This window comes from Lynx rufus, unplaced genomic scaffold, assembly GCF_022079265.1.
Source record: "Lynx rufus isolate CCGP_SWC_20201006 ecotype Redwood Valley unplaced genomic scaffold, mLynRuf1.p SCAF_11, whole genome shotgun sequence".
In the NCBI taxonomy this organism is placed as follows: Eukaryota; Metazoa; Chordata; class Mammalia; order Carnivora; family Felidae; genus Lynx; species Lynx rufus.
In genome coordinates, this window is record NW_025814825.1 from 32,596,515 (window position 1) to 32,668,031 (window position 71,517).

Below are 71,517 nucleotides of genomic sequence, written 5' to 3' on the forward strand. Positions count from 1 at the left end.
ACTTTCTACAGTATTTTCTAGGAGGAATGGTGGGAGTTGTGAACCCCTCCGGAGGGAACCAAACATTTTCATTCAGAAGGAGGCAAAGGATTGGAGCGAGGTTGCTGATTCGGACGCACTAACTTGTGTTGGTACTTGAAGGCGAGGCAAGCGCCTTATAACCTTGAAGTGACTACTTACGAGGAGGGAGGGGCGGACTGTGCAAATCAACTACAATTCCCAGGATGCCAGAGGGGGCGGGCCCCGCGACTGCGCTAACGGGCGCGCGGCGCTCATGTGACTTCAGCATGGCGGTGTTCGCGGATTTGGACCTGAGAGCGGGTTCCGACTTGAAGGCGCTGCGCGGGCTGGTGGAGAACGCAGCTCACCGTGAGTCTCCCAGGCGCGGGCGGCGGTGCCTGCCCAGTCTCGCTGCCCCTCAGACCATCGGCCACAATCAGGAGGAGCCCGGGGCCTGTCCTCGTCCAGGTCTCCTGGGATCTCTGGGATGTCCCTGGAAGCTGATGCCCCCGCGGTGTTGCTCTGATCCCGGGCGCGGGAAACTCGAAGGCACTTGGGAGCTTTTATCCAGTCTAGCTCCTTCTCTCCTGCACATTGAAGAACACTGAGGCTCTGAGAGGATGGGAGATTTGTGTAGAGCCCCACGGCTGATGGATGGAAGAAGCCAGGGCTTCCGAGTATATACATAATGCTTAGCTTGTACTTTTAGTATCCCCCCCCCCCCCACCTTCCTGCCTCACGGCAGTATCGCAGCAATATGGGAAACGGGTGCACTGATGGGGAATGCTGTGGAGATTCAGAGAAGGGGGCAGGGACTTGAGGATGACATTGTTGGAATACTGTTATTAAAAAGGGGAGGGTGGTGGGGTCGTACTAGGGAGGGAAGCAGCATGGCCAGCGTGTTCGAATGTTACTCATATTTGAATCCAAGGGAAGCAGAAGCCCTGAGAGATAAGATCCTATTTTAATTATCGGAGTTAATCGTGACTGCTGCCTTCTTCCTTCCACTGTAAAGTGTGAGGATAGAGAGGTTTAAAAATAAAGAGGTTCTGCAGAGCCTGTCAAATACTGGATGCTCAATAACTATTTGAGAGGGGAAGGAAGGAAGGGAATCGGACCAAATCTGATGAGAGGGAGAACCACTCTTTTGGCATTAATAAGCATTATCTTTTAATATTAGTATCCTGTCATCCCCATTGGTGTTTAAATAACTTGAAGATAGGAGTCATGATTTAGACGTATGTTTGGTTGTCTGAATGTCCATAACAGTGCCGCATTGAGGCTGATAAAGGCAGGCCCTGCCCTCACAGAGTTCCCAATCTATTGATGGTGGATAGCTGGAAAGGGGAAGTGAGCAGTGGTGTGAGGGAGTTGTTATTCCATTTCTCCCTAGAAAAAGGGCCTCTGCAGGAAGTAGTAAGGGTAAAAAGCAAAAGAAATGAGCGAGAAAAAAGCTGTCACGCTAATAATACACCACAGAGGTCAAACAGAGCCCTGCCTCTGCCTGCACCTGCTCTAAAACATCTCTGCTTATTATCTTAATTTTCATGACAGCCGTGTAAGAGAAGTTCTGTTGTTAGCACCATTTGATAGTTGAGGAACCTGAAACTCGAGGTTGAGTAACTTGTAAGTGGTAATGCTTAGATTCGGAAGAAGGCAGTCTGAAGCCAGAGCTCACATGGTCCCTCTTGACCCCTAATCTTGACCTGAGTCAGGCTGAGCCTATGTGTACAGGAAAGAGGTTGTTACATTTAACAAGAATGTTCAGTTTTTCTTTTCAGTGGGCTATTCAGTTGTTGCCATCAATCATGTTGTTGAATTTAAGGAAAAGAAACAGGTAGGTAAAGAACATTTTCTGAAGTTAATAATAATCAGCTTTTACAATTGTTTTTGTTTATATTGGTAACATAGAAGCTACAGATGAGCATATTTCTTAAATGCAAGCTCTTTGGCACTACCTTATTTTGTATGCTAACAGTAGGGGAGATGCAGAGTTTTCTGTCAAGTACCAGGGCAGATGGAAGGATTCTTGAAGTTGAGTTGATGTTAATTAAATAACTTGCAATAACTTTTAAAAGTATATTGTTATTGACTAAATGGTAATCACAGTATTTAGTCCTTTTTATTTTACTGACTTGGACTCGTTACTAATTGATTTCCTTCTTAAACATGCTAGTAAATATGTATGTTTCTCTTTAGGCCAACAGCTGTACCTTATAGATTATTCCAGTCTAAAAACGATTTTTCATCCCTTTCATCCATTGATGTTCTCAGCTGCTTCTCTGCTTATCAGCTTTCTTCCTTTCAAAACAAAACAAAACAAAAAATATATTTAGTGTTTCTGGATGCCAGAAATGAACTTTTCTGAAAAGCCCTTGTAAGTTTTCCATTACGCTTCATTCCATTCACATGTAAAATCTAGGGTAACTGTTTATCATTTGTTGTAGGAAATTGAAAAACCAATAGCTGTGTCTGAACTCTTTACAACTTTGCCAATTGTACAGGTGGGTATTTTGTTGCTTAAGAAGTATAATACCTATTCAGACATGCCCAGTTTTATGTAGGGTTCTCTAACCTGCTTTGCTCCTTCCTACCTGCCTTACTTTTCCATCGAGACTCAGCCCTTTCATGAAGGAATCAAGTCAATACTATCGAGTCAATACTTCCTTAATGGTCTTCTTTCCTGAAGTCCTATAACCTTTAAAGAATCTCATTGTGTAGTTTAACATATGTATGTCTTTATTTCACTTATTATATTATAAATTCCTTGAGAAGGAAGAATAGGTTTTACTGATCGTTCCTACCCTTTATTGCTAGTGCCTTTTATTTATTTATTTAAAAAAAATTTTTTTTTAAACGTTTATTTATTTTTGAGACAGAGAGAGACAGAGCATGAACGGGGGCGGGGCAGAGAGAGAGGGAGACACAGAATGGAAAGCAGGTTCCAGGCTCTGAGCCATCAGCCCAGAGCCCGACGTGGGGCTCGAACTCACGGACCGCGAGATCGTGACCTGAGCTGAAGTTGGACGCTCAACCGACTGAGCCACCCAGGCGCCCCTATTGCTAGTGCCTTTTAATGGCCATTTTCCAAAATGGAAAATCATTCATTTGTATTTTGAGCTTTTTTTGATAGAATGTTTTTGATTATAGGGAAAATCAAGACCGATTAAAGTTTTAACTAGACTGACAATTATCGTTTCGGATCCATCTCACTGCAATGTTTTGGTAAGTTAATTTTGCTTCTTTTTGACCCTGTAAGTTGTATTGGTTGAACAGTGTTGTAACAGTGTTTTCATCTCACCCCCTCCTGACATACCCTGCCCCTGGGCATGACACCTGCCTGTTCTCCCTGTCCTCAGAATCCACATAGCATAACAATCTCTTCTACTCTTGGCACATATATAGGGATACCATAATCAAAGAATCCTTTGACAACTGCTATTCGCTGAATTTACATGAATGAGACCTAAGGTGGGTGCTGGGGATATTGCTGTGAATAATACACAGTTATTGAACTTAGGAAGTATAGTTTAATGGGCAAGACAGGCACTAAACAAATAATTTAAAATATGAGGAATATTTAAAAAAGGTGGAGGCAGTAAATAAAGGATGCTCTGGGAGTGTGTAATGGGGGAGCCAACCTAAGGAAGTTGATACTCCAACTGGGGCCAGAAGAACCAGTAAGTGTTACATAGTACTGAGCAGAAGAAAGAGTGTTCCCACACAGGATGGATTATGTACAGGTCCTGGATCAAAGGAAAACATGGTGTGTTCTGGGAAATGAAACAATACCAGTAGGGCTGAGCCTAGTGAGCTGGTTAACCTGAGATGAGGTTAGGGAGGTAGGTAAGGGTGAGCAGTTGGGTAAGCCCTTGAAGGTTTTAACTGAGGAAGTGAAATTATGATGTTTGCATTATTGGGAATGGATCAGAGGGGTTGAGTGGATTTGAGAGGTTTGGTGAGGTGGTCGTGGGGGGGTGGGGGGTTGAAAATTTTATGACTGATTGGATACAAAATGATGGGGTGGGGGGTGATTGACAGATTTGATGATTGACTGGGTACAGAGTGATGGGGTGGGGGGCAACTGACAGGATTTGATGGTTGACTGGACAGAGTGATGGGGTGGGGGGTGGTTGACAGGATTTGATGGTTGATTGGATATAGAATAATGACTCCCCAGGCATGGCCTAAGCACCCTCCTAGGTCGATGGCGGTACCCTTTCCTGAGAAGGGATGTACAAAGAGCAGGTGTGAGGGCATCATGTTTGGAACGTTATTGTGAAGGTCAAATGCGCAGTTGGAAAAAGGGGTGTAGCCTTCAGAAGAGTGGTCTGATTAAAGATACTGATTTGGAAGTGGTCACCCTGTAGAGAACAAATGAAGTGATGGCAATGGATGAGAATCCCTGGTCCAAGTGCAATGTATATAAAGAGAAGTTCTAGGACAGAGCCTGAGGAACTTCAGCATTTAGTGGTAGAGCAGAGGAGGAGGAGCTAGGATTGGAGACTGAGGAGGCACTGTAAGAAATAGGAAGACAGTGAGCAAAGTGAGGAAGGGTGAGCAGCATCAGTGGGCCCAAGCAGTCCAGCAGGAGAAGGGCTAAAACATGTCTTGGATTTATTGCCAAGGAACTCCTTGGTTGCCTTAGCAAAAACCATCTCCATGGAAATGGTAGGGATGTGAGGAAGTGCAGATGGCGTGTGATGCTGACTTTGCTTGAGAAACTGACTCCACAGGGGAACAGAAGGCACAGGGAAGTTTGGATGAGAACCTGCTGTCTGGGTTAGTCAGGTGGGAGAGGGAGGTACTCCTGCGAATGGGAAGGATCTCACGAAGGAGAGAGAAAGAGAGATCCCGGAGAAACTGAGTTTTATCGGGAGCTGGAACAGACTCCTTTGCCATAGAAAAGGAGTCATCAGGGAAAGGCTGGCCTCCTTTATAATGATTAGTGTTGCTAAAGAAATTGTGGAAAGCCAAACTTGGGGATTTTATACAGCTGCAAGGCAGGGTTCTGGTTCTCTAGGTCCAGGTAGGTGTAAAGGAGCTGACTTTTGGTGGGTCACAAACACGTTCATTTTTTCTTGTTACCATAATATCCTGGTGGCCCCTTTTTGTCCCATTTCCAATTGGGAGAGGCCAAGTAGAGGGCAAAGAATCCTAGATCTGGACTTTCCTAAGACCAGGAGCTGCTCTGTGTTAGCATGGGTTTTCCCAGCAGCTTTTCCTGTCTGCTTCAGCTTCTCTTCACCCCTCCCCTTTCGTCTTCTGATTTTTAGAATGCCTTTTCTTTTTACAAAGTAAGAAGTAAACATCTTAAAGGTGCAAACAGGCGAAGAATAAATATCACATATTATCCCATCATTCAGAGACCGTTTGAGTATACAGTTGACCCTTTAACAACACTGAGGTTGGGGGCACCGACACCCCACCCCTACCCCACGCAGTTAAAAATCCGTGTATGACTTTTGACTGATAACATAAACAGTTCACACACATTTGGTATGTTATATGTATCATACGCCGTATTCTTAACAGTAAAATAAGCCAGAGGAAAGAAAATGTTATCAAGAAAACACAAGAAAGAGAAAATGCATTTATAATTCTGTAGTATACTTATTGAAAAAAAAAAAAAATCCATGTGTAAGTGGACCTGTGCAGTGCAAACCTGTGTTCAGGGGTCAGCTGCGTGGATTTCCAGCCTTTTCATATACACACACATACAGCTTAAGTTGGGGATTTTCGTTTTTAAGCAGTAACTCTTTAACTGATATATTCCTCCCTTTTTTTAAAAAATTTTTTAAACGTTTATTTATTATTGAGAGACAGAGAGAGACAGAACATGAGCATGGGAGGGACAGAGAGAGGGGGAGACAGAATCTGAAGCAGGCTCCAGGCTGTCAGCACAGAGCCCGATGCAGGGCTCGAAATCACAAACCGCGAGATCATGACCTGAGCCGAAGTCGGACGCTTAACCGACTGAGCCGCCCAGGCGCCCCAGTATTCTTCCCTTTCTGTCCTAGGACTGTCAGGTATATTCTTGCACATCTAGCATTTCAATTTCTAGTTAAGAGTATTCTCATTGTGAACCTGACGGTATCATACTTAGTACGTGTATTTCTTGTCTCACAAAAAAATGGTGAGTTCATCGAGAGCAGAGGTACACCTTAAATGATTTTGTATCCCTCGTGCCCCTCACACAGTAGATGCCCACTGTCTGGCAGGCTCCTGCACTCCCTTGTAGGAGCAAGAGCTATCCAATTTGATTCTTCTATCTCAAGCACAGTTTGGTACCCAGTCACAGTGTAACAACGTAGGAAGGAAAATAATTGGTGGGATCTAAAATCTCACGTGCTTAGGCAGTCTTTTCTGTCAGCATGCAAAACAAAGCAGAAATGACATATAAGAAGTATTGCGTGATTGAAATGTAAGTGCAGCTAGGCCATGAGTCAGAATTCCATGTGTGTACTCGTCGTTATTGTACAATAACATTCTTTTTGTATTGCCAGAGAGCAACGTCTTCAAGGGTCCGGCTGTATGATATCGTTGCTGTTTTTCCAAAGACAGAAAAACTATTCCATGTAAGTAACAGTTAGTGAAAGAAAATAGGATTTGTTATTTTATGTAAGAAGTCTGATGTTGTGCTTTTGCAGGTGCCCTGTTTCACTCCGTCTGGAAACTTAAGATTTTTCATTTACGCTTGGAATTCTGGAATTTCATGAGAGGGTGCTTAGGTGGCATGTGGTTTTTTGTTTTGTTTTATTCATCTTGCTGGATATTTTATGGGCTCAGATTGAAAGAGTCCCTCTGGGTTTTTTTCTGTTTCTTTTTCTCTGCTTCATTCACTTATTCGTTCATCCATTTGAAACTGCCCTTAGGTAAATATTGGTCCGTCTCTTTCTAGCTCAGAAATCATTTCAGTTTCTGCCCTCCATGCTGCTCACTGCTGTCTGTGAGGAGAGAAAGGTGCAAAGTTCTACTATGGCATAAAAGATCTCCTCTCTGTTGTTAGCCTTCTCCTTTGCATGTTCTGAGGTGTGGTCCATATGCCAGCACGATTAGTCAGCCTTTAGTCTTTGAAATCCTTCAGCATCAGCCATCTGCTCCTACTATTACCCTTCCTGTTCTGAGAGCCTTTATGAATTTAATTCCCTTTGTACTCTTAAAATTGCCATTTCCATGACTTCTCAGGAGGAAAGGTTGTTAAACATGTCTGGTCATTTAGTCAAATTGAGACCAAATACATGGAGTATTTTATTTTGTTTTGTTTTTCATTTTATTTTATTTTTTTTCACACTGGGCATTTTAAGTGATTACAGGAAAGAAAAAAATCCAACTGTAATTTTTTTTTCCAGGAATATGTTTTACTGTGTGTAATAGGTACAGCAGAAAGTTCTGAATGTTGTCTTCATCTAGATGCAAGAAAATAGCCATCTACCAAACCTATATCCACCCAACAGACATTGTAGGGAAAAAAATGTACTGGTATTTGATGTTTTAATTTTATAGCATGGTTAATTTTTAAGCAAAGTCTGTTCTAAAATTATAGGAAGTTTTCCTTTAAGTTTATCCAGTAGATGGAGCTGTTGACCAGGGAGGCTGATGTGTGATTACATTTAGTTTTTAAGGCAACTATCAATTCTTAATTATTCATATTAATTCACACAAAATGAATTAGCACAAATGAATGAAACAGCACAAATTATCTTTGAATGCCTTTTTAAAAAAAATTCTTGACAATTCCCTTCGTAAAATACCCAATTATAGTAATTCTCAAGAATTTTGTTTCAGGAAAAGATGAGTTGGATCAAGTGGTTCTGTTTTCAAGAGGCCCTTGTCGAATTTTTAAAAATCAGGAAAGTCAGATCTCTCACTACTCAGGATTCTGATCTAGTAGGTCTTGGGTTTGAGTGTCTTTTTTTTCAGGTTCCACAGGAGACTCTCATTCAGTGTTGAAACCCTAAGGAGGAGGCATGGGTGCGTGGAGCTTCTTTAAATAGCAACTTAGTTTTGTTATTAAGCAACAGCAACTTAGTTATAATGTAGACTGAAAGTTGGCTGTGTACCTCATTTTGTGTTGTCCATTTGTTTGTTGAACTGATTCTGAAGCACACAGTTTTCATTTCCATAGCCATTTACTGGTGATTGGAGAAACAAACAAAACACTTAAAAAAGACATACACTTATATATACTTCCAAAGACTTCTATGTATTATCTTTAACACAACAATCCCGGGAGTAAACTGGACAGATATATTTTATTATCATCATTTTTTAGAAGATAAAATTGAGAGGCTAAATGATTTGCTGTTAATCTCAGGTAGTATGTGGTAAAGCCAGGACTTTAGGTTTTAGAGTACATTAAAATTTCATTTAGCCATTTTATCTTACTACAGTTGATCCTTGAACAACATGGACTTGAACTGCACGGGTCCACTTTTATGCAGTTTTTTCAATAAATACATTGAATAAATGTACAATGTAATTCAGTAAATACATTCAATAAATGTACAATTTCAATAAATACATTGAATAAATGTATAAGTAAATGTATTTTCCTTATGATTTTCTTAATTTTTTTTTTTTTTTGGTCTAGCTTTGCTATGAGAATAGTGTATCTAATACATAAAACATATGAACCTGTTAATCGGGCCTTGATGTAATCAGTAATGCTTCTAGTCAATAGTAGCCTATTTGTAGTTAACTTTTTAAAGAGCCAGAAGTGGGGGGTTGGCGCCCCTAACCCTCACATTCAAGGTTCAACTATCCTTGTTCTTCTCAGATTATTCAAAAGTGTGACTTCAAAAGCATGAACACATGCTTTATATGGTGGGTAGAACTGTCAGAAATACTCTGGGAGATGATTAAAGCTATAAATAACATGCAAGATATTTGGAATTGACTATACAGATATACTCAGAAAGTGACGTGGTGACAGTTTTTGAAATTGGAACATCTTCCTCTTCTCTGTCCAGATCTTACCCATTCATTAAGACACAGTTGAAGTTAGCACTCTTCCTGTTTTCCACAGAAAATCAATTTTAAAAAGACATTTTTCTTTTAATCATAACGTAGGTATATCACGGTCTGGAATTGGGTCAGACGCAAGCAGTTTGTTCCTTAACAGGTTGTATTCTATAAGGGATTTTATTTGTTTGGTTTTTAAGCTGATTATCTAGAATTTAAACAAGCGTCCCTGTAGATGTAATGTTCTAAAACTGAGGTCTCTAAAATGAGTCATAAAAGCAAACACACACACATATGTTAACAATTAGTAGTTTAAAACCTAACCACCTTAAATAGCATTGTTTCCATGGGAAATAACATACGATTTTCCATTCTGAGTGTCTGGAAGATGTCTCATGGATAAACCCTCCCTTGCCATAGTTACCCCAGGGGATAAGGCAGAGATGAAAGATTGTGAGGGGAGTCCATTAGCCGAGGCTTCTTGGGATGGGAGATGGCAGTGGAATTTGGCAGACAGTGTTACGTAGAAGCTTCAGGAACTTTTGAGTTAGTTATTCCCATTTGAGATTTAAAGTAACTGGCGGAGAGGCGAGGAGAATTCAAGTTATTTAGTGCAGTGGTCGCCAAAGTGGTCTCCCTATCGATTTAAAAAGATACTGAACCTTCATCCCCAGTACATGTATGTTTATTTTCGTATAAATTGTTTGTATGTTCCATTTTATCAGTGTGATTTACGAAAGAATATACACACACAAAACAGATTTTAAGAGAATGAATTAAAAACTAAATGGAAATAGAAGTTCTGTTTAGTTCTTCCTTCCAAAATCCGTGCCTTACCCTTTGAAGAGCTGTGTTGCAGAGTCTGCTCCCAGCACCTGAGGCCCTTGAGGAGACAGAGTACCTTGTGAGGCAGTGCTTCTCCAGCTGTAGCCTGACTCCACCAGCTTCAGAATTGATAGGGGTGTTTGTAAGATGCAGGTTATTAGGCCCTACTTACTGACTTTATTACTGGGAGGAAGGCCTGGTAATCTCCATTTTAAATAAATGGAGTTTGTATATATATATTTACATATATACGTACATATATGTATACACACACACACACACACACGCACTTTAGATTGAGAGGTACTGTTTATGGACCTCTCTCTTTTCCCTGGGTAAGTCTGGCTCTCCCTTGCATGTTACTTATCATAAAGTACCACCATGTATTAAACTGACACCTGTGAAGGGGATTTGGGGAAGACTGAATCTCTACCCTCCTGTTTCCCTTGTTTCATAGAATCAAAGGTAAGTGTATCTGGGGGTACGTGCAAACCCCTTAAATCCTTGTAGGAGTCCTTGGCCAAAAAAAAAAAAAAAAAAGGTGAAGAACAGTTGATACGAATTCATATGCAACTTGCCAAAACCACCATAATAGAGTTCTTAATTGCAAATATTACTTGAACAAAATTTAGTCCATTTTAATGATTTGGAAAGTATCTCATTAGAATGTGAAATTAGCTCTTATTTTATAGTTATCGAAATGTATCAATTAAACAGTTGTATTAATAGAAAAATAACAAAAGAATTCGGCTTGAGACATTTTACATTTGAGGTGTTAGATGGAGCAACTGAGCGTTTATTATAATACACGTATTTACACCAACACAAGAGATATTTTTGAATTAGCTGCTGTTACATAAGAGGGGGAAAAAGCAATACATAAGTTAAAATGTAACCTAATTTAGCTTTATTGTGGGAAAGAATGCTTAACAGACTTTTAAAAAGTGAATCTGTTTTAAAATGAAAAATAATGACAATAAACTCAAACAATATAGAGCAGTGTGCAATGAAAAGTACGCTTTCTTCCTACCTAAAATTCTCTGTCCCTTGTCTCCAGAGGCAACCGCTACTAACAGCTTTTGTGTATCTTAGAAATAGATATTTACCTACTCCTTCCTTCCGCTCCCTCCTTCCCTTCTTAACACCATGCTTTTTTTTTTTTCCATCTAACAGTGTATATGGTTCCATAATATCAGTTAGAGATGTACCTTATTCTCTTGAAGGACTCAGCATATTCCATTGTTTACAGGGACTGTAATTTATTTAATATAGAGGGATATTTAGTTGCGTCTTTTGTGATTGATACTGCAGTGACTGTCCTTGCACTAATTAATATTCTCGAGCATTTGTAGGGCAGATGGCTATAGAATATATTTCTAGATGGTCTCTATAGGATATATTCCTACAGGTGAAATTGCTGATGTGTGTTTAAAATTTTGATACCTTTTGCTAAAATGCTTTTCAAGACCCCGTACTAATTTAAAGACCCAGCGAGTGCCTGTTTATTCATTCCCTTGTTAGCAGTGGATTACTGAACTTTTTGATCTTTGCTATTCTGGTAGTTTGAAAATGGTGACCAGAAGCTGAACTTGTTTTGTCTTCTGTTCGGAGCTTTTCATCCATTCTTATCAAATTTTCAATGAGTCTTTTATGAGTTGGACAGCTGTAGCATTTGGGATGGGGCAGATTCTTTATAAGCCAAATGTTTCTGCCAAAACAGCATTACTTCCCAGGCTTACTAAGTTACTATGACTGTCTAAAGCCAAGCAGTCTCTGATCACTGCTTGCTTCCTAAAGCCCTGCTGTGGGGGTAGGAATGACCAAAGTGGGAATTCTGAAGAAAAAAGGAAAGGTGTGACATTCCTGTCACTGGTAGAAGGCCAGGCCAGTCATATGGGGGACATTATTGCGTGTTCTTTACCCCTCTTCCTTACCCTGTCCTTCCCCTCCGTGCATGTCCCTGATGTTGGTTTGCCAGCATAGCCATCCTGGCAGTTTGAATTTGTTCATCAAGCCTATATGCACCACATTGTCAGTAAGGCTTATTTTTAACACGGTATGAAATGGCCAATTCTGTCACCGTAAATCAAGTCATGGTGAAGTCAGAGCCAGATCTGCATCTTCTAGCAGTGGTTTTGGCCTTATACTCATGCTCGTAACCTTTCCCCAGCTTTGTTTGCTTCCCTGGTTTTCCATTTATCCTGTTTTCCTTATCTACTTGTTTTGTTCTTGGTAAGCCATTTCGAAGTAAATGCTGACTATTGATCAGTAAATAAGAGCAAAAATTAGAACAAAGGAAAAGGAAACTAAAAGTTGAAAAATGGATTCAGTATCATTTGATTTGTAACAGCTCTGCTTGGACCATTTATGTAGACTATTTCTGTTAGAATTTGAACAGAATGCTGTTGGTAGGGCCATGTTAGTGTTCCTCCAGCCACTCAGTAGACTGATGGTAGCCACAGGCCTGGGGTGATTCCTGGCACAAAAATAAATCTGTGGAATAAATGGACCATGCCTATATTCCTTTGGCTTATTTTTTTTCCCCCTTGGATTTCAGAACAACTAATTGCTTCTTTTCTGGAACAATCTGAAGTTACTTTCCAGAAACTGAGCCTCTCTTAGCAACCCATCCTTATGTAGCAGACCATGAGTTAGAGGGTCTCTAGGCTCCGTCTGTTGAGATGGTCTGTGGACATATCACTGCTTCAGCTAGATTACAATTAGACCTTTCACCCAAACATGAAGGAATGGCTAATCACTGACAGACACATTTCAACACAGAACCATTATGATGCCTCTGGAGTGAACCACGTCTATTTATATTCCTTTAAATCAAGTACAACCATATTTCTTAAGATGAACCAGTTTTTCCTTTGGCTTTACCTATTTTTTTTCTTCTTGACAGGTTGCTTGTACACATTTAGATGTGGATTTAGTCTGCATAACTGTAACAGAGAAACTACCATTTTACTTCAAAAGACCCCCTATTAATGTGGTAAGTGTCATACTTTCCATTCCACATGTGAATCTGTACAGATTTGCACTAACAAACTGGAAAAGGGGCAAAAGGAACTAGTGTTCTTTAGAAGGAAAAAGCAAACGCAGTTTAGAAAAGAGCATTTTATTTTTGGAAGCTGACCAAAGGTAGAAAGGGAACTTAAAAACTATCCAGTAAATTATTGAGATGTTTTTAAAAGGCTTTAGAAACCCAAGTTTATGAAGGATATTTCTTAAAAGGATAGCCATAATGACAGACACTTAGAGCCTGAATGTGGAACATGAAGGGGACTGGGAAGTTGAGAAAGAAGAGGTAGGGGGGAAAAATACATCGAGGGTTCCTGAGGCACCAGTGAGCTAGGACGGGTAGGAACAGGAAGGAGCAGGGCACGGAAAGCACCGTAGGCAAAGTCCAAGCACAATGAAAATCTGTACTGATGCCTGCCGTTTTGCACAAAAGCCCCAGGATTACTTTTATAATCACCTAAGAGGGCAGCCATGTGTGCAGGGAAGTTTGTTCCTTCCCCTGCGATAGAAGGTTTCTCATTCCCTTTCTACGTAGCTTCTCTTGTTTTTCCCTGCCGTTTATCTTCCGTCTGTCACACCTTCTTGTCCGTCTTCTCTCACCATAAAGGTGGCAGTAGCTCACATCAATAGCCGGCAGGTCAGCACGCTCTCAGCTGTTTGCCTGGGCAGCCAGATCCTGCGGGAGGCTTAGGACGTTATTTTAGAATTGCAGCCTCGAAACCTGTCTCCCATTCTCCAAAACTACTGTTGAAGGAGAAAAAGGGTTCAGCAGACAGTCCAGATGACATGCCAGTCCTGTCAGAATTGGAAAATTAAAAATGTATGCACTTTTTCAAGATCGATAACTCCCCTATTCTTTTGTCTCTGTAGAATCACAACTTCGTTGGGTTTTGTTTTGCTGTCGCCACTGCTAAGGAATTGGCTCAATGCCAAGAATAGGGGGAGACAGTGAGAGGAGAACATTGATCTATGTGGTGTGCAAAAATTGAATCCGTGTGGAAAAATTTCAGTTGGCTTATGTTCTACCCCTAAAAATATGCTACTAAAAAACTTGAAAAGTACTCAGAATTTTAAAGTCATATATGTAAAGGGGAAGCTATAAACCATGGCTTTTTTGATAGAGAGTGCTACTGAACATACAGTATTTATTAAGCCCAAATCATTGTTTCCCATGTTCTTACTGGTACTTATAGATAAATAAGTAGACAGTAAGAGAAAACCCCAAATCATCACATTTTAGAGCTGGAGATCTATGTTGTTTAGCAGCTCGCTTATGAAGCGTGGTAGAATGAAGGCCAGCACGGAGAAGGTGTGCAGCTCTTCAGTCATAGGGTTGGGACTGGTCTGGTCGATACCCCGTCAGATGAGATCTCTGCTCTGCCCCAGCTACCTGTGGTAAAAGGCACAGACGAATACAGCACCCAAGGTGATGGCAGTCTTGTTGGCCTCACGTATTGTTCCTCTCCAGAGGTACCAGTCTCTCTAGAGGTTTGCCAAGGCTTTTTACCAACCTCAACCGCCGGTCCAGTTTCTATGTAAATGGCACCCCCTAGAGTTGGGAGGTGCAGCCACTGGCAGCTGCTATTCAGCTTGCAACTCGTTTACCTTTCTCTTCGTCTTCATGAACAAGGAAGGCCATTTTCCAGAGGCCTTGGCCTGAGTAAACCCACGTATGGTTTTACCAACCGTGTCCTTCGCTGGGAGGACGTAGTAGCATGTGGTGGATTCTAAGGCCAGGTCTGTGGTCTGGAAAGCAGTGCACCGCACACAGTTCCTCACGCCCCATGACAATGGAAAGCTTCTCAGTGGCTGTTTTGGTAAAGGCTTTCAGTTTTTTGTTTTTTGGTTTTTGTTTTTTAAGTTTATTTTGAGGGCACGTGTGCACAAGTGGGGGAGGGGCAGAGAGGGAGAGAGAAAATCCCAAGCAGACGCCACGTTTCCAGCTGAGAGTCCCAACGCGGGGCTCAAACTCATGAGCTGTGAGATCACGACCTGAACCGAAATCAAGAGTCGGACGCTCAACCAGCTGAGCCACCCGGGCGCCCCTCACTTCGTTTCTTTGGAATGTGCCCTACTGTTCAACCCTGATTGTGAGCCTCTGGATAGAACCACCTGTGGGTTGGGCCTTTTTGAAATTACCCTAATATCTTGCCTATGCTGGATACTTCCTAAAATTTGTCAGTGGAATGAATATATGTCTAATTTAGCTTCCTAAGGTGCAGCTCGTGGAACATGGATAAATCCTGCTCGTCATTAGTTTTGAGCAGGTTGTCAGTATCTGGCAGGAAGCAGAGGCCAGGAGGGAAGTGGGGCACTGGGGCAGCGTGAGGAGGATGGCACTGGGGACAGTGGCACTAGGACAGTCCACTGTCCGGTTCCATCTGTAAGTTCAGGAAAACTGATGGATATTTTTGGCTTAATTCCCACATACTTCAATTTAAGAATTCTGAAAAGTAAAAATTTGACAAGTGAGAGGGATATGCAGTATTTAACATAGTGTCTGCTTTTTTAAAAAATCTGGTGTGAACATTTTACATATGTTGTTTAATAAAAACTAGATGATGGAGTGGAAGGAAAGGCTGTGCAAGATTATTTTTAGTCTTCATCTAGTGTAGGAGTAGGCTGTGGTGTGAATTGGTCAGGAGGCAGAAAAGTCCCTATTAATTTATTCACCACCCATTTTTCATTTGAAAGAGGAAACTGGAAACATATAATAAGGTAGCTAGTTTATTGTTCAGGGGGAATGAGAGTTGTATGGATGTGTATGTATTATTTGTATCTCATAATAGCTATTCTAGATATGGAGCAATGTGTTTACATCAACATATGGAAATAATATTCACCACGAAAGTATGGAACATGTAGTATGTGGGTAACCGTTAAGTCTTAAGTCTTAATCCTCGCATGTTTTTTTGGACTTGAGAGTAAACTTGTCTTTGGCCATGAGAAGTTGATAGGTTGGCTTTATAAGGATCACTCTATGGGGCACAGATCTTAATTTGGATAGGATTTGTACTCTTTTCTTTGTGGTGGTGAAAAACGTTAAGATATTTTATTCACTAGTCCTTTACCTAGAGGCTTTAAGCCATAGGACAGTTATCAGCTCAAAAGGCTGGGATGATTGGAGGATGCGAATTTTCTGTTATAGGAAGAGTAAGTTCTGAGGATCTAATGTACTAGGGTGACTACAGTTCATAGGAATGGCATTGTGTACTTGAAAGTTGTTGAGAGTAAATCTTAAGCATTCTCACCAAAAAAAAAAGTATTGACTACGTTAACTGTCAGGTGAGGGCTGTACAAATTATGTGGATCTTGGTAACCATTCCACAATGTATATGTGTACCAAATTATTGCATCGCACACTTTAAACATGTACGATTATATTTGTCAGTTATTCCTCAATAAAGACAGAAGAAGAAGGCGGTTCGGATTATGAAGGAGGGGCTAGAGCAGCACGCCAGAGCACTCCATTTGTACCACTTACAGCTCACAACCCCTCAGTTGTCTTCACCACGTGCTTAGGGCACCATGATATCAATTATGTGATTTCCTCTAAAATCTACAAACCTCTTCTGGAGCCTGGGTAACTTGTATGGGAACCACAACTTTACCATGTGATAGTTGGATTTCAAAAAAATTGAATTCAGCTCCTCTTCTTGGACAATCAGATGACTTGTAGTTAACTTACGGTGTAGGCGCACTCACCTGCTCTAGCCCAGTAGCTGCAGGGTGGGTAGATGTTGATGACCTCTGTTATGCAGATAAGGAATTGAAGTTTGTGGCTCTTCTCTCAAAAGTTGACTTGGGAATTGTATTCAGCTCTGATTCTAAATCTGCTATCATTTCCCACTGGGAAATGCTATTTAAAATTACTTTACAGCAGAGCTCTTTGTTAAGCATAGAATAATTTCATAGTTCAAAATGTGATCTTTAGGAATTCAGGTTTTTGAGAAGAATTTTTTTTAAACAGTACATACTTTTACCCTCGCTTTGATTTTTTTTTTTGTTTCAGTGTTATTGCCATTCAACAATGACTTCCAGTCTATGGAGTTATTTCAGTGCTTGTATGTGTTCTGCTCTCTGATGTTTTCCTCTCAGCACTTCCTTTAACTGTAATACATTTCTCTCTTCGTGGTCCCATTAGTCCCCACTGAGAAATGTCCAGTAAATAGTGTCTCAAGCGGTGAAGTTGTTCCAGGAATCATGCCATATATTCTTGAGCTGGGTGAGAGTGCTCTGTAAACTTTCTTTTTCATCACACATATTATGAACCTAAGTGTGTTGAGTGCTTTATCGATCCAATGCTTCCACCAGTGCTAGCAAACTGGCCGGTCTCAAAAATTTTTGTGTGGCATAAAAACCAGAAAGAAAATTAAAAGACCAGTGACAGACTGGCCTTAGATCAGAGACAAAAGGCTAATCTCTCTAATATATAAAGAGCTCCTAGAAGAGAAGCTAAGAAAGCCAGATGAACAATCCCTTTTCGAAAATGGATTAAGAAAATGAAAAAGACATTTCACAGGAAAGGAAATACAGATGGCTCTCCAACACGAAAGGTACTTAAATTCATCAGAATAGGAAAAACTCACATTAAAATCACCTAACTGGCACAGACCCAGAGGTCTGGTGATACGCTGTGTCGTAAGGTTGAGGCAAAGCAGGCATTCTCATGCATTGCTTCGAAAAGTGTAAATTGGGACGATCGCTATTGGGAAGTGGGTAATTTGGCGACAACCATCAAAATCCCAAATGCTTTACGTTCTGACCTTATGTCTTAGTTTCCGGGGCTGCCATAACAAAGTACCATAAACTGGGTGGCTTAAAACAACAGAAACTCGTTGTCTCACGCTTCTAGAGGCTAGAGGTCTGAAATCAAGATGCCATCAGGATCATGCTCCCTCTGAAACCTGTAGGGGAATCCTTTTCTCCCTCTTCCTGGCTTCCGGGGCTTGCTGGTAATCTCTGGCAGTCCTTGGCTTGCAGCTGCGTTACTGCAGTCTCCGCCTTTGTCCTCACAGCGTGTTCTCCCTATGGTCATCGTTTTGAAAGGACAGCAGTCATCCAGTAGACGCCAGTGACCTCATCTTCAATAATTACATCTGCAACAACGCTATTTCCAAATAAGGTCACATTCTGAGGTACAGAAGGCCAGGACTTCAACATACCTTTTATGGTATGTTGTCAACCCATAATACCCAGCAATCCCACTTTAGTGTTTATTCTACAAGTATATTGAAACAACCCAACGTCTGTCAGTAGAGGTTTGTTTAATTACATGCCATACCTCTAAAATGAAATACTATGCAGCTATAAAACAGTGCAGAAGTTATGAGCTGACCTGGAAAACCCTTTGAGTCAGAACAAGAATGTGGTAGGCTACCTTCTGAGTAAGAGGAAAGGTTACATATATTCATATTTGCTCATATTTATTTGTATGAAGACACTCTGGAAGAAGACACAGAAATTAATAGAAATTATGGGAGGTGGGGATGGGGCAGATGGGAGCAGAGGTACAAGTGAGACTTTATATTGCCTTCTTTTTTTTTTTTTTAATGTTTATTTATTTTTGAAAGAGAGAGCATGAGCAGGGGAGGGGCAGAAAGAGAGGGAGACAGAGTTTCTGAAGTGGACTCTGCGCTGATGGCAGAGAGCCCGATGTGGGGCTCGAACTCATGAACCATGAAATCATGGCCTGAGCCCAAGTTGGACACTTAACCAATTGAGCCACCCAGGCGCCCCTTTATACTGCTTTCTTATGTTCCTTTCATTTGTGAATTATATGAACAAATTACCTGTCTTAAATAAATGACACGCCAAAAGGGTGTTGAATCCTTTTGAATTCAATTAAGAATTTTTATGAAATTAACAGAGAATCCGTATATTGTCCTAGTAATCAACTGCCTATTTTCTTCCTGTCATCTTAAGCTTTGCTTAGTTCTTGGAATTTTACCACCAGTATTTCTCGATTCGAGTATCACACACCTGCCCTTGGTTTGTAGTGTCATTATGACTGTTATTTTTCATTAGTAAAGAAATCTAATCATCTGCCTATTCCAGAACCTTGGTCAGAGATATGAACAAAAACCAATCAGGCAGGCAATGTCATTCTTCATAAAAGAGGCTGTTAGGAACAATCATTTGATGAGCGTAAGGCAATTTACATTAGAATGGTCTTAGAAGCAGGCCCAGGTAATGAGTCTGTATTTTATCTATCTAAAAATTTAAAATACGGTAGTATTATGAAGGAAATATTCACAGCCTTCAATAGCACACTATGTATGATTTCTGTATCAGACTTTTAGCTATTTAAAAGTGAACTTGAAAAAAAATAAATAAATAAAAAATAAAAGCAAACTTGATTAATGTTCTAAGAGCAAAGGCAACTCTTTTCTTAGAAACTAATTAAGCTGATAATTGTCACTTTTCTTCCTCCCATCCCCAAAAAGAGGAGTTTTTAATTTTGATCTTATCCCCAGTGGGGGCTAAAATTTTAGATACAGTTAGGAATACTTTATGACCTAATCACCCAGTTGTGTGTATCGTCCACATCTTTTTATTTCCCCTCTTCTCTACTCAACTGCGTTGTGTTTTAGTTCAGCAAATAGAAGGATGAAGAAAAAGTGTCAGCTTCTTTGGTTAACTAGTAGTTCTGGTAAGAGAAGTAGCCAACGGGATAGTTGAAAGTATGGCTAAAGGAAGTGTTTTGGTTTCTCTGTTGAATAATTAGCCAAGTTCACCCTGTTTCCTTTTAATATGAATAATCCTTGGTGAGCAGCATTATCACATAACCTCTTTTCTGTAAGCTACTGTGTACTCAGAATATACATATATTAAACACTTTTTATATAAAAGACAGTTACATGTTTTACACAGTACCATGACACCAGCTCTCGAGAAGTGTACGAGACAGGCAGGAGGAGTGAGGTGTATATTTAACTATGGCACAAAGACTATCATAACAGACATCATTCCTGGAAATAAACAACACAGGCCCAAGGATTAGGAGTGGGAAAAAGTTGTCAGAAAAGGGGAGAGGGGAAGGTTGCAGTATGGAAAATAGCATGTAAATTTTAACTAATATCAGATATGTAAGGAAATCTAAAATAAAATCTCAGAGCCTTAAGGCAGGAGGCCAAGTTAAGTGAAGAGAAGATTGGGGGATGGGAGAAAGGCAGTGTCTGTTCAGGGAGAGAAAGTAGGAGCCTGAATTAAATCAAGGTGGGCTCCCAGTTCCGGAAGAAGACAGGTTTTTCCATTCCCTGTGGACACTCAGGAGTAGACCTCCAGCGGCCATAGCCCACCACCCCCAACTCATCCTCTGGGTGATAGAAATTCATTTGCCAGACACACAGACTTGGACCATACTGCCTGGTTTGTGCCTGCTGTCGTTCCTTTGTTCATTCAGAACACCGCTGCAACTGAGTGACTTTGCCATTGCCCGTGGTAGCATCCTTCAGATGCTTCCCACTGCTGTGTCCTGTCCCCAGTCCTAACGACCTGCACAGTTGGCCCTTCCCATCCTCCTTAGCCTCCACTCCCGCCATAGGGGCCCCCTCACTCTGTCTTCCCCAGCCCACAGCCTCCTCCCAGTGCTCCCATACTCCCTCCAACCCAGAGCCTCTCCATGTGCTCCTCCCTCTGAAAATGCTCCTTTCTCTACTGTTGCCTCAATTCCTTCCTCACCCACTCCTAAATTTCTCTTTGATCGCACTTCTCAGAGTTGGAAGTTTTGTGCTGTTGTGTAATTATTTGATAGTCCCCTTACTAAACTATAAGCTCGGAAAAGGGAGGAGCCATGTTAGCTTTTGCTCACCATTTCCACACGTGGTTGGCTTAACACATATCTGTTGTGAATGGATGAAGATAACTGACTTGCTCCTCAGAAAAGATAAACAGTGTAGTGGTGGATTTCAATTGTTTCCACTCCTTCCAGGCTGTTTTCTTACCTGTGGATGCCTATCTATTGAGAATGCCTTAAGTTGGAAAGAAGTTTTCTTTTCCTTGCGTGGGAGGCCGAGCCTGTCTGGTGATCTGGGCGAAATCGTCAAGAGCCCAGGTTTCTTCCATCTTTTTTGTTGGGCATCCATGAGCCCAGCCAAAACTCAGGGACTCTATTAGTAAATAAAGAAAAAGGAGAGAACCAAAAAAAAAAAAAAAAAAAGGTGGGGGAGAACAGATACTGGGGGCAGTTAGCAGTCTGTGCCACAAGGCCTGATAAAGGTATCATAAGGGTTAAATATATGCACAAGACTCTTAGCACAGTGCCTGGCACTTCCTTCACACTACTTCCTTCATTCAGCGTATGTAATAATTGACTTACCTGAGATGTCTTCCCACCCCTGTTCTTGGAGCTTTTTTTCAGCTCTTCATTTCTTTGTCTCTTCATTAATGGGTCAAATTACCTTTTTTTTGGTTTTATTATATTTGCAAATAGTTTATTTACCCTAAGTATAGGGAGCATGTCTCCATTTTCCTTTTAATAGTTCATGGAGGAATGGCGCATTTGCTACCCGCCCTGGGACTTTGCTCTCCATAGCCTCCCCATGATTCCTGTTAATATAAAGTCAGCTTTTCCACAGCCAAGATGAACTGTTGATCAAACAGAGCCACATACCTACCTTCTCCTGTGGATGGTGCCATCCGGGTGTAAATCTGCTTTTGTTTAAGGCTGTACCTTGACATGCAGGAGGTGGGCGGTGGGGTTGAGGAGGAAGATGAGGGAGAATCTTAGTGAAAATAAAGTAGGGCAGTGTGTTTTTATCCGGGACGGTTTATTTTCTTTATTTCCTGTGAAGGCAATTGACCGAGGTGTGGGCTTTGAACTTGTCTACAGCCCTGCCATCAAAGATTCCACAATGAGAAGGTACACAATTTCCAATGCCCTCAATTTGATGCAGGTCTGCAAAGGAAAGGTATGGTTCCATAATTTTCAGATGTTTTTTCAAATCTAGCGGTTAATTATTATTAATACACTAGAATTGTTTAACGAATTCCATTTCCCTAAAGCACAAAATTCTTGAGGCCCAGAAACAAATTCTCTCATCTCACTGAGCCCTGAAAATTTTAAGGGAAAGAAAAATATCGAAGGAAAATAACATGAGGTGGGGTGGCGAGATGTGTTGAAACCCTTTATCTTCCAATAAGGAATTTGCAGTTTACCTACTATGAAAAGAATGGTCTAGTTTGTCATCAGTGAGTTGAATTAAGATTATATGACCTTTTCAACTAGTTTTTTTAAACAAATTAATCTTTTCTAAGATCTGGTGGGAAGGCTTATTCTATTTCTTGTTATATATAGGCTGCTGTTAATCATAAGCTCTTTCATTCTTTGACTTTGATTTTTTACCTTATCTTTAAAAGCGGTTGGTATTTGTAGAGCCTTAAAATGTTATAAAGTGATTACTGGTTACTTGTATTAGAAGATTTCAATTTTTTTTTGGTTTACATTTATCTAAAATTAACACTATTGGTCACTTTCTGTCCTGTAGAATGTAATTCTGTCTAGTGCTGCGGAAAGGGTAAGTCTGCTTTTGAGTACTTTGTTTTCACTTTTCAAGTTACAAATCTGGAGGAAAATTTAAAATAGTCGTGTAATAAATCTTTATTGTGTATTTTCATGTTGAACTGCATTTGCTCATTGTAATTGCCGAAGAGTAAAATGTATCCCCATTCCTTTTGGGCTACAGTTTTTGTTTATATGAAATTTTGTTTTTATGCTATTCTAAAATGCTTTCAAGATTCTTTTAGAAACTTTTAGCAACTTAAGAAAACCATCAAAATTATAAGAACTGGAATTTATGCAATTGATTTCTGTATTTTTGGATGCTTAAGCATCCTGTTAATTTACTGCAGGTAAAATCATTGAAATGTTATGAATAACTTCTCTCCTATTTTTTTTTTCATTTTATTTTAGCCTTTAGAAATAAGAGGCCCATACGATGTGGCGAACTTGTATCCTTTTCTGAATTAGAAGTTGTTGAAATGTTCTTTTAGGACATTTGGAATTTGATGTGCTATTGCGGTTTAGCAAGATTTTTTTTAACCTTTTACCATAAGGTTACCAATTAATAGCTTCAAAAGCAAGTTACATCAGGCCAGAGAGAACCTCATCCTTTTGTTTTCTGGGTCAAGGGTGAAGTAGAAAAAGGGGAACGAGGGACTCTTGAAGCTTAGAGCGGGTCTCCTTGCAGATGCCTGTTCCGTTCAGGCCGAGAGCTGCTGTAGAATGAGAGTCTCTTGGCGTGAGCACGTTGGGCTGGCCTTGGCAGTTCTGTTTCTGTTCATCTCCTGTCTTTGGCTGATGCTGGGTTGAAAGCTTTAATGGCCCCACCAGAGGGTTGCTGTTCGGGCTGTCTGAGAGTGATGCCAGGGCTGCCGTGTCCACCAACTGCCGAGCAGCGCTTCTGCACGGAGGTGAGCAGGTTCTTCCAATAAAGACACCAAATGGGCATTTTAGGAGCCAGTCTTTGTTATCCGACAGCGGAGCCATATTTGCTTTTACCGTCCTGCTCTGCAGAGTTCCTTCAGGGTCGCCTTCGCTCAGCTTGTTTTAACTATACCTGTCAACGCTTTTTGCCCTTCATTTTGGGCTTTACTCTGTGTAGTCTGTGGAATGAATATAGCCTGTGTTACAGAAATAAGGACGGAATGTGTTTTTCCAGCTCTGTGTGTGTGTATCCCTGTCTACAGTTCGATAGGCTTCTAGTTTCCCTTTCTCCCCCGCCTTCTCTCCGGAGGGGCATGCTTCCCTGCTGAAAATCACTGTTTTAGAGAACTGAAACATGAAAAATTGATGTTAAGCCATTTATTAGGAACACAAAACAGCGGATGCATTTTCGAAACCCAACCAACAAACCCAAATAGTCATTTTTCACACGTATTACAACTCGTGATTCTTTTTCTCACGTGTTGTTTACATGCTCACCTATGTGCTCACTATATATACTCTTTACTCACATTTCATTTACCTATATCTACCTCCTCACCTTAATGCCCCTACTTGAAGCCACGGAACCTCCTATTCATCAGATGATAAAAATTAAACCACAAGTATTTGATATGCCAAGACTTTGGAGAATGAAAATGAGGTTTTATTAAAAGAAAAAAATGTACACTTTGATCTGCTGTCCTATCTTCATTTCGTGATTTTTAGCATTAGTAGTAGTGGTCACGAGCCAGTTTACTTGATATCACCTAGATGAATTTTAAACTTCAGAAATAGGTTGCTACACGTAGATGAGGTTATGTGGCATATGAATAGGTGAGTTACTGAGGCCCGTGTTGTTGTGTCTAGATTTTAATGATCTCATCTCCACTTGGGAGAACTGGGTACTGTATTGCCTTACCATGAATTAGATGATTTTCCTTCAGTTTTCAACATTTTTAGTTTGAGATTGTTATATGGCCTAGACTCTATCACATTAGCTCTGGGAATGGCCACATTAATTAGGACTTCATCAAGATTTGCTTGAAATTAGGGAACAGTTGGTTCATGCTTTGGTTGTTCTGCCATTATTTTTGTCTGTTTTAAATGAACATAAGGAATCCTTGAGATTTTGGATAACAATTGGTTTTCCAAAATAGATTAAACAAGAAAGGGAAACTAATAAGAACATATAATGGGAAAAATATGAAGTTCTGCCTTTGACTTTAAAAAACTCAACTATTCAACATGGGTCATATATAAAGCTCGGCTTTTCTAGAAGCTAAACTAAAGGAAGCCCTATGGACTTCAAGGTAGCAGTCATCTTCACCCTAGTGTGACAGTCCCAGTGTATGCCCGCTGTCCCTGCAGAATTATCAACACATCTAGAGGAGACAGTATGGTTACCCAGGTTTTAGTTGACATTGAGATCAGTATTAGATTGTGGTGTGGTGGGTTCCTAAGATTGCTAATTCGGCTTCAGGTTACACTAGAAGAAATAAAGGAATCTGAAGCAAGAGGATTCAAAGTCTCATTACCCTCTGCATAGATGAGGTCCCAGCTGATGTGTAGCATCCTGAGCACCACATGTCAGAAGGGCAGCAGTACACAGGAGCACTTCTAGAAGATGGTCAGTAGGCTCTGAAAGGGCTTGGAAACCTCATAAGAGAAAGTGTTAAAAGCAGTGCTGGAATGCATTCCTGGAAAACAGAAGACTTAGACACGTAGTAGCTGCCACTCAACACTGGAAGGCTTGTTACGGGGAATCAGAATTAGGTGGGTCCTGTGGGCTTCCAGAAACCAGTGAAGAGCAATTCTAAGGAGGGTGTAGAGAAGGGACAGGGGAAGTTGGCATTTTAATGACCTTGACAGAAGTTCTGTCCCTTTTATAAACTAAAATGCTTTAAATAACTGGCAAAGATCTAGTAGACCTGGTAAATTAATCCTGATAAATGAGAAAGTAATGCTTGCGTAACTCTTTAGAATTAACTTTACTTTTATTACTTCAAACAAGAAATAATTCTTAACTAAATTTATGTTCATGAAGTTACTTTGATTCCGCCTTCTTTGGTGCTAATGGATCTCTCTCCTCCCTAGTCCTTCCTTATTTCATAAGGATTAAATTTGGATCTGTGTTTTCATGGCATGGTAGTTCTTCACAAGCTCCCCCTCCTGCCCTGTTTCCCCCTAATTTTTTTCACACTCCTCCTTCACACCAGCTTATTGCCTCTTAAACATACTAGGCCCTTCCTACTTCTCTCTCCATGCTTTTGCAAAGGAATCCTCTCCTCTCGTCTCCTCTTCTCTCTCTCTCTCTCTCTCTCTCTCTCTCTTTTGCATTCCTAGTGTTACTTCTGTTACAATACTTTCCTGATTCATCCACGCAGATGCAGCTTCTTCTGGGTGCCTCCATTTCTATTACATTTGCCCCTAATGTGCTTATCTCAGTGTACGGTAGGAAGAAACACTAGGTAGGTATCTCTGCCTGGCCCAGTAGTATATTTTGAGCCGAAATTAGGTAGATTTAAGTCGAACTCTGCTGCCAGCCTGACCTAACATCTCATAATTCCCATTCTTTTCTGTTGTCACTAATATACAAGAGATCGATAAACACGTGAGCTTGATTTTCTTCATTCACTCGACAAGTATTTATTGAACACCTGTTAGATAACAGGCATTGCGGGGAGCTTGACCGTACAATACGATTGATTCTTCAGAGGTACATTGATGACCCAGTGAGGGACCCAGATATGGTACGTGCTGTCAAATGAAGTGAGCACACATAATCACCATGGGAGCGATTCAGTTGACTGTTGACCTTGCTGTCTTGATTCATTTTTCTACCATGCATAAAGCGTCTGCCACGCCAAGGTCTGTGACTTGGGTCCTGACTACAGAAGATGCCATGGATGCACCGTTAAGGAGAACTGCCCTGCAGTTTTACCCTTGAGTAATCCCTTCAAAGGGAATTAGATGTAAATAATATACTGATGTTTATCTACCTTGGGGGGAGAGGGTAGTAATGGTGAATGGCATCAGAATTCATAGCCATTCATTCTGGTCTTATCATTTACAGATACTGTAAGGCAAAGTCACAGGGTGTGAAACTTGTTAAAACACCTCTTTTTCACTCATGTCTTAACTTTAAACACTATGGTTTGCCTGTTTGTTTTATAGAAACTAGAAAAACTGCTTTTGGAATCATTTCCACAGTGAAGAAACCTCGGCCATCAGAAGCAGATGATGATTCTCTTCCAGCTTGCAAGAAAGCCAAGTGTGAGGGCTGAAAAGAATCCCCAGTCCTTGTCAGCGCTCCCTTCCTCCATTTGGTAGTCCGTCCACCACAATGGAAATAAAAGCTTTGTATGCTTTACTGTTTTCATTTGGAGCTAGGAATTGGTCGTCTATGAAAACAATTTTATGTTCAAGCCATTAAAATAACAAAACCTAGTGAAGCAGTAAAAAAGAAGACCGCCAGCTTAATAGAATTTTGATATACTTTAAGAGAAAAACAGAGACTGGCTTATTTATTATTTGTATTAAGGATAAACAGCAGGTATAATTGAGTAAGATGCTTCAGTATTTCTGGGCAGTTGGGTGGTTCAGTCTGTTGGGCGTCCGACTTTGGCTCAGGTCACGATCTCACAGTTTGTGAGGTCGGGCTCTGTGCTGACGGCTCAGAGCCTGGAGCCTGCCTCGGATTCTGTGTTTCCCCCTCTCTCTGCCTCTCCCTTTCCCCCCACCCCCCACCCCCAAAACAAACATTAAAAAAAATTTTTTTTAAGATGTTTTCAATATTTCAAGACTCTTGAAAAATGTTTCTTCTTCATTTAAAAGTACATGCTTTGCTGCTTTACTTGATATACATGGCTTATTATTTTTCAGTCTTATGCAAAAAGTGGTTTTCTTGAGGCCTGTTAAGCCATACTAAGGGGTTGGCTGTTAGTCAATCTATTCTTGTTGTAAGCCTCTCTCTCATTATATTCATCAAATCAAAGTTCTTCCTAAAAGAAATTGCTGTAAAGGTTGTGGAAGGAGAAGGTGCATGTAAAATCACAGCCTCTTCCTTTGCTCATTCTTACCTCCATGATGTTCTTGAAATAGAATTAATTCCCTCCTTTAAGTTGAAAGTCCCTAAAAACCTAATACTGATTTTCCTAATAGCAGTATTAAAATATCTAACCATTGTACTCAACCAACCTTGGAAATAATTTTTTTTAAGGAGTAGAATCATTATATTAAGAAGTTGCCTTTTTTTTTACAAATATGTTATATTGATATGAAGAAAATAAGTGAGAAAAAGAACACGATTGTGAAAGAGGAAAGATAATTTTAAATAAAGAAAACTTTCGGGGTGCTTGGGTGGCTCAGTCAGTTAAGTATCTGACTCTTGATTTTGACTCAGGTCATGCATGATCTCTTGTTCATGAGTTTGAGCCCTGTGTCAGACTCTGCACTGACAGTAGGGAGCGTGCTTGGGACTCTGTCTCCCTCTCTGCTCCTCCCCCACTCACGTTTATTCTCATTCTCTCTCTCTCTCTCTCTCTCTCTCTCTCTCTCTCTCTCTCTCAAAATAAATAAATTTAAAAAAAGAAAGCTTTTGGGGTGCCTGGGTGGCCCAGTCGGTTAAGCGTCTGAGTTCGGCTTAGGTCATGATCTCGTGGTTCGTGAGTTCGAGCCCCTTGTCGGGCTGTGCTGACAGCTCAGAGCCTGGAGCCTGCTTCGGATTCTGTGTCTCCCTCTCTCTCTGCCCCTCCCCTACTCATGCTCTGTCTCTGTCTCTCAAAAATGAATAGATGTTAAAAAAAAAAATTAAAAAAAAAAAAGCTTTCTGTCAGTCTCACTTATGAATATAGTTGCCAAAGTAAAATACTGGTAAAGAGAGACTATTAAAACAGTATACCATGGCAGGTGAGATTTATTCTAGGAACGTGAGGATATTTCAGTTCTTTTTAATGTACTTTTTCATATTTATTAGTCAAATGAGGAAAATCAGAGTTGTCTTAACGGGTGCCAGAAAGACATTTGATAAAACTTAAAACCCACTCCTGGTTGTGATCATAACCATGGCAGAACACAAATAAAAGAATATTTCAGGGGCGCCTGGGTGGCGCAGTCGGTTAAGCGTCTGACTTCAGCTCAGGTCACGATCTTGCGGTCCGTGAGTTCGAGCCCCGCGTCAGGCTCTGGGCTGATGGCTCAGAGCCTGGAGCCTGCTTCCGATTCTGTGTCTCCTTCTCTCTCTGCCCCTCCCCCCCTTCATGCTCTGTCTCTCTCTGTCTCAAAAATAAATAAACGTTAAAAAAAAAATTAAAAAAAAAAGAATATTTCACACACACACATATGTATGTGTGTCCATATATATTTATATATTGTTTATATTAAGCATGAAGGCTCTAAAGACAGCATTTTTGTCTGACTTCCTCTTGAGCAATTTGATGGATTAGTCACCTCCACTCCCCTCCGTAAAACTGATGGCCGCCGCCGCTGAGCCCACAGTTGGCCACTTCCTCGAGTGCCAGTTTGCACCTCCCTCCACCCCACTTTGATTCTCCGAAAGTTAGGTGTGTGTTTCTTCACAAGTCTGTTTATGCCACTGTGGGTAGCGTTGTAAAATAATATATGCTAACTAAATATTATGAAAACTATTGCACTATGAGGAACAAAAAAAAGAATTCCCAGGAAATCCAAGGTGATGCTTTCCCAGGAATTCTTTTTTTGTCTCTCCTAGCGCAACAGTTATCACAATTTTTAGTTAACATATGTATATATATAACATATATAACCAAAGGTGAGCCACTGAAAAACCCTGTAGGGCGCCTGGGTGGTTCAGTCAGTTAAGCGTCTGACCTCGGCTTAGGTCATGATCTCACGGTTCCTCGGTTTGAGCCGGTTTGTGCCGACAGCTGAGAGCCTGGAGACAACTTTGGATTCTGTGCCTTCCTCTCTCTGCGCCCTCCCCCTGCTCGTGCTTGCTCTCGCTCTCAAAAATAAACATCAAAAAAAAAAAAAAACACAAGAAAACAAACACCTGCTGTCAAAGTAGGTGTGAACAGGACAACTAGGATTTGGGGGGATCCAGTAAAAATTCCACACTTGGATTGCTGCGCTCAAGTCTTAAGTTCTCTTTCTTCTTTAAAGAGACAGGGACTCAAGAAGACAGCTGTAGATTTCCCATCGGAGGGTCCATACTCCCAAGAACAGGCGCTCATCTTTACAGACCAGCATGTGAGTGTGCATTTATGTATTTTAAACTCAAAATATTTAAGGGGTCGTATGTTCAACCTCTTTTGATGCCCCACCTTAGTCTGCTTTTTCAGCCAACTAGTTACGTGTGTCTGTTTGCCCCAGTTGCACCAGATATCATAACTGAGGGAAGTTACTGCAGATGTGACTGTCCTCTTCATAAAAGAAGCGACTGGGAAAAGATTAGAAATGCAGGTACTTCTTTGTTTCTGCACGTTTGTTATGTATTTGCAGTTGTGCCCACTTTCTACTTACGCGTAGGTGCTCGTCCTGTTGCAAAATCGGAGGGCGTGCTGGCCGGTCCTGCGGGAAGAACAGCAGGCGGGTTTCCTCTTGAGGTTTATTCTTGTCAGAACATGACGCACTACTGATTTATTGCAACAAAATGACAATACCGTAAATAAACGTTCAGCGCAGTGGTCAGTTAGGAACTAAGTGCACCAAAAGGTAATAGTTTTAGTTAGTAAGTTACTATAAAATGTCATTTTAAGATGACTCTCTTCACAAAGACACAGATCATGCCTACATAAAAATATATATAGGACCTCTGTGAAGAAAACTCTTTACATGCAATGTTTTTAAAAGCTTACTTATTTTGAGAGAGAGAATCCCAAGCAGGCTCTGCGTGGTCAGCACAGAGTGCAACACAGGGCTCGAACTCACAAACTTTTGAGATCGTGACTTGAGCTGAAATCAAGAGTCGGATGCTTAACTGACGGAGGGAGGCACTCTTCTTTTGCATGAGGAGGCATTGTTCACCAAAGTCCCCCCCAGAGTATGAATTTAATAAAATCCAAAATAGTGTCTGCATATGTTTGCTTCTGTATATGTTTGGGTTTTAAGCTACATTTTGAAAGAATAAATATGAGAATAGCCAGGAAGTTTCTTAGAAAAACACTGGGAGGGACTTGTACGCCCCGATACTAAAGAGTACAGCAGGACCCTAGTGATGAAAACTGCATGACTGGTGCAAAAATTCATGTAGGTCAATGAAAGAGTCGGGAGTTCAGAATGACTCCAAATGTAAGAAGAAATGAGGGACTTTTCAATTCAGTGGCATTGGCACAACTGGTTCCCTATGTGGGAATGGCAGCGCGGCATACCAAGTAAGTGCAAAGACGAGACGTTGCCTGTGTTAAAATCTGAACTTGCTGGTACTTAGTGCCTGGGACCTTGCATAAATCACATAACCACTCTGTGCCTCACTTTCTTCAGCTATTTTCATACCTGTGGTGCTACTGCAAGGGGTAAGTAGATTTATATTTGTAGAAGGCTCCAAGGAGGATCGGTCGACAGAATTACCTACTCTTTAAGTATCAGCTATTGTTCTATCATTTAGGAAAGAAAAAGCCTAATCCCTATCTTCTCCCCAATATACACCACACTAAATTCAAGCGGATTAAAGAAATTAAAAAAAAAAAAAAAAACACTTGTAAAATACTAGAGAAAAGGTAAGTACATTTTTTGTCTAAAACAACCTTGGGTTGGAAGAAACCTAAATGAGGTCATCAAAGCCAGAAATGTGAAGCTTGATTAATTTACCTATAAATATAATGTTCTGTTAGAAACGTGCAAGCAACTAGGAAAGTGCATTTATAATGCATCTTATAGAGCAGAGAGGTCTAGCATCCTTAGTAAAAGGTTAAAAATGTTTTTTAAAAACATATGCAACATGATAAATGCTATTAGTGTCCGACAGGTCCCTTTGACCAGGCTGATGTACCCCTCCTCCGGCTGCTTCAGATTTGGGCACTAATGGTTGATCTTCACTCTTCCCCAGAGCATTGCCCTTGGGCTGATGGAAGTCACCTTACCCAGGGATGCCTGGGAGGTTTTACACCCCCCACCCCTTGCAGTTGGCCCGAGGCCAATGCCTGACGCAGGGCATTCCTAGCCGGCTTTCTGGCCTCTGTGGCATGATTTATGCTCCTGAGCTGGGATAAGGCTGAGGAGAGACTTCTCCTGAAAGCACATCTTTGCCTGTTTCTTCTTCTGCCCTGTCCTGTTTGCCTTGTTGCCTTCCTAGAGCACGCTCAATAAATCACTTACGTAAGAATCCTCATTCCAAGTGCTGCTTCCAGGGAACCTGACTTAATAGAAAATGCAACAAAGATTGAACCAGAAAAACGCTCAATAAACATGAAGCTGCTGAACTTTCTAAGTAATCAAGGAAAATCCACCAAAAATAGATCTTTTGCTGATCAGGTTGAAAACTAAAAAATGTAGGGGCGCCTGGGTGGGTTAGTCAGTTGAGCATCCGACTTCGGCTCAGGTCATGATCTCACAGCTTGTGAGTTTGAGCCCCGCATCTGGCTCTGTGCTGACAGCTCGGAGCCTGGAGCCTGCTTCAGATTCTGTGTCTCCCCTCTGTCCTACCCCTGCTCACACTCTGTCTCTCTCTCTCAAAAATAAATAAACATTTAAAAAATGGAAAAAAAGAAAGATAAAAATGTATAAAATGAAACTTCATGATTTGGGGGAAATTTCTTCTACAAATGTATTTCTTCAGAAATATCTGCTTAGGTGTAAAGGGTGCCTGAGTCAGGACATTCATTGGACAATGTCTAGAATAATGGGAAATGCCCTCTCTGCCCCTCCCCCACTCACGCTGTCTCTCGCTCTCTCTCTCTCTCTAAAATAAATAAACATTAAAATAATGGGAAAATGGAAACAACCTAAATGCCCAATATAGGCCTAGTTAATTGATCCATCGTAAATTGAAACATAAGGATACCATCTATATAGATGTGTAGAATAAATTGTTCAATTGAAACCAAAGTGACAAAACTAAATGTACAGTGCCTATGTGTAATGTGCACAGAAATAGCATGAAATAAGGATTATTGGGGGTGTTTGCTTTCTTCATTATTCATTTCTCTAATTGGCTTAATACTTGGTGAGTAGGTATTACTTCCTCAAGGGGAGAGAGATTTTTTTCCCCTTGACGGGTAAAGGCAATCCCATAGATGTAAGACACCACTGGACTAAAAACAAAGTTCAACAGGAACCCAGGTGGGGGTGGGGGGACTCACAGTGTAAGTAAGGGTCAAGGACGGCTTTGTGGAAAGAAGACAGCTAACCCGAAGGGGAGGAATGAGGAGAAATGGTGGGGTAGGGTGGGGTGGGAAGGAGAGCCTCCCAGGGAGCTGGCACAGTATATGAAAACAAAACCAAGTGCCTGGGTTTTGTAAGAATTGAAAATTCCAGAGCTGAAATTCAGAGTTTAGCTAAGAAAGTGATGAGAAATAGATGAGAATAGGGAGTTAACAGCAGTCAGATTTCAAGGATTTTTGAAAACTTTAAGGAGTTTTCATTTCATCCTAAGGGAAACGGGAAGCCACTGAAGAATTTTAAAGAGGATGACTTGACCAGATTTGCATTTTAGCAAAATCACTCTGGCCGAAACTTCAAGAACAGACTGGAGGGAAGAGAGCCAGAGGCCAGGAGCCGGGCAAGGGGCCATTTGAGTAATCCAGGGGACACTGTGGCCGTCTGAACATGTGGCTCCTGGGATGGGGGAAGTGGGCAGACTACAGAGCTGCTTAGGATTCTTGGTAAGAAGACTTGGAGGTGGGTTGGAAGAGGGGTGAAGAAAAGAGAATCAAGAACTAGCAGAAGTCTGTCGGTCAATGGGACATTCCCTTCACTGAGGAAAACACAAGACGAGAGACAGATTATGGGCAAGGAGCTGGGTCAGGTGGGAAGAGGAGGAGCTTACAAGTTGACCACCTGTGTGACAGAAACTTGAAAGTTTTGCCTAAAGCGTTTATCTTTTCCATTAACAGAAGGTGACTGAGCTGGCCTTGTTCCAGTGGGACTTACCCATGCTGTTTCTCATGCTCTCTACCTCTGTGCTACTGGAAATCTCTCTGTGTGGTGACACGAAAGTGTCTCAACCCTTACCCTCTTCTCCCCTCCCAGCTCTGGCAGGGAGGGGGACTTGAAGGCATCATAGAGAACTTGGTCACATGATAACTCACTAAGTTATGCTGTGGGAGACACCAGTACCAGCAAGAGAACTGTCACTCTCGTCGTAGGTGCTTTACTAGGAAGAAATGGGAGGATGCTGAGCCTTAAGGCAAGACTAGTTAGAGCCAGGACCCTAGCAGGAGGGCAGAGGGATGGCAAAAGGGGATTGATTGAGAGGGAGGGAGACAACGGAGGGACTGAAGCTCCTGATGCCCTTGGAGGTTAGGAGACTAGATACAAAAGACCCAAAAATATTTCAGACTGTCCTCACAATTTAGGTGCCCATGACCAGCTAACTGGGACACCTTCTGGTTGTGGACGGTGCGAGTACATACTCTCAGTGTTAGAGGCAAAGCTGAGGCCGTGTGTTAGTTATCCCATCTGGGATGAGTTTTGAGGGGAGGGGTACCAGTACCAGCGTTTCACGTTGGCCTTCATACATTTCCTAAAGGGCCAGACTTTTCCCATGACCTTGCCCTTGCCTGTGTCTCTCTGCTGTCTGGAATACTGGGCTTGAATGGTTCAGTTTATCCTTCAGACTCCCCTGAAAAGTCTGTAGACATCCCTGCCCTTTGCAGCTGAGACTCTCACAGGACTCTGTTTTTTTACTTCGCTGACTTACCTCAGACCATTCCAATATATTTCTGGGATTATTTCTTTAATATTCGTCTGTTCCAGGAAGTCAGGGTAAGGACCATCCGGTTTTCTCATCACAGGTCTTAGCACCTGGTCCAGCATCTGGCAACAAAATGGCTCCCCTTGAAGGTCAAATAGCATTGACCAGGTGTGTTTCCCCGTGGGCAGCCTCTGACACCAACAGTCGGTGTCCACAATAATCACTAAACCCCAGATTAGCCCTGATGGGAACTTCCTAAAGAGCCCTTGTTTAGCTTGCAGTAATCACTCTGCCCACCAGGGGTCTCTTTCTCCCCATCACTGGGGCCAAAAGAACTCTGGAACACCCCTGTATCTTGAGGATGGTTTTCACAGCCTTGTTGCTCTACGTGCTGTTGTGGTGTACCCCCACCTCTGCATCACCTGGGAGCTCATCAGAAATGCAGAGTCCCAGGCCCTGCACGCAACGGGATGGATCAGAATCTGCATTCTAGCAAGGTGGTCTTGCTTAGACCACTGGCGGTCTGTGTACACATTAAATACTGAGAGGTCCTATTTCACAGGACATTTCTAATCTGAAAAACTCGGAAGAGAAAAAAACACTTCATCGAAATGGCCTTTTTCATCTGGTTCTTTTCCACCACACTCATAGAAGTACTTAGAGGTTCAGAATTTGCTTTTATTATGAATATAAAATAGACATACAACATAATACACATTTACACATTTACACTTCGCAGTCCCTTTCATCTTTTTCGAGCAGATTCAACTCTGCACGGCCCAGCGGTCCACTCCCGCCACTACACCCCGCCCCTTACACTCACAACATTCTCTTCACCTTGGTACCACATGTGACTTGGTAAGAAATACCAGACCCAGGCATAAAACAATTGGCTTTACCGTCCTTCTCACAGAATCCCTTTCATTCTACGGTTTCCTTTCCTGTCACGTCATGCCTTCCGTTGCCTCGAACTTCAGCATTGAAAATTCAGGAGAAAAGAGGGCTGCAATAATCACCCCTGTCTTTTAAAAACACCTTGAAATAGCTTCCACGAGCGAGGCACACATAAGTAGACACTGACCACATTGCTCGTTAACATGGTTCAAGATCTGCCGGAAGGATCTGAAGTGTTCTATACAAATGAAGCTTTGCTCACCAAATGGATGATTGTGAAGGATCTGAGCATCAGTGGTGTCGAAGTAAATAAATAAATAAATAACCAGGAACAAATAAAAATAGAGTGTGCTTCACTAAGGGACATGTCTATACCTCTAGCCCCGTGCTTTCTCAAAACCTCATTAGGTGCAGCTTTACAACAGGTGGATAGAAGCTGGGTTTTATGACTAGTTGCTCTTCTTTGGGGCCATGCCCTCAAAATACCAGTGAACACCGATGAAAGAGGCGTGGTTTCCTTCGATGAAAGAGGCATGGTTTCCTTCAGAAGGAGGCCAGGCGACAGGTTTTGTAGGAGTTCTCCTTGAGGCTGTCAAATATTGCTTTGGTTCCATTCTGCCAGTGTAGCACCAGATCCATCGGGGTCTTCCCAGCCTAATCAAAATACATGAGGAAATTTGACTTCCAGATGGGAGGCATCTATAAATTCGCATCCTCTGTGTGTGTTTAATGAGGTAATGGATAGGTGTATGCTTTATTGAACTGTTTTATGCTTTCCACTATGAGTGATTTGCGGTTTATATTCAAATCAGCCCTTCACTGTTTCTCACAGTAATGCTTTTGGCATTTCAGATTAGCGTTGTTGTTGTTGTTGTTGTTGTTGTTGTTGTTGTTTTTCCCTGTGGGACTATCCCAGGTTTGGGTAAAAATCCCTGGTCCCTAGGTAGTAAATGGCAAGAGCATGCAAAGTCATTTTGAAATTCACAAAATGGCTCTATGCATCTTCAGGATCCTGCAGAATGGGCACGGGGAAGTGGTAGTCAACAACCAGTCCCGATCAATTTGGAAAATGATTCCCGATTGATAAAAACTGGTGGTGAGTGAGCTGCTTCGGCACCCTGGCTGGTGTCCTCAGGTACCCTTCAGAACGATTACTGCTCAGAGGGGTAGAGTTTTCACAACTGCTCAGAAGTTACATTGGGATCTCCCAGGAAATTTCATTTTTCTTGGAGGTGACATCAACAGTGTGGAAGTAACTTTTGAGACCAAAATTCTTTGTCCCTTATGCATGTGTCTCAAGACATTTATAAAAAGGAAAACCATGTCACCTCTCAATTCTTGCCTTTAAATATGAGAAGTCTTAAATTTTTCTACCTCTATTCATTTGGAAGTCTCTCTAACTCAGAGACTGTAACTCAGACACTGGCAGCTTTGAGATGCAAATCAGTCGAGAGACCTGTTTTGTTTGGGCCCAACCAGAGTTTAGATTTTTTTTTAAAAGCTGGACTTAATTGGCAACAGTTGGAAATTAGATTTCCCAACTGACTTTGTGAGCTCTCTGAAGAAATCAGAAGAATTGGTAGCATGATCCCTGTGGATCCACAGAGCAGCAATGGACTGGGCGAGGGACGAGCCCTTTAAAATTTTGTGCACAGACTCCTGCAGCCGCCATTTAAGTAATTTAGGTGCTCTGCTGCCATGTACTTATTTGAACTAGTGGCCCTGTAACCTTGATTTTGGAACTTCCCACCTCTGTAGCATCTTCCTTGAGAAACACTCTCAGGACACATGATGGCGGAGTTTTGGACAACGACAGAATAATGTATTGTGTGTCGTTTCCAATTCCCTTCAAGATGGTGTCCAAAGGCTCACAGGTCCATTGGGCAACATCCAGCCATTGGGTCAATGACATTAATTGTTTCTGGGCACTTATGCTGTGGTCTGATAATTCAGAACCGTTGGTATATTTTGGGCTATTCTTCCATGAGTTCCTTCAACTCTTCTCTGATAGAATTTATCTCCTAATTTTCTAGCTACTTACACAGTCTCCCCAAATATGTACGCTATTTCTTTCTGCTGGTAGTGTCTCACTGCCTAAACGAAATCATTTTTTCTGTAGTTTCAGAGATCTCATTAAATCTCTTTTTCTGGTAATTTATTTACATTATTAGATAAGACCAATCTCACTATCAAGGGAGCCTACTATTAAGGCTTTCCCATCCAAGCAGTCTCTATTTACTGCTTTTATCTTTTGTTCTTATCACCGAGACAGTTTTGTGTTTTTTTTTTTTTTAATGATAAAATATTCCTCTCGGTCTCATAGTAACACAATAAGGGGAAGAAATTATTCACAGTATATGATGACTGGGGTTTTCTTTTCCTTCTTTGTAAAGTGATTCTCCACCAAATCTTTCAAATTATTTCTTTAGTAATTTATATCCATTCCTCTCAGTGGTATTTTTAAAGCTTATATTAGATGATGTTTGTCTGGAAATTGGGACCATGAGAAAAAGTTGGTTCTATTCCCTGGCTTGCAGATGAAGCTAAATTAACACGTACTTGTAGAAGGGACTTATACGAGCATTTTCAGGGCCTAAATATAGGAAATTATTTTGAGGGATATGCAGATAAACCAAAGTGGAGAATGGATAAAAATTATCTCAAAAATATAGGCAACAGCATGTCTAGCCTTGGAAGAAAGGGGTAGCATGGCATGCTGTTGTAAGGGGTGGGGGTGGGGGAGACTACTCAGAATTACTCCTATTAGATCTTGATTAATTTCAGTTCATTGGCTCTTGGCCACATTGACCAATGTGGAATTTTATCACTTCAGGAATGGCGTCTGTCTTTATACCTGACTACCCCAGGCCTGGCTCAGCCAGGGGTGGCCAAGGCAGATTGGGCTTGGGCTTGGGAGAGGGAACAATTTGACCTGTATTTTCAAGACCAAATCTTAAAAGAATCACCAGACACTATACCAGCGCCAAAACAGTCATGGCGGGCTACACCCATCTCTGACCAGGTGACCTTGCCAAGGTTAGCAATGTCGTCATGGCAACGTTAGCAACGTTGTTACAGGGCTTTTAAACATCAAAAGGCTGCCCCCAACCCTGAAATCCTACAGCTGTGGGACTATTTTCAAGTACATGAGATATGTTTTTGTTAAGAAGAAAGCCCCCAAGCAGGAACGGCTTAGTTCAGGTACTTACACAATTCTTGATGTTGAGGTCAGCCCCGTACATAATTAGGAGTCTGATCATCTTGTAACGGTTCAGCCTCACAGCGTCGTGCAGAGGGGTATCTCCTTCCTAGAGAAGCAGAGTCAACAGGCTAAAGGTGGACCTGAGGCCAGGAAGTGAGTCCCACAAGGGCACCTAGCTTGGGGAGGGATTCCAGATAAGTGAGGGACGACGTTGCAGGAGGCGGAGCTTTGCCCAGGTACTCACTCGGTCTTTGGCGTTGAGGTCCGCCTCACAGGCGATGAGATGCTCTGCACACTCGTAGTGACCGGTCCTCACCGCCACGTGCAGTGCTGTGCTGAGCAACTGGGAAATTGAAGAACGCAACCGATTCGCTGGGTGCGGGGACAGAGGCCATCCCAGACCCCAAAGCATGTGGGAGGGGGACAAGTGGCCACTCTGGTGTCCCATACAGCCTGAGCTTCCAGCTGACCCAAACGGTGAGGTGGCTTTGGGAAAGAAAGGGGAAGGGGAGGAAGAGGAGAAAGAAGGGGGAAGGGGAGGAAGGTGGTGGAGGGGAGGAGCAAGAAGAGGAGAAATACCTTATCCCGAGCACTGATTTTTGCTCCTTTGTTCAGCAGCAATTTTAAGACATCCAGGTTTCCTCCACGGCTTGCCCAGTGGATGGCTGTGGATTCAAGCTATAGCAGAAGGTAAAGGGGTGTGACTTAATGTCAAGAAGAACTGGTCAGAGGAATTAGTGCTTGGTTCTGAGGCGCAGAAATACCCGATTTGCTAAGGCATCCATGGTGACACTGGATTGTCCCCCTCTGGGTTGCTAATTCCAAGTATTGTAGCAGAAGGCTCTGGCCAGATGCATTAGCTAAACTGGATAGATGTGTGTGGACGTGAGTGTATGCAGTCCTATGTGTGTATCTGTGTGCATGTATTTGCATCGTTAGAAAACTCAAATCTAACAAATCTTTTTTCTTTCTTTCTTTCTTTTCTTTTTTTTTTTTTTTTTTTGGTAAAAGCATAAAAACTACAACTTATGGAGAATTTCCACTTGCCAGAAAGGTGCTACACACTTTCAATGGGTTGGTCCTCCCAGCAGGTGTGACTGCCCTCATGTTGCAGGTGAGAAAACCAAGTCTCCCAAATAGTCAAGTTTTTTGCCCGAGGAAATGCAGTTAGCAAGTATCAGAATAGATATTCAAACCCACATCTGCCCGGAACTTTCAGCCACTTTTGCCAAATAGACTCAGAAGTTCTAGACAAACGCATTTTAAAATTCTGGCATAATGCAAGTAGTCCCTTCCAAGATTTTAATCTGGAGCTGTCACCTCTTCCTGTGTCCCTGTCGTTTTTGTCTCATCTCTTGCTGGTTCTCTGCTGTCATCTGCACCAGCACAGCCTCTGTAACTCAGCTGCCACCGCTGGTGGTCACTGCACACTGCCCTTACTCTTAGGAGCTGCCCTCTTCCCCACTCTGGTATATTCCTGGCCTTCCAAATCACACACTCAAGAATTTGAGTGTCTTTTCATGCAAACTTTATTTATTTTTTATTGTTTTTCTGTGTGTTCGTCTTTTGGGTTCAATTTCGTTCAAGTTCTGTGGACTTTTTTTTTTTTTTTAATATCCCTTTTCCACTTTGCTATAAAGTCAAATTGAGTTGCATTTAAATAAATAAAGCCTATTCCCAGCTCAATCTGCAGTTCATGAAATATGCTGTCTGCTGGTCTTTGTAGAAATCACAGTGGTTGAATTATTGAGGTCTGAATAGCAGCTACTTTCCATAGATGCAATTCACTCCGTAGGCAGTTTAGCCCCCAACCTCACTGATGGCATCTATCATAGAAGGTGTACAGCTAGAGAATTCTGACACATTGCTGGCAGCCACGGGGCCATGAGCAGACTGCCGTGGATAATGGAAGGACAGGGACACTGAGAGGCAAGTGCTGACTGTATTACTTCTCAGTAATGCTACTGACTTGATACTGACCCAACTCTCTGACGAGGATATTGAATTCCGTGCAGAGGCTTTCACTTCCTTCTTTTCCCTGGAACACTCCTCTGCTTTTCAGTATGTATGGAAAATACTTTCCACATGACCTGGTCCCATCTCCCAACTTCCCTTTGTATGGAGAAATGAGCTTTTGCCCTGTTCTCTCAGATCAATTTTCAATCCAATCAACCCCGTTTTTCATTGTAGGTTTTCACGAGCTTCGTATAGTGTACTTATTTTGGCTCATTTCCAAACAAAGAAATATATTTACCATATCACGGAATTCGATCTGGGCTCCAGCTTCCATTAACTTCTCCACAATTGCCAAGTGTCCTTCTAAGCAGGCTCTGTGAAGGGCTGTCCGTTTATACTGTCAGAATAGAGATTTAAAAAGAGAGACAGCGATGCATATAAAAATGAGCATAAATCCTTCTAAGGGCTGTGGAGCTGGGGACTCCAGTGACCTAATTAATAGAAACTCGAGTGCTTCTTTTGGAATTAGAAATGTCAAATTTACTAAAATCGCAGAACTAGAACAATTATCCTACAAATGAGGTTTGAGTTTCCTACAGGTACATTTCTAAGCCCTCAGAGGTCTATGTGGAGGGATATGAATTTAAAGTTCAAAACTACCTACATGCTGACATTTCCCTTTCCTGAATTCTGTGCCTTCATTGTTTGTGTAGAATTTGCCATGCAGGGGCGCCTGGGTGGCGCAGTCGGTTAAGCGTCCGACTTCAGCCAGGTCACGATCTCGCGGTCCGTGAGTTCGAGCCCCGCGTCAGGCTCTGGGCTGATGGCTCAGAGCCTGGAGCCTGTTTCCCATTCTGTGTCTCCCTCTCTCTCTGCCCCTCCCCCGTTCATGCTCTGTCTCTCTCTGTCAAAAATAAAATAAACATTGAAAAAAAAAAATTTAAAAAAAAAAAAAAAAAAGAATTTGCCATGCAGATCAGATGGCTTTCTTCCATCTGGGACTGTTGCTAGGTTGAATATCAAAAAGCATTCAATTCTTTTTTAAGAGATTGGGGGAGGGTTAAGCCTCTGACTTCAGCTCAGGTCACGATCTTGTGGTTCGTGGGTTCAAGCCCCATGTCAGGCTCTGTGCTGACAGTTCAGAGCCTGGAGCCTGCTTCGGATTCTGTGTCTCCCTCTCTCTCTGTTCCTCCTCTACTCGCGCTCTGTCTCTCTCTCTCTCCCTCAAAAATAAATAAACATTAAAAAACAATTAAAAAAAAAAGAGAATGGAGGAGTCATTTTTAGTTCACCTTCTGAAATGATTCTCCAGCCGGGAAAGGATGCAAAAAGGAATAGAAGAAGGCTTTGTATGAATGGATTAATAGCCTATTTGGCCTGGAACAATTGTTGGCATTATTCACTCCAGTGTGCTCTATTTACAGATAAGGAAACTAAGGTCTAGAAAAAGCAAATTAGCTGCCAAAAATCAAATAGCCAAGTAGTGAAAGAGCCACCACTTGAACTCCAGTCCACAGATTCCTTGTGTAAGGCTAATGTGTTTGGGTCCAATCAAGGATGATGCTGAGGTGCCTGGGTGGCTCAGACAGTTAAGTGTCCGACTCTCAGTTTCAGCTCAGGTCATGATCTCATGGTTTGTGAGCTCGAGCCCCATATCAGGCTCTGAGCTGACAGTGCAGAGCCTGTTTGGGAATCTCTCTCTCCCCCTCTCTCTGCCCCTCCCCCACTTGCACACATGCTCTCTCTCTCTCTCAAAATAAATAAATAAACAAAAAAGTTATTAAAAAAAAAAAGATGATGCTGTTATGTATTTCTCCAAAAGGGATTCATTGGCCCTGCCTTATTAAAAGACTATCCCAAGAATATAAAAAGTTATAGACAAACTGAAAAATCAGTCAGAAGTACCAAAAAAAAGATGCAATCCACAGCGCTAATCCAGCCTCTTTTTTCTGGACTGCCGTGCCATCCTAATATGCTACCGGCATATGTGGTAACAGCTGGGGAAACTGTTTCAGGTGGATTGGTTTTTGGCATCATGTTAGCAAGGCTGAAGTTAAGCATAAGAAACACAAAATTAATGAGCTGGATTTTGCAGCGCTTTGTGTAAGCCTTACCTCATCACAGACATCTGGATTGTTCTTGTCTGACAAGAATTTTTCTACTACTGGCAGCTTATTCTCCAGGGCAGCCTTCAGGAACCTAGGTACATCCACAGGTTCCGTCTAAAGCCAAAAAAATAACGTGAGAGTTACCGCGAGCTTTCCAGCATTCGCCCAAACCCTCCGCAAATATTCCTTCCCCTGTAGCATAATGCCAGACGTGTAGCACCACAAAAAGCAGACAGTCCTTACAATGATTTCAGGTTCAGGTTCCTTCACGGCCGAAACTTTAGTCTTCCTGTATTTTTTCCTTTTCTTCAGCTGAATGATTATTTCAAGGTCTTCTAAATTTTCAAGCTTTGATCTTTGTTCTAGTTTTTTCTTCTTGAGCTAAAAAAGAAATCCATATTTCAAAATATGGTGAGTTCTACTGACAGGCATTCTGGTTGTGTCTAAACAAAATTCTGCAAGGTCTGAGAGAAGTATGTGAACAGTTTGAGCAAAAAAAGAGAAGAAACAAAACAACTTTAAAAGTAATCTTTGATTTTGACTTAGTGAATTCTTACTCAAGTATTTGGGGTCTAATCTTTCAGCTAATTGCCTTCACCTTCGTATCTCTTGTTTGTAGTTTTTGACTAATTGGAGATAGGATCTAGTCTATAAGTGACGACCTCGTAACCCTTCCCATAAACAAACCCCAGATTTCTGTAGACTTTTTTATTTAACTCAAAAGAATCCAACAGTAAGCGTTAAGCTCTGAAATATCAATGCCAATCTCTTTCAGGTGGCTTACTAAGAAACCAACTGTCCTGGGACTACTGCTAACTAATGCATGCTTTTTCTGTGATTAGTAAGCGATGCAAATTCACCCAGCAACACAGAATTTGTCAACACAGATAGTAAACGCAGCCAAACAATGATTCATGGACCACAAGCCACATTACTGAGAAAAAGAGGTCTCTCTTGCTTCGGACTACCTAGACCGTGTATGACATCAGAAAGTCACTGGACATGTTTCTCTTTCCAAGTCTTTCAAGCAGAAGATGATCATAGAACAGTCTGTCATTGATTTGGAATCCAGAGGTCATAGTCTTGCTAAAGAATTAGTTCCTACAACCTGTCCTATAAAAGTTGCCTCCTTATGGATTTGAATTTGGCAGAGAAACATCTTTGGAACAGCTGCTTTTATTTGGTTCTCTCTTTTCTCCTTCCTGCCTGGCACCTCTTTCCTCTGTCCCGTCCCCAACTTCCCATTAGTGGAATCCAGGGAATCTCCTTACCTCTGCCTCTCGCTCTTTCTCAATCTTCCACTGCTGTTCCCCCAGGCTCAGGGAGTGGGCCGGAAGTGTTTTCAGGTCCTCTTGTTTCTCTACAGTAACAGCAGCTTCATACTCCCCATCTCTGAAATCCTCGGGAAGGAACTCCCCAGTCTCTCCGCTGTTGTTCTTCTTCCCCGTAACCTATGAGGGAAGAAAACTGTAGTGTCAGAAGGAGCAAGACCGGTCCTGGAGTCATTCTTCAAAGAGGATGCTGCAGGAGGGCTCTGGTCCTCCCTGGCTGGTGACAGCCTCCTCTGTGAGATGTGCTTTCAGATCCCGGGCTGGGACACACTGCGGCAGGATTCTAGGATTACCTTCAGGTGATCGTCCTCTTCTCTAGCTAAATCAAGGCTTAGATTAGGTTGATATGTTTAAACCCACTTTGAACCCACTCAATCCCATTTCTCCTAGGAAAACTGCCACCCCTCCATGATTATTTAAAATTCTTCCGTGATTATTTAAAATCCCTCCATTCATAATTTCTTCCAATTCTTCCATGACATTTGGCCTTGAGTTGTGAAGTTTCCAGACATAGCCTCACAATAAAACCTCTTCCCTGAGGCATCCTCATACCTGCCTGTGAAGCTGCGCTTTGGTAAGAAAACCAAAGGAGAAGATAATAATAAATAGGAAACAGAGAACCCATTCCTACCAGCTCCATTTTTCCAGTTTCACTTATTTCATCACATAAGCCAACCATTTTCCATAGATGACATCTGAGTCCCTGGGCATCATGCCTGAATAAAAGGACATTTCTATTTCCAAATACCAATCAAGACCGAACTGATTTTCACTGCGAAATGATAACGTGTCTTACGTACCAGCTCCTCTACCTTCATCACCATCATGTCTGCCTGAGGTTCGGTTTGTCTGTGTGTCTATTCCCCTGTGGAATGAATCCCTTGAGTCGGCCCTGCTGAGCCCCTCCACCCCAGTCAGCTTATATAGCGAGGGCTGGGTGAGATAATCTTCCAACCTGGGAACCCAAGTAACACCCCGGCCCCCACCCGTGGCCAACTCAGAGGCAGGTGAATTTTCATTCCAGACTCAGTGTCTGGGAAGCCGAAGAGGGAGGGGATGACAAGTAACCCCACTTAATATGTGAATCAGGAAGAAATGTGAGAGGGCCATTCCTTTGGCGGTGACCACACCGCTCAGCAATGCAAGCCATCTATTTATCGAGAAGCCAGGGGACAGCTGTCTGTTGCTATTGCACCACAGCACTGCTCCTGTTCCTTCTTTGTCAGCTTTCATATGACTAACCCTATCAAGAAAATGTAAATGCCCTGCATATCACACTGCCAATAATATCTTGCTGATAACCAGACTTATCAACACTTCACTTGGGGGAAGTGTTGCTTCAGGACATCCTATTCGTGGGTAAACAGTCTGAGAGGAAAGGATCCGGGGTTCTAATGGCCCTTGTCTATATCTGTTTGGAATTCTCTGGAGTGATGTCTGGGGCTAAAAAGGCCCCATGACATGCCATCTTACCATCATTGTAAGAAATTGAAAGCATTCAGTGATGCACTTTTATTTCATGGTGTCACTGGCCATAATTAGCACATTACGTGCTCGCTGTCATCTAAAACTGCATACTTACCGGAGCCTTTTTGATTCAGATGGTCCCAAGAAAGATTATAGGAGATCAGTATTAGCAATGGCATGGTGTCGATTAGGTCATAGAGCCGAAGTTCTCAGATGCTATCGGTAAAACACTCGCCTGTGGGAGCTTGTCAAAAATGCAGATCCCCTGGCCCCACTCCAGGCATTCTGAATTGATTTATGATGGGTCCTAGGAATCTGCATTTTTCAAAGCACCCATATAACTCTGATGCATCAGGCTTTGAGACACATCGCTAGAGGGGCAGAGAGCTTTGCTCTAGGGAGGGATGAAGAGGACCTCTGTTTCTGGTTTCTCATCTGAGGTGTTAAATCATGTAAAAATATTTAGGTCCTTTTACGGTTCAAGAAGAGATTGGGATTGTACCTTCAAAGCCATTCAGAACCTTAGTGTTTTCAGTAAGAGAAAAAAGGGGAAGAATGAGAGAAAAAGTATTATTAATGGAGGGGAGTATTAGGATCTATGTTGACCTTTCTGGATCTGTCACCCCTCAGACTTACCCACCCCACAAAACATGGCTGCCAGTCTCTTCTCCCCTTGAACTGATCAGCCCATGGACATTTTCTGGAACTGTCAGAACGAGACATTGATCCCCAAAGGAAAAGCAATGGTAAAGAACCCTCCTAATAACTCCCGTATCTGTTCTGGTCCCCTAATGTTCTTTCCTAAAAGGGGTTACTTAAAGGAAATCTCCTGGTGTTTTCTTTGAGGTGGACACAGCTATTCCTGTCTTCATTGATTTCTTCATCTAAGTGAGAAGTGGCCATTTTAGTTTTTCCTACCATTTCTCATGGCTTTTTGTTCCAGGCTTGACCCAAACTGAGGACAGTATTAGGAGACGTCTTTGGGGAAGGGCCAGGGGTTGTTTAAGGGTCTAGAATATGGAATCTCACAGCTATTTGTGCCCTCAAAGTTTGAGCAAGACCAGTGCTTTCATTTTACAGAGGGTGGTGAGGCATAGAAATGTTGAGTAACTTGCTGCAGATACACAGCTGGTTGGTGGATACTGGGTTGAAGAGTTTTGATTGCATCCAATAGGAACAGAGAATCACTGAGCACAGAGCAGATTTTCAAGGAAAGTTCATACCTAGACCCACTCAGGGCCCAACCAAAACTGTAGGTAATAGGCTCTTCAATGTTCAGATCACTTCAAAAAAATGCAAGCAGTGCGGGGGTGGGGGGTGGGGATGACTCATCAAGCTCTGCTCTTCCTCCAGTCACTGAGTTTTCCCCTCAAGCCTGGCTGATTCTGTCTGGGAAGCTCCAGGAAGTCTTGAAAAGAACTTCACAGAGGCCGACAGTTGAGGATGGTTGACCGAACGGGCTGAACCTAGAGAAAGGAGCGAGCTGGGAAGATCCTCCCTTATTGTCAGGTCAGCAAAATCCCTGTCGGACCTCTCCACTCCCCTTTCCCCCATGTTGATCCAGTCAGCATTATAAACCAAGATGAGATTGTCTCTTCAAAAAGTGATGCTAGGGGCGCGTGGGTGGCTCAGTCAATTAAACCTCCAACTCTTGATTTCAGCTCAAGTCATGATCTCACAGTTCATAGGTTGAGCCCTGCATCAGATGATTCTCTTTCTCTCAAAATAAGTAAACATTAAAAAAAAAAAAAAGAAGCAATTCTAGATACATTTACCTCCCTAATAACACATAAGACAAAATTGCATTTTCAAATCATTCCTTTTCATCAAAATTGAGAACTTCTCAATCAGAGGCAAGTTTTTAAAGAAGCTCCTTCCTGTAAAAGTTCACCTAGTGGGGTAAGTTCTGAAAAGTGTATATTTGGCTGGATCGTACTCTCAAACTAGGCATAACCTTTCCTATCCAAGATGAATTAAGACAAGAAACCTTCAAGCTAGTTCTACAATTATTTCACAACCCAGTGTCAACCATCTATGGACAGAATGAACAGGGGAATGGTTCCTGAGCTTTGCCGGAATTACCCCCATGAACCTTTTCCCCAGTTTCTGCAGAGTTTATGCATTTTGAGCGGGGCCAGAATTATAGCCCTCTTTACAGCTGGAGAAAGTGAGGCAGGGGAGCAGAGCATATACAGCATTTACTGTCACCCAGGGTTCCAAAAACTTGCTTAGACACCACCCTGGCTGTGGTGCCAGAGCTCAGCTCCAAGGCCAATTTCATGTCTCCAAATTTTTGGACACTGTACCTCTATGTACTTCATCATACGTCTACCAAGATTTTTCTCTTATTATATTTTCTCTACTATGTAAGTAATATATGCATGTTATTGTTAAAAATTAAAAATGACACAGAGTGTTGCTTAATTGCAGTCTCACTGAGTGTTGATTTGATACTTGATTTTTTTTCACTCGATAACATGTCTTAGGGATTGTCTTCTACCAGCATAAACAAACCTATTTCATTATTTTAATCAACCGCATGGATTTCCTTGTGTGGACAGACCGTTGCTCATTTAGCCAACTCTCCCATCTATGGATATTTAGGCTGTTTTTCAAAACAGTCACTTTTATTTGCTACAATCAAAGGCATTTCATGGCACATAAAATTTTATTGTTATTAACACTCCTTGTCCTTAGAACCCCCACTTCGATACTAAAAGGAAGCACTCCAAGGACTGTGGCCAGATTCTGGCTCAGAAGACACCTTGTTCCACTGTCGCACTTATAATTGCTCATTTTGCTGTCCCTCTTAATAGCCTTCCCAGAGCCAGCTGCTACTCACCTCCCCTGGCTCAGAGAAGTGGCTGACTTTGCCTAACTAGGAATCCAAGTATCCTTACAGCCAAGCCATGGCTCAGTTACACACTTGAAAATGCCAAAGGGAGGTCATAAAAGTGAAGCAAACAAGGTTCAAGGTTGTTTCCCCTCCACCACCAACGGGGAATGCAATCACCTGTATTTGGAAAGCTGAACAGCCTGGGGACATTTTGAGCAGGCTTGTGGTATCTGTCTTCACCTCCTCTCAAAGGACAAAGTCAAGACTAAAGTCCTCTTCTACCCAGGGCTCTGGATACAAAGTGCATGCACCCTGCTGTAAGCAACAGGGCACAAGCTTCCTTTTTGTGGGTATCGGTGGCCCCTGGCGAGAGAGGTAGGTGAGGGCTGTAGTTCTCTACTGCCACACCTTAGAGCAGGTGCTTTGTTCTAGTAAATTACATGCCGCAACCCAAATTCTGCTACACACATGAATCCATGTCAACCAATAGGCTCACACAGCCACACGGACTGTTCTGCACGCTCAATGAAGCCAGCCCTATCTTAGGCCCTCATACAACAAACAGCATACAAGGTTCAGCTGAGGCAAATGAAACCGCATCCTAGCAGCACGTTTTGGCCGATTTTCTGGTGCAATCAGATGACAGAACGCTTCAGGTATGGCCCAACACACGATCTGACAGAGTCCTCATACTCACTGTGGGGCTAGGTCTCCAAAGGCCATAACAGAACATCTGACACAGAGCAGCGCCATATTTAGCTGACACCTAGCAGGGTTGCTACATGCTCTTCTAGCCAAACCGCATGTCTTGAATCCTCCTCTCAGTGACAAATAATCTGTACCATTTCTAATGCTAATTAACAAAGAATTCTTCAGTACTAATGAGAGGTAAAGATAAAGTGCTTGGGGTAGCCTCTTCTGGAACATGCACAGCTGATTGGCATCTTATAAATCCTAACCACAACAAGTGTAATGTGCCAGCTAGGGCACCTCGGGTATAAATTAGTATTCCCCAGTGGTTCTCAGGGCTGGGTGCATCTTAAAATTGGCTAGGAAGCTTTTAAAAGATGCTAATACCCAGCCTCACCCCAGGTACATGAAATCTGACTCTTTGCCCTAAGATCCAGGTATGGGCATTAAAAAAAATTCTCTAGTTGATTCTAATTTCCAGCCAGCATTGAGAATACCAACATAAGATACAGATTCCAGTGAATGTGTATGTAAATATACATACATAAATTCTTTTTTTTATTTTTTTATTTTATTTTATTTTTTAAAAATTTTTTTTTCAACGTTTTATTTATTTTTGGGACAGAGAGAGACAGAGCATGAACGGGGGAGGGGCAGAGAGAGAGGGAGACACAGAATCGGAAACAGGCTCCAGACTCTGAGCCATCAGCCCAGAGCCTGACGCGGGGCTCGAACTCCCAGACCGCGAGATCGTGACCTGGCTGAAGTCGGACGCTTAACCGACTGCGCCACCCAGGCGCCCCAAATTCTTTTTTTTAAATAATTTAGTTAGCATATAGTGCAACAATGATTTTCCTTAATGCCCCTTACCACTTAGCCCACCCCCCCACACACACAACCCCTCCAGCAACCCTCTGTTTGTTCTTTTATGTTTTGTTGTCCCCATCCCTGTTTTTATATTATTTTTGCTTCCCTTCCCTTATGTTCATCTGCTTTGTATCTTAAAGTCCTCATATGAGTGAAGTCTTATGATGTTTGTCTTTCTCTGACTGATTTCACTTAGCATAATACCCTCTAGTTCTATCCGCGTTGTTGCAAATGGCAAGATTTCATTCTCTTTGATTGCCGAGTAATACTCCTTTGTATATATATATACCACATTTTCTTTACCCATTCATCCATCGATGGACATTTGGGCTCTTTCCATACTTTGGCTATTGTCAATAGTGCTGCTATAAACATTGGGTGGAGGGGTGCATGTGCCTCTTTGAGACAGCACACCTGTATCCCTTGGATAAATACCTAGTAGTGCCATGCTGGGTTGTAGGATAGTTCTATTTTTAATTTTTTGAGGAACCTCCACACTGTTTTCCAGAGTGGCTGCACCAGTTTGCATTCCCACCAGCAGTGCCAAAGAGATCCTCTTTCTCCACATCCTCGCCAACATCTATTGTTGCCTGAGTTGTTAATGTTAGCCATTCTGACTGGTGTGAGGTGGTATCTCATTGTGGTTTTGATTTGTATTTCCCTGATGATGAGTGATGTGTAGGTTGGCCATCTGGATGTCTTCTTTGGAGAAGTGTCTATTCATGTCTTTTGCCCATTTCTTCAGTGGATTATTTGTTTTTTGGGTGTTGAGTTTGATAAGTTCTTTATAGATTTTGGATACTAACCTTTTATCTGATATGTCGTTTGCAAATATCTTCTCCCATTCCGTCGGTGGCCTTTTAGTTTTGCTGATTGTTTCCTTCGCTGTGCAGAAGCTTTTTATTTTGATGAGGTCCCAATAGTTCATTTTTGCTTTTGTTTCCCTTGCCTCCAGAGACATGTTGAGTAAGAAGTTGCTGCGGGCAAGATCAAAGAGGTTTTTGCCTGCTTTCTCCTCGAGGATTTTGATGGCTTCCTGTCTTACATTTAGGTCTTTCATCCATTTTGAGTTTCTTTTTGTGTCTGGTGTAAGAAAGGGCCAGGTTCATTATTCTGCATGTCACTGTTGAGTTTTCCCAGCACCACTTGCTGAAAAGACTTCCTTTATTCCATTGGATATTCTTTCCTGCTTTGTCAGACATTAGTTGGCCATACGTTTGTGGGTCCATTTCTGGGTTCTCTATTCTTTTTCATTGATCTGAGTGTCTGTTTTTGTGCCAGTACCATACTGTCTTGATGATTACAGCTTTGTAATACAGCTTGAAGCCCGAGATTGTGATGCCTCCAGCTTTGGTTTTCTTTCTCAAGATTGCTTTGGCTATTCGGGGTCTTTTCTGGTTCCATACAAATTTTAGGACTGTTTGTTCTAGCTCTGTGAAGAATGCTGCTGGTGTTATTTTGATAGGGATTGCATTGAATATGTAGATTGCTTTGGGTAGCATTGACATTTTAACAATATTTGTTCTTCCTATCCAGGAGCATGGAATATTTTTTTGTGTCTTCTTCAATTTCTTTCATAAGCTTTCTATAGTTTTCAGTGAATAGATTTTTCACTTCTGTGGTTAGGTTTATTCCCAGGTATTTTATGGTTTTTAGTGCAATTGCAAATGGGATTGATTCCTTGATTTCTCTTTCTGTTGCTTCATTATTGGTGTATAGAAATACAACCGACTTCCGTACATGGATTTTATATCCTGCAAATTTGCTGAATTCATGGGTCAGTTCTAGCAGTTTTTTGGTGGAGTCTTTGGGTGTTCCATATAGAGTATCATGTCATCTGGAAAAGAGTGAAAGTTTGACCTCCTCCTGGCTGATGTGGATGCGTTTTATTTCTTTGTGTTGTCTGATTGCTGAGGCTAAGACTTCCAATGCTATGTTGAATAACAGTGGTGAGAGTGGACATCCCTATCTTGTTCCTGACCTCAGGGGGAAAGCTCTCAGTTTTTCCCCATTGAGGATGATATTAGCATTGGGTCTTTTATATATGGCTTTTATGATGTCAAGGTATAATCCTTCTATCCCCACACTCTTGAGGGTTTTTATCAAGAATGAATGCTGTATTTCATCAAATGCTTTCTCTGCATCTATTGAGGGGATCATGTGGTTCTTGTCCTTTCTTTTATTGATGTGATGTATCCCATTGATTGTTTTGTAGATATCGAACCAGTCCTCCATTCCAGGTATAAATCCCACTTGGTTGTGGTGAATGATTTTTTAAATGTATTGTTGGATCCAGTTGGCTAGTATCTTGTTGAGGGTTTTTACATCTATGTTCATCTATGTTTGGAATCAAGGTAATTCTGGCTTCATAGAAAGAGTTTGGAAGTTTTCTTTCCATTCCTATTTTTGGAACAGCTTCAAGAACGTAGGTGTTAACCCTTCTTTAAATGTTTGGTAGAATTCCCCCTGGAAAGCCATCGGCCCTGGCCTCTTGTTTTTTGGGAGATTTTTGATTACTAATTCAATTTCTTTCCTGGTTATGGGTCCGTTCAAATTTTCTATTCTTCCTGTTTCAGTTGTGGTAGTTAATATGTTTCTAGACATTGTCTATTTCTTCCAGATTCCCCATTTTATTGGTGTATAATTGCTCATAATATTCTCTTATTATTGTTTGTATTTCTGCTGTGTTGGCTGTGATCTCTCCTCTTTAATTCTTGATTTTATTTATTTGGGTCCTTTCCTTTTTCTTTTTGATCAAACTGGCTAGGGCTTTATCAATTTCGTTTATCTTTCAAAGAATCAGCTTCTGGTTTCATTGATCTGTTCTACTCTTTTTTTTTTTATTCGATAGCATTGATTTCTGCCTTAATCTTTATTATTTTCTGTCTTCTGCTGGTTTTGGGTTTTATTTGCTGTTATTTTTCCAGCTCTTTAAAGTGTAAGGTTAGGTTGTGTATCTGAAACTTGTCTTCCTTCTTTAGGAAGGTCTGGATTGCTATATAGTTTCCCCTGATGACCGCCTTTGCTGCATCCCAGAGGTTTTGGGCTGGGTGTTATCATTTTCATTGGCTTACATGTACGCTTTAATTTCCTCTTTAACTACTTGGTTAGCCCATTCACTCTTTAGTAGGATGGTCTTTAGTCTCCAAGTATTTGTTATCTTTCCACATTTTTTCTTGTGGTTGATTTTGAGTTTCATAGTGTTGTGGTCTGAAAATATGCACGATATGATCTCAACCTTTTTGTACTTGTTGAGGGCTGATTTGTGTCCCGTATGTGATCTATTCTGGAGAATGCTCCGTGTGCACTGGAGAATAATGTGTATTTCACTGCTTTAGGATGAAATGTTCTGAATATATCTGTTAAGTCCATCCAGTCCATTGTGTCATTCAGAACCATTGCTTATTTTCCTTGCTTATTTTCTGTTTAGATGATCTGTCCATTGCTGTAAGTGGGATGTTGAAGTCCCCTACTATTATGGTATTATTGTCAATGAGTTTCTTTATGTTTGTGATTAATTGGTTTATGTATTTGGGTGCTCCACATATGGAGCATAAAGGTTTACAATTGTTAGGACTTCTTGGTGGATAGATCTCTTAATTAAAAAAAATTTTTTTTAATGTTTATACTTACTTTTGAGACAGAGAGACAGAGCATGAGCAGGGGAGGGGCAGAGAGGGAGACACAGAATCTGAAGCAGGCTCCAGGCTCTGAGCTGTCAGCACAGAGCCCAACACAGGGCTCAAACCCACAAACTGCAAAATCATGACCTGAGCTGAAGTCGGAGTCTCAACCAACTGAGCCACCCAGGCATCCCTGGATAGGCCCCTTAATTATGATATTCTACCCTTCTTAATCTCTAGTTACAATCTTTATTTTAAAGTCTAGATTGTCTGATATAAGTATGGCTTCTCCGGCTTTCTTTTGTCAACCATTAGCATGATAGATGGTTCTCCATCCCCTTACTTTCAATCTGAAGGTGTCTTTAGGTATAAAGTGGGTCTCTTGTAAATAGCATATAGATGGATCTTGTTTTTTTTATCCATTCTGTTACCCTATGTCTTTTGATTGGAGCATTTTGTCTATTGACGTTTACAGCGAGTACTGAAAGGTATGAATTTATTGCCATTATGTTGCCTGTAGAGTTGGAGTTTCTGGTGGTGTTCTCTGGTCCTTTCTAGTCTTTGTTGCTTTTGGTCTTTTTTTTTTTTTTTTTTTAACTCATCTTTTCTCCCCTCAGAGTCCCCCTTAAAATTTCTTGCAGGGCTGGTTTAGTGGTCATGAACTCCTTTAATTTTTGTTTGGGAAACTTTTTATCTCTCCTTCTATTTTGAATGACAGCCTTGCTGGATGAAGAATTCTTGGCTGCATATTTTACGATTCAGCACATTGAATATATCCTGCCACTCCTTTCTGGCATGCCAAGTTTCTGTGGATAGGTCTGCTGCAAACCTGATCTGTCTTCCCTTGTAGGTTAAGGACTTTTTTTCCCTTGCTGCTTTCATGATTCTCTCCTTGCCTGAGTATTTCGTGAATTTGACTATGATATGCCTTGTTGATGGTCAGTTTTTGTTGAATCTAATGGAGTCCTCTGCGGTTCCTGGAGTTTGATGTCTGTGTCTTTCCCCAGGTTAGAAAAGTTTTCTGCTATGATTTGCTCACAAAACCCTTCTACCCCTTTTTCTCTCTCTTCATCTTCTGGGACCCCTATGCTTCTGATGTTGTTCCCTTTTAATGAGTCACTGATTTCTCTAATTCTTTTTTTTAAAATTTTTTTTTCAATGTTTTTATTTATTTTTGGGACAGAGAGAGACAGAGCATGAACGGGGGAGGTGCAGAGAGAGAGGGAGACACAGAATCAGAAACAGGCTCCAGGCTCCGAGCCATCAGCCCCGAGCCTGACGCGGGGCTCGAACTCACGGACCGCGAGATCGTGACCTGGCTGAAGTCGGACGCTTAACCGACTGCGCCACCCAGGCGCCCCAGATTTCTCTAATTCTTAAATCATGCTCTTTTGCCTTAGTATCCCTCTTTTTTTATACTTTATTATTCTCCATAAGTTTGTCGTCTGTATTGCTGATTGGCTGCTCTGCCTCATCCATCCTTGCTGCCGTGGCATTTATTCATGATTGCAGCTCAGTTACAACATTTTTTATTTCATCCTGACTAGCTCTTACTCCTTTTGTCTCCACAGAAAGGGATTCTAATCTATTTTCAACTCCAGCTGGTATTATTATCGTGGTTCTAAATTCTGTTTCAGACATCTTGCTTGTATCTGTGTTGATTAAGTCCCTGGCTGTTGTTTCTTCCTGTTCTTTCTTTTGGGGTGAATTCCTTAATTTCATCATTTTGAAGGAAGAAAAGAAATTAATAAGGTAAAAAAAAAATTAAAATCAAAAAAATTAAAAAGAACACACACAAAAAATAAAATAAATTATGCTAGATCCTAGGTGTGTTTTGTTCTGGTTGTTGAAAGCAACTTGATAGATTAAAGAAAAAAGGGAAAGATAAGAAAAGAAAAAACAAGAAAGAAAAAAAGGAAAATGTTTGAAAATTTGAAAAAATGAAGACAGTTAAATAGAAGAAAATGAAATGATGGAAATAAAATAGAATTTGAAAATTTACAAAAAAGTAAAAAATATGGTAGAAAAAAATTAAAGAAAATATTTTTAATAAAAATGGCAAATAAAAGTAAATTTTTTCTTTCTGTATTTAAGAATAAGAAAAGAAAAGAAAAATAAAAAGAAATTGAATAGATGGACCAGCAAACAGACTGAAATACGATTGAAATTACATCATTTTCCTCTAGAAGTCAAACTATAAAGCACTTTATAGTCCGTAAACTAAGCAGGTGGAGAGACTTGTGTTCCTGAAGAGCAAGGTTGGGCCAGTTGGGCGGGGCTTAGTGTAACAACTCCGTTCTCCACTAGATGGCGTTACATAGCTTACTGGGGTGGATTGTTGTGGCGCCTGTGGATGTGTATGTGCATGCGCGGGAGCGGTGAAAATGGAGTCACCCAGCTACCCAGTCTCCAGTATTGGAACTCTGTTCTCCCCGGTCAGCATTTGCGCACCAGTCTCCAGCTTCCGTCCACTCCCTGCTTTTACACTGTCCGTGACTAAGCCGTCAGGTTTACAAGGCTGCACCTCCCTCCTGAGTTTTATCTCAGATACTGCTGTGTTTCCCAACCCCTCACTTCTGAGGGACTCTAGCTTTGACCTGTTCTGACCTTCTGGGGGAGGGTCTCACTGAGCAATGGCCGGGGTGCCGGCTGCACCCAGGAACATTTGCGGGACCGTGCTGCTGCTGATGCCTAGAGACTGCGGCCAGGTGCCAGCCCACCCCAGGAAAAAGTTCCCGCAATCGTGTAGCAGCAGTGTTTCAGAGATTATGGAAAATCACAACACACATCTGGCACCAAGCTTCACTTAAGGTCCTTGTTCCAGCACCAGCAAATGTGGTTGTTTTCCAGGGTCCTCTGCGACCTTTGCCTGTGGGGTGGCTTCACAGCCTCTAGCAAATGTCCTCCCAGCAAGGGAACCACCTCTCCCCATGTGGCCTGATGACCCTGAGGACCTCTCTCTCTGCTCCTGGGCATTTGCCCTTCCCACTAGAGCACTGCCAGGTATCGAGCTGTGGAGTTTCCAACTCTGCACTCCCCCTGTTTATAGAGCCTTAATGGAATTTAAGTCCTCTCCTTTCTCCTTTCTCCCTTTTTTGTTCAGTCCCTGCTGTTGTTTCCAGTTTTCCACTTTCTTGCCAGCTGCTTTGGGGGGAGGTGCTTTTCCCATATTCTCCCTGTCTCCATCCCCTTTCCACAAGCAAAAACAGCTTCCTGTCCTCCGTGGCTTTTCTTTCCCCCAGTTCACCTCACTACGCCACATACCTGCTGAATTCTGTGGCTCAGGTTGTGCAGATTGTTGTGCTAATCCTCAAATCTGTTTTCTAGGTGTGCAAGATGGTTTAGTGTTGATCTGGCTACATTTAAGGGAAGAGAGATGAAAAAAAAAACTTCCATACTGTTCTGCCATCTTGGCCCCTCCCCACTACATACATACCTTCTTGAAGGTGGAGGAGGCAGTTAAGTGATCCTTATCCCAGTCTCTGAATTTTGATTGTTAAAGACTCTGCCTTTGCTAAGACTATGGAAGACACACACACACACACACACACACACACACATACACACACTTTATTCATTCAATATTTATTTGGCCCTACTGTGTGTCAGGCATTTTTAAATAACTGAGATATACCAAATCTCACAGCAGACAAATTCCCCTGTCTTCTTGGAGTTTTTACAGTTTTACTGAAATATTTAAAGGAAACCGCAGACCATATGACATGCTGCTTCTGCCACAAAGTATGGAGGGTGTGGGATGAGGAAATAGGGAGCCTGGCTTTTAATCCTGGTCCTGCTCTGTGTCTAGTTGAGCAAGCCCTCTAACCTCTTAGAATCTCAAATCCTCCAATTACCAAAGGAGAGCTTTCAACGAAATGATCTCTGGGGCCCTAAAATTTTATTGAGGTCTTCAAACCACTGAATCAAAAGGTAGAAGAAATAAACATTCATGACTACAGCATTCTATGCAGATGGCAGATTTGATTCTCCAAAGCCTCTAAAATGGGAAAATAGTCCATAAAGCCTTCACTAGCCCTGGGTATTTCAGCCATTTTAAAGACATACCCCCATTTGATAAACATGAAAATCTCACACCTTCTGTTAACATGAATAGAAATGTCAAGATCAACTTGGGGCCAAAACCAAATCAAAGCAATAGTAATTTTGAATATGCTTTTCCAATCTTCCCCAGACCTTAGAGATCTTCATAAAGCTTCTTCCCTCCTTCTTCCCCTCTGAGAATCTCTGCCCAAACAACTTCTTGCCTTTTTGGAATCCATGTAGAAAAAAGGCTGATAAATGGACAGGAAGGACTGTCAGAGACTTTGTATTAAAAGTCTTATTTCCCCCAAACAGGGATTCTTTTTTTAGGCCCCTGCATTAATTTCCATAGTCTTAGTAAGGCAGAGCCTTTAACAATCAAACTCGAAGAGGGTGATAAGGCTGAGTGGATTGTCTCTCACTTGGAGAAGAGTGGGTGTGTGGGAGAATTGGCTAATTTGAATGCATATTGATACCCCTTCCTGCCCCTAAAGTTTCTGAAAAGCTAAACTTACTTCATAAGATGAAATTTCACTGAATGGACAGCGGGATGGTGGAGAGTTTGCATTGAAGCCATTTCAGGGGGGAAAAAAAAGAAGTCTGATTGTCATAGCAATGCTTTGAAAAGATTTTGATGCAACTTCACATCCAATTACATAGGGCATCCACTTGGGGTGAGAGATAAGTGCTTCTGTGACCGCAAACATAGAAGGAAAATCCATTTAATCTTTTTAGCCAATTTATTAAAGCAAGGGAGAATTATTTTTTAAATGCAATTTTTGACTTCAGGTAAGGAGAATTGGAAAAAAATGTCTCGGTATAGTTTGGAGTTTCCTAATGAAAGAGAAAGTGCTGCAAAACATCTTAGGTATGGGTTCTTTGGGAAGCTGGTTTAGTAAAAACCAGTAAAAGCACTGACTGGTCACCAAGCCCACTGTCTGGCCATCAGGAGAGGCCAGGCTCAGGTAGGCAGGACCCTTATTTTAAAGACTGAAACCTCCCTTTGTCAAAATCCTGATAGTTACGATCTCAGTGCAACATAGTTTCTCGTGGCTTACCTAAAATCTTGGCAGTTTTATCTGTTTATCTCATTCTAGCTTCAGAAAAGACCATCACCAACAAAAACATTCACTGAACACATTTTACAATGAGTCTTACTAGATCAAGGGAGTCAGAGCTAAAAGGTGAAGTTCCTGCCACTGAAATCTTACAGGAACTAAGGCCCTTCAGTTGGTTCAAAGCGCTTCTTATAACTAGGTATTGTCGAGTTCTTTTGAATACTGACTTTTGGAATGGAGAGAAGGCTTCAGTATTGTCTAGCCCAGTCCCCTAGTTAAACTTGCCTTGGGGCAAGTGGTACCCGAAGAAGTGGCTCGTCCCAAATTGCATGCAGGGTCAGGATACAAATCCATGTCTCCCTACTTCCAGGCTCACACTCCATCCTCAGATTAAAGGTATTTTTCTTCACAAAGATATGTTAGCCAGTATCTGGTGCTCTGTTCCCTTCAAAGTTAATGTTCCTATATGTACTATTTCATGTTTTCTGTGTCCTCTTATACAGAAGTTTATTATCTCTGTCATTTTAAACATATATATTTAAATATATATATACAGATGCGTGTGTGCGAGTGTGTGTGTGTGTGTGTGTGTGTGTGTGTTGGCTCCCATCCCTTGGAGTAATTGCTGGTTCCAGGTTTGGGACCGGGAAGGTACAAGATGAACTTAGAATATTCGATGCCAAAAAGCAAAAAGGCGCTCATGGGCTAATGTAGTACTTGCTAAAGGAGCAGCCATAAGGGGCTCCTGCTGTCTGAATTTGGGATATGTTGAGCTTCAAAAAGAATAATGGTGGTAACTTACATATGAAACAATCTATTGGGTCCATGGCAATATTCAATAAATGAAGGTTTCTATATAAATATATAGACAAGTAAATAGAGAAAGGGCAGGAAAGGGGAAGCCCTTCCCCTTTCGCGGAATGCCAGCTAGTTAATGTAGAGAGAAGGGTAAAATTAGAAAGTTCACCCCTGTAAAATAATTGATTCAAGCAAAAATCATCAGTGAATGCTAAAGTGATTTTACGAAAGTCCGCCGGGCATCAGGATATTCTCCTAGTACTCCTGGATCACAGAGATTATTTATTAAATAATAAGGGACAAAAGGCGTCTTTAAAATGGAGAGACCCAACAAACCCCACTTTCATGAATGATCAAACTGATTATCAGAGGAAGTGCTGGGGCTCGGTATTGGTAATTTTTTAAACTTCCCAGCTGATTCTCTTTTCCAGTCTAGAGTTGAGAATACCATCATAGGGTTGAGATTTACACGAGTATGTGTGTATTATATACATAGACATATATTTTTGAAGCTGTAGTAAACTGAAACCATCCTGATCGCAGTCTCAGAATTGTGGCAGTAAGACTATGGGAAAGAAATGCACCTTTTATACAATGTATTCATTCAGTGTTTAGTTAGCCTGTGCCTGTGGAACCTGACATTATGCATTTCCTGAAGTGTTGCAATCAAAAGTGCACCCCATCCCTTACGTACTCTTCCTACCCAAAATGATTAACCTGAATCCAATCACGAGACAGCGTTCAGAAAAATCCAGAATGTCGGACATTCAAAACAGAAACAAAAACAAAACCAGTTGGGCTCTTCAAATGGGTCAATGACTTGAAAAGCCAAACAAAAAAGAATTGGGTGTTCTAGATTAAAAGAAACTGAAAGAGACATAACAATCAAACAAAATGCATGAACTTTCGTTGGATCCTGTTATCTAAAAAACAAAAGCCATAAAATGCATTTTGGGGACAATTAAAGACATTTGAATATAACTTGTATTTTAAGCACTATTAATGAAAGTGTTTTTTAAGTATATTTATTTATTTTTGAGAGAGAGAGAGAGCGTGCACAAGCAGGGGAGGGATAGAGAGAGGGGGAGAGAGAGAATCCCAAGCAGGCTCCACACTGTCAGCACAGAGCCTGATGGAGGTTTGGATCCCACCAACCGTGAGATCATGACCTGAACCAAAATCAAGAGTCTTAACCTACTGAGCCACCCAGGTCCCGCTAATGATAGTATTATGCGCAGTAACTGGTTTTGAGGTAATGTAGGAGGGCGTCCCTATATATTCTAAATTATTTAGTGGTGAGGTGTCATGATGCCTACTTCCAAATGGTTTCAACAAAAACCCTCTACGTGTGTGTATGTATGTATAGAGAAAAAAGGCCGAGAAAGAAAAAAGAACACAACTGTAAAATATTAATTGGATCTGGGTGAAGTGTGTACGGGTTCTCACTGTCGTCGTTTCAATTTTTCTGAACCTTGGCAAATTTTTAAATAAATACTACCTTTTAGTGAAATAGGAACCCTAGAACATTAGCTCCGTGAAGCAAGGGGTGTCTGTTTGCCTGTTGGTCTCACCGATCTATGCCAGGCACTTGGAGCAGACCCCGGCACCCAGTAGGCACTCAACAAACCTGTGTTTAATGCAAAGCAAACACGAAGAGGGAGGCAGGCTTGAGGCCCGAGGGAGGGGGCGGAAGGGAGGAGCAGGCTGCCTGCGGGCACCGCGCCCTGCGCATCAGCGACTCTCAGACCTCCAGCCTCAGGAATGCCCCGCTCGGAGCCCTCTGCCTGCATCTGCTTCCGAGCAGCCAGCCGGGCAGCTGGTTGGGGAAAGCGTCACTCAGCCAGAATGGCTTGCCCATGACCCGCTTTTCCCACCACCCTCCAGCGGGAAATGGCAAGGAGATGTTTCTGATGAGAGATTAAAAATGCGGCGTCTGTCAGCACACACCTGCTCAGGCACCCGGTGGATCAAGGGAAAACTTTTTGTCTGTTGACCCTCCGGGGTCGTGAGGTCCGAGAGCCCCCACGAAGGTGGTGAAATTGAAAGGCTTAGGAGAGGGCAGCAGCTGACTTCTCTCTCCATTTTATCCCCTTCGCTGCCACCAAAACCGTGTATTGTTTTCAAAAGATGAGTTTTCTAACATTCCACCAGCTGATGACTTCTCACTTCATTTCCAAATTCTGGGGTTGAATGTGTACTAATGGCTAGAATATGAATAAAGCAAAAATGGCCCTGGAGGTTCGTGGAGGAGGAGAGTACCAGGCGGTGGTGAGGGACTCAGGTGCCGACACAGTGGTTCAGCCCAAGGGCGGCCGGCTAAAGGTTTCTTTCTTTCCTCCCTTCATCCCTCCTTTCCCTTCCTACCTTCCTTCTTTTCTTCCTGCTTTCTTCTTTTCTCTCTGTCTCTGTCTCTCTGTCTCTCTCAAAAACAACAGGGACTGAAACTAAAGTCAGGGGTGAAGTTCAGATGAGCCCAGCCTCCACCCCCTACCACCTGGTAAGTGGAGCCATGCCCTTCCTAATAAGTGCCTGTTTCAGAAAGAGGTTCAGACCCTTGTAACTAGAAAGCCCGGCCCCAGGCATGGCATCTCTTTCCTGTGTAGACCTGCAAGGGAGGTGATCTTACCTCTCCCACTTAGAAGGAGCCTGGCAGGGCTTTCTGAACTGAATTCCCATAAGAAAGGGAAGAGCCTGTTTGGAAAAACACACTCTTCTGCTGCCAACACAAGCAGACCTTTAAAAGGGAGGAGGGAAACTGTAACCCCTCCAAGATCTTTGCTCTCCTTCGGAGCCCAAGCTCTCAGGTTTCACAAAGGAATTTATAGAGCAGACTGACGCCTCTGGGGTTGGAATCAGCTCAGGACTGAGTGGAGAGCCGTGCAGAGGGACAGGCACCCTTCTCTGCTTTGTGCAGGCTGGGGATTGTTTACCAGGGGATGAAAACGTCCTCTCACTGAAAAGGAATGTTTGGCAAGAAAATGACCTCTGGAGGCACAACCCAATTGCTCCCTGGGGACTCAGTTTGGGTTGGTAACTGATCAGAACCACCGACCTGGACAAAGCGTGCTGGGTGGGGAAGGGGAGGGGAGGGGGCTGAGGTTACAGGAGCTTCAAAGGACAGCTGTCCTCTTTTCTAGGTAGGTTCTGCATGGCAGATGAAGGAAAAGGAAAACACAATGAGAGGTTAGAAATCATTTGAGAAATAAAAGAAATGTTTGATTTGTTCGTGAAAGTGTTCCCTACTGCACCACTCAGCTCAGAGCTTGACCTAGGTCCTTGTGGGGTGATGGTGGTGTTCAAAGCCCGCTGCCAAGAAAGAATTCTTGAAGACGTCTTTGGTGCAAAAAGGTGATTTTATTAAAGCATGGGGACAGCGCTCGTGGGCAGAAAGAGCTGCACTGGGGTTGTGGTGGGTAACTGATTCTATATCCTCAGGTTGGGAGGGGGTCAGGGATAGAGTTAAGTCTCTAAGGAATTTTGGAAGTGAGGTTTCCAGGACCTCGAGGGGCTAGGTGTTGTTAGGAAAATGGCATTTATTACCGTTTAGTAAAGCCTCAGTCATGAGACCCTTCAGATGTATATCAGGGGGCCATGGCTGGGAGTATGATTGCTAACATATATCTTGGGGGAGTTGAGATAAAGGAAGTTTCCAGAGGAATTTTTATATGTTAAAGTAGACTTACAGGATCCTGGGGGCCAGGATAATGTTAAGCCAAGATTCTCTTTTGCGCCCAGCAAAGTGTCATCATTGAGGAAGCTGAGCTCCTAGAGGAAGGTCACACTGCCTGTTTGAAGGACTTGTCAGTGGGCTGTAGGCAGTAAGGGAATTTAATTTTCCATTTGCCTTTGTTTCCCACATCACCGTGGCAAGCGCTTAAACCCCTTTACATCTTGATGAGGGTGATCTTAGGGCTCCAGGAAATGGAGTCTATAGGTGTCTGGAGATTAGCCTATGGATAAGATTGTTTTTTTTCTTGCAGTTTACTAAGTTATCCGTAAACTGAAGGAGACACTTGTCCCGTGTGACTGTGACCTCTGTCCGTCAGCCATTTGCCCTCTTTCCTTTCCCCTGTTCTTGGGCAGCCAGGAGTGTCCGAGGAATAGCACACATATCCCACCTGGCGAGGACACGGGTGCTGTTAGCCTGCACTTTGCGGCTCAGCTTTCCCCACGCTCCCTCGTCACTTTGAAACCGGTGTTTGGGGGATACTAGACGGTGTTGGGTGAGTCGCTCTGGTGGCTGACATCCGCCCTTGGATAAAGGTGAGAGAGATGATGTCCTTCCTTATTTGGTGGCTCTAGAAGCCACGTTCCCTCCTCATCTCTTTTTTCACAAGGACTTGGCCCTGGTGAGCAGAAGCCCAGGCCATTCAGCAGCCCCCACCCTTGGCACTTCCTTATCTCAGAGTCTTTACTGTGGAATTCCGCGGCCTACCCCGATATGCTCCGGATGTGCTTCAATCCGTGGCCTGCCACTTGGCTCCTCTTGTGATGACAAGCAGATAACATAGCTCACATGCCTTCTCCTTTTCCTGCATACCAACCAGACCCCAGCTCCGAAAAGGAAACGCACCACAAACCAAGAGAGATGGAGTTTTATTTTTATAGAGACATTGTTAAGACGGCAGTAAGCCTAGAATTATGGCAAGTGCTTCCCCATGTTGCTCCAGTAAATCTCCTCAATCACCTCAAGATTTTTACAGATGGGGAAATTAGTAGGTGCAGGGGTTAATTAAATACCCACAATCACATAGCAAGCGTGTGTGTGTGTGTGTGTGTGCGCGCGCGCGTGCACACGCGCAGGGAGAGCATGAAAATTCAAAGCCCGGGCTGACTCCGAGTCCAAAGAAACTTTATTGTAGTTAAATCCCATCAGAACTAAGCCTGTCTCTGAAGGCAGTCACTATCAAGATTTGCCAAGTTTAAGTATCATGAACTTGGGAGACAAGTGTTCCTTCTTCAAGGCATGGTACCAAAAGGTACAATTCCATTATTCATCAACATCACTGTGGTTACACCATAACCCACATACGATGGACAAAGTCTCTATATCTCAGAAACAACAAGAAAGCAGAGGAAATATTTGCTAAACAAACGAACGGGCATAAATCTGAAATCAAGTGGCAGGAGATACATCCAAATGGATACATATGAATGAGTTAAATGCCTCTTTTATTTTTTTTATTTTTATTTAAAAAAAATTTTTTTTCAACGTTTATTTATTTTTGGGACAGAGAGAGACAGAGCATGAACGGGGGAGGGGCAGAGAGAGAGGGAGACACAGAATCAGAAACAGGCTCCAGGCTCTGAGCTGTCAGCACAGAGCCCGATGCGGGGCTCGAACCCACGGACCGTGAGATCATGACCTGAGCCGAAGTCGGACGCTTAACTGACTGCGCCACCCAGGCGCCCCTAAATGCCTCTTTTAAAAGACAAATACTCTTATATGGGGTGAAACAATACAAAGCAAGCTATCTGCTGTTTATAAGAGACACACGTGTGCCAGAACGAGATTGAGAGGGTGAAACTAAAGGGATGGGCAAAGAGATCCTGTGTAAATGCTACCAAAATATGCAGAGGGGAAATATTAGTAGCAGACAAAATAACTTTGAAGCAAAAAGCACCAAGTGGGAGAAAGAGAGATGAAAAACTCCACCCAACAAGAAGTTCTAGCGATAATTAAGGTTCATGCAGTCGATACCATAACATTGGAAACACTGAAAGACCAAATCTGTGTACTCAGGCATGCTAAAAACAGGTACACGTAATAAAAAGTTCCGTTTAGGCCTGATAGAAACTTGCCATCTCTTCCAATGGCTAATGTGTCTGCCATGTATTTAAAGCAGGGAACTTAAGCTCAGACTTCCAGATTGGAAAGACTCGAAGTATTTCAGGGAGAGCTTATTTATGCTGTATGAGTATTTTACGTCAGGGAAGCATTATGACAAATAGACCGTGAAAATCACACCACATCCTAAGGAAAAACAAAAAAGCCAAAGAAGATTCTTGGAGTGTCTCTTCAGGAAATCCTCAAGCATTTAAGGCTCTTGGCAGTTCGGGTAATGTGTTCATAAATTTCCCCTAACAAACTCATTCCAGCATCAGAACATGACAAATCAATCAAACTTTAGAGGATTGATAGCTAAACTCTTCCAGAGCTGTGGGCATGAATCCAGGAAAGGAATTTATGCCAGACTATTGAACCCCTTCCTGCCAAAAATGGAAATAAAGACAGAAAGAAAACCAGTTACTTTACTTCCATTCATATCTGCCACATTTTGGGCAAGAGAGTTAAGGATTCAGTTAGAGCTTCTCACAGGTGAGAGGAAATTCCTAGCAAAAGTAAGTAACTAAAGCAGTCAATCCTTAAATCTCATCTTCTCCAGCAGGACATGGGGCAATGGAGGAAAGGGGCCAAGAAGCTAATGAGGGAAAAGGTTGTCTGTGGACAACCTTGGGCCTCTAGGATTCTAAATGATGTCTTTTGAAGGGACACAATTTGAACTGATATTGAAGAAAAACCCAAGAACTAGTTCGTGCTAATCTAGAGTTTATATATTCTGATAAGTATAAATTAGACAAGGAATTGGTTAGAAATGCTAATAGTTTTCAAGAGAAGAGGACTTTTTCCTCCTGATCCTATGTCAGGTACATAGGTGAGATCCCCGTACTTGAAGGGGATTTGACCTAGGTGAGGTCACTAGGACCTTACATTCTACATCCAAACCAAATGAATACCTCCGAACTCTGTAGAAACAGGGACCAGAGACCCTACTAGGTCATTGACCAGCAAGGTTGGCTGTGAAAGGGTTAACCACACACACACACACACACACACACACACACACACATAACATGTGTATATATTTCTATATATAACTTCAGATAGAAAGAGAGAGAGGGGTGCCTGGGTGGCTCAGTTGAGTGTCTAATTCTTGATTTTGGCTCAGGTCATGATCCCAGGACCATGGGATCGAGCCTCACATTAGACTCTCTGCTGACAGCAGGGAGCCTGCTTGAGATTCTCCCTCCCTCTCTTTCTGCCCTTCCCCCCCCTCACGCTCTTTCTCTTTCTCTCTTTCTTTCAAAATAAATCAAGAAAAAATTTTTAAAAAGGGAGGAAGGAAGGAAGGAAGGAAGGAAGGAAGGAAGGAAGGAAGGGTAGAAATAGATATCAACTTGGGTCTCTTTCTGCCTCCTCTCCATTCCTTGCCTCCTCTTTTCTCTTTCTCCTCCCTGATCTGACTCTCTGTTTCATTTCCTGTGTGTCTGCTGGTAGGTAGGTCTTGTCTCTGAGTGTCTCTCCATGGGGCTCAGTGTATTTCTCTTGGTCATTGGCTGCCTGCCCCTCTCCCTTCCTCTCTCTGTTCTCCTCCCTTCCTTATTCCTGCCTTTTGCTCTGGCCATGGCTGCTGCTGCTATGATGTGTTTTCTATTGATGGAGTGAGCATTAAGGATGCCCAAATATGGTAACGCTTTCAGTCAGGGTTGAGATCATGGTAGCAAGGCAATGCTCACACCCTGCTCAGGCAGTGCTCAGGAAACTCAGGACTGTCACAAACACGGGCCCACCTTCTATCCAGCCTCCTGAGATCAGAGGAAGCAGAGTGATGCAGCCAGACCCTGGTCTATAAAAGGCAGCAGAGGTTTTCTCCTGGCAGCTGCCACTTGTTACAATTCAGTCAATTTTCCATCCCAAAGCAATTTACATTCATGTCTCTGTTGTGATCACTAGGCTGTGCCCTTACTGGAGGGGAAACCATCTTCCCTAGAAACATTTAGATCATTAGAGTAAATCCACTGGAAGAGGAATGCTCGGATACAACAATGCAACTATTGAAAGATTTTTTTTTTTTAATCCACCCTCCTTTTAAAAGAATGTTCAAAGAAATTGCCACATCAGAGTTCTGAAATGTCAAGAATTCCTCTCATTTCTTGCTGGAGTTAATGCCAGGAACATTCTAGAACACTACAATTGCTCATTCCTTACAATGAAGGATAGAGGATTGTTTGCCTGAGATTTAACCCACCTGAGAAGTATTTTTCCAAGGTGCTCCTCAAGGTCAAGACTGGCTGCAAAACTTTCAAGCCGATCTATGGGGAAAAAAAAAAAACCAAAACTTTTTTATTAAAGAGGTGTGCTTAATCAGTCATTCCTCCATGGCACTTTAGGGATTTTATTTTTACCGAATCTTTCTAGAATATGCGGGAAATCTCCAAAATGGACGGCACCAATTTCAGCTGCAGAAAACAGCGTCACTGAAGGTGAGCGAAGACAGGCAATTGTGAAGAATGTAAAGGGTACAGCTTCATTTTTCTAGATTTCCCTTTTGTGATTTTTTTTGAAGGGGAGTCCAAGTCAGAAAAGCTGGGAAGCCTATCCCTTAAATTCATGGCTCATAAAATTGATTAGAAAAGGCTTTTAAAGTCTCGTCGAAGGGCTATGTAGGGTGTGAAAATTTCCACCTAGGACAAATTCTGAACTGTACTGGGACTTTCCCTCAGTCCAACCTATTCATTACCATTTATTGAGCACTCACCATACGCCACGCCCTGGGATAAGTGTTTAATTAGTTCGCATACATCTCATAGTCATTTTTAATACAGATATGATTATTTTACCTATTTTACAGATGAACACACGGAGCCTGATGGGTTAAAGAAATTTGTTTACACAGCTAAGAAGGAAGAGATCTCAGATTCAAACCCACATCTGCTAACCTTACAGTCTATGTTTTCAAATACCTGTCTCATGGCCAGACTCGCCACATAAGAGTCCAGATACAGAGAGAAAATTGGCTCTGAGCACCAGTGGCAATAAATGTCCCAGATGGGGAGCCTGCTCACCCTCCCTAGGCCTGTTCAGTAGATCTCAGAATGTTATGGGGATCATTGTAGGAAGAACCACCCAGGTTCATCAAGCCCTATTACCACTTGCAAAGCCTGATTTCTGTTATCTCAGATGATCTTTTCTAGAACTCTATGACTTAGGGGTTGTCATTCCTGTTTTAACAGAAAAAAAGACTAAGACCTAATGAGGTGAGGCAACTTACTCAAGGTCACATATCTGGTAACTTCAGAGCCAAGGCTTGGGCCAAGTCCACCTAAGTCTTTGTCCAGTGACCTTTGACCAATCTGGGCCAACTCCAGGCAATTGATCATGACTACTCCGAAATATTTTTGAAAAATAGTCTCAGGATGGATCAAGACTTGGTGAGAAAAATTGTCATGATTGATTAGCCGTGTCTGCACGGACACTAAAGTGGGGTGTGGGAGTGCACGTACCATAATTATGTCATTTCTGATCTATTTTGTACAATCCCAAATCTTCCAGAAGAAGGAATGAAAGCTGGTCTCAGAAATTCTGAGAATACTCAGAATTTGAATTGAGTTGATTCCAATTGAACTGGAACAGAACTGAATGAACTGAAGTGAAAAACTAATGTACCTGGACCAAAATAATAATGTTAGGCCTGGTGATCGATATATTACACAATGAAATATTTAAATAGAAGAGGAATCAGCTAGGGGCGCCTGGGTGGCGCAGTCGGTTAAGCGTCCGACTTCAGCCAGGTCATGATCTTGCGGTCCGTGAGTTCGAGCCCCGCGTCAGGCTCTGGGCTGATGGCTCAGAGCCTGGAGCCTGTTTCCGATTCTGTGTCTCTCTCTCTCTCTGCCCCTCCCCCATTCATGCTCTGTCTCTCTCTGTCCCAAAAAATAAATAAACGTTGAAAAAAAAAAAAAAAAAGAAGAGGAATCAGCTAGAATTGGTGAGAAAGAAAATACAAAGCATCGCCCTATCCCACATTCCCAATATCTAGAAAGCACCAATAAATTAATAATAGTAAATTTTATTAATTAATTTACACCTATAATAAGATGTTGAGATTTGGTATGTATGACCTATGGCTGAAAAATGAAGTGAGCATCTGCATACTATAAGATTTGGGGCCAAAATCCTTACCACAAGGAAGAGATGGTAGAACCAGCCCTGTAGAAGCCCCATTACCACTCCTCCCAGTGTACCTTCTTGGTCTATCTGAATGACTGTCAGGTCCCTCGGACAATACACCTCCTTTAGCAACAAATATTACGCAATGCCAAGTTGCCATCACAAAATGTAATTGACAGATATAATTTGTATATACATACAATTTCCCCTAAACACCCAAGATAATGCCCTAACCTGACAGAAATAATATAAATAAAAGGGACATAATTTGTAATTAAAGTAATAATCTGCTTTAGTACTTATTTCCTGGGGCACAAGAACACTAGAAGACATAATGAAGTAGTCGATTGCTTGGCCTACTTATAATGAATAAGTTTGGATTAAAAAAAAAAAAGGAAGCCAATACAAAGTTGAATATTGTTAACACCTTGTCTTTATACTTAACATATTGAAATAAGACCTAAATAAGTAAATTTGGTTTTTTGTATAGATTTATTGCCAATGGAACAGATAAAATGTGGATCGATAGATTCGCAACTTAGGCAGTACAAATGGCCTCGCCATCAGTGATTTTGATGGTCCAAAATTGTCAACAGTTCTTGGTAAAATTCCAAAAAAATAAGCACTCTATAATCTTCCCTTTATTCACAATGGTAGTTACATTTCTGGAAAATTCAAGGTCTGTTAAAGCTATATAAAAATACTTTGACAAAAATACTTCATAGTTTTTCTATAAAATGGAATTAGGTTCCAGGCTCAGATAATTATAAAATGTCTTGCAGGGAACTGGAAAGACATGCTGGTTATGAGACAATTCATGGTATGGAATTGTCCCATGCGTTCCTGGCAGTGTGGAATCCCTGGCCTTGCCCATTAAGTGTCAGTGCAGTCTCCCATTCACTGTGTTAACCAATAATCGCTTCACATATTTCCAAAGTGCCCCTTGGAGATGGTGTTACCCTTGTTGCAGACATTGTCCTCTATACAGAAGACCAAGAAAGAAATCAAAGTCTAAGAAAGTGTTATCAGGCATGGCTACTATTGCATTTCCCTGGATGAGATCGAGGGAGTGGCTTCCTACCTAAGCCAAGTAAGGGGAGGTGGGGGCATCATCAAGAGAATTGGGCATAGAGATTGGGGCTTCCACCATGAAAAGGAGACTGACATCCCGCTCCCCAGGTTGGATGTTCACAGCAGACTGCCTCTTCTGCATCTGTGTTGAGGAGAATTGGAGAGATGTGGAGGGTACAGAGAGATTGTCCACAACTTGGAGCAGCTGCGTGCCCGCCCACCACTGGGCCTGGCAATGAGCTTGAATTTCCCATGGGAAAGCTGGACACAGCGGATTGCAGGGATTTGGGCTTGAGCCATCTTCCTGTTATCCCACTGAAAGGATTATCTATTGCGCAGACACCCAACAACAAGTTGATGTTGCATTTGCCACCCTTGCTGGGAACTGAAGTGGAAGGAGAACCCAGGAGTGGAAGTAGAGCTGGAGCAACATCTGCTAGTGAGGGGGTTGTAAAGTAGGAAGAGGGAGGGGGGCTTCAGGAGCTTCAAAGAACCTCTGCATGAATATCTGTCATACTGGAGGTGTGGTCATTGACTGGCATGAGCTGGATAGTTAGCAATACAGCAAGGGAAGACCTCAACCGGTTGAGTTTGACAAGTTTGACAAGTTTGCCCTTTCTCCTTTTCCCCACTTGTGATGGTTAATTTTACGTGTCAACCGTAATGGACAGGTTGCCCAGATATTTGGTGAAACATTACTCTGGGTGTATCTGTGAGGGTGTTTCTGGATGAGATTAACATTTGAATCAGTGGGCTGAATAGAGCAGATTGCCCTCCCCAGAGGGGCTGGGCCTCATCCAGTTTGTTCTTTGATGGCTGGAGTAGAATAAAAGGCTGAATAAGAGGTACATTGAACTCTGCCTGACTATCTCTGAAATGGCACATTGGTCTCTTGCCTTCAGACTCAGACTCAGACTGGAACTTACACGATTAGCTCTCTTGGTTCTCAGGCCTTTGGACTTGCACTGGAACTTGAACTGAGAGCATCAGGTCTCTTGGGTTCAAATGTTTAAATCAAAATGTTTCATGTTGGGGCACCTGGGTGGCTCAGTCGGTTAAGTGTCTGACTTCAGCTCAGGTCATGATCTCACAGTCTGTGAGTTCGAGCCCCGTGTCGGGCTCTGTGCTGACAGCTCAGAGCCTGGAGCCCGCTTCGGATTCTGTGTCTCCCTCTCTCTCTGCCCCTCCCCCGTTCATGCTCTGTCTCTCTCTGTCTCAAAAATAAACATTAAAAAACAAAAAAAAAACCAAAAATGTTTCATGTTTATACTCCAACAGGTTGAAACTCCTCAGTAACCTAGTGACATACCTGACTTGGTCCCACGAAAGACTTAAAATAATTTATAAGAAGTCAGGAATTTGAAAAACATGAATTTTTTGAAGAAAGCACAATATTGCTTTAAGAAAATAGTGACTCACAGGGGTGCCTGGGTGGCTCAGTTCGTTAAGCGTCCGACTTCAGCTCAGGTAATGATCTAATGGTTTGGGAGTTTGAGCCCTGCATCAGGCTCGGTGCTGACAGCTCAGAGCCTGGAGCCGGCTTCAGATTCTGTGTC

General features: G+C 42.1%; 2 protein-coding genes across 2 annotated transcripts; one reads left to right on the forward strand and one right to left on the reverse strand.

The window, feature by feature from the left end:
• Positions 1 to 281: 281 nt before the first annotated feature.
• RPP30 (ribonuclease P/MRP subunit p30) lies at positions 282 to 26,618 on the forward strand. The gene is made up of 11 exons (XM_047073158.1): positions 282 to 369; positions 1,782 to 1,837; positions 2,448 to 2,504; positions 3,151 to 3,225; positions 6,507 to 6,578; positions 12,695 to 12,784; positions 21,609 to 21,725; positions 22,302 to 22,331; positions 22,727 to 22,764; positions 23,147 to 23,226; positions 26,414 to 26,618. The coding sequence occupies exons 1-11, from the start codon at positions 288 to 290 to the stop codon at positions 26,521 to 26,523; spliced, it is 807 nt and encodes a 268-aa protein (XP_046929114.1). The 5' UTR covers positions 282 to 287; the 3' UTR covers positions 26,524 to 26,618.
• Positions 26,619 to 35,504: 8,886 nt separating this feature from the next.
• ANKRD1 (ankyrin repeat domain 1) lies at positions 35,505 to 44,385 on the reverse strand. Its single transcript, XM_047072645.1, has 9 exons — positions 44,359 to 44,385; positions 43,499 to 43,678; positions 42,471 to 42,608; positions 42,234 to 42,341; positions 40,418 to 40,516; positions 38,743 to 38,841; positions 38,408 to 38,506; positions 38,171 to 38,269; positions 35,505 to 35,615 (listed from the first exon to the last, which is right to left on the reverse strand). The coding sequence occupies exons 1-9, from the start codon at positions 44,383 to 44,385 to the stop codon at positions 35,505 to 35,507; spliced, it is 960 nt and encodes a 319-aa protein (XP_046928601.1).
• Between the last annotated feature and the right edge of the window lie 27,132 nt (positions 44,386 to 71,517).

Coding starts and splice junctions, on each gene's coding strand:
- RPP30 (XM_047073158.1), top strand. CDS start 288: ATGGCGGTGTTCGCGGATTTGGACCTGAGAGCGGGTTCCGACTTGAAG. Junction 1,838..2,447: donor AATTTAAGGAAAAGAAACAG/GTAGGTAAAGAA, acceptor CATTTGTTGTAG/GAAATTGAAAAACCAATAGC. Junction 2,505..3,150: donor CAACTTTGCCAATTGTACAG/GTGGGTATTTTG, acceptor TTTTGATTATAG/GGAAAATCAAGACCGATTAA.
- ANKRD1 (XM_047072645.1), bottom strand. CDS start 44,385: ATGATGGTGATGAAGGTAGAGGAGCTG. Junction 42,342..42,470: donor AACCTGAACCTGAAATCATT/GTAAGGACTGTC, acceptor TTTTGGCTTTAG/ACGGAACCTGTGGATGTACC. Junction 40,517..42,233: donor ATCCAGATGTCTGTGATGAG/GTAAGGCTTACA, acceptor CTATTCTGACAG/TATAAACGGACAGCCCTTCA.